Here is a 72,089-nt window from a genome sequence, read left to right as displayed (position 1 = left end):
TTTGGATCAACATGCTAAGTCCAGGAAGTCCAAATTTTCTTTTTGCCTAGGCTCATGGACGGTCTTTAAATAATTACGAAAAAATCTTCATCGTTTATTCATTTAGTTTTTTCAGTCAATATCTTATTCAAGTCACAAATTGGAAATGTACAATATATTTCCTTATGAAATTTTGCTTGGGCTGAGGTGTCTAATATATGGGCTGAACTGTCTTAAACCTTGGGACAATCAGTCTGAGCTGAGGTGTCATTGGGCCTAATGTCCATGGACCGAGGTGTCATTGGGCTGAGGTGTCTGACATTTATCTTCTTATGATGGAATGGATTAGCGTATCTTAAGAAAATTATCACCACTGGCACAGTTTTTCATGGCCTAACTTTTTTCTTCCCGTTTATGACTTTTCCTATCATTCAAGGAGGGTCTTCTGTTTCCAGGGAATTGAAATGGCGTAGGAGTGTCCAATGTTATTTTAGGTTACACTAGTTAGAATAATCTGTGTCTAAAAGTGAAATATCCCTCTGCTCCAATTTCACCAATTCTTTTTTAAAATTCCCAACATTGATTTTCATCAACAACAATAGCATTAGATTAAAATGGAAAATAGTTTGAAGTATGAAGCATTGCTTACTTTTTCAGAGATGAATATTATGTCTATAATCATGATAAGAAGAAAATATGATATGGTGAATAAAAAGATAAATAATTTTTTATCTCAACATAAAATTAAAAATATGAGGTATATATGAAAATAATATTTACTCTCCTACCTACCTAATTCACATTAGAAAACGTAATGACGCATTGCTTTTTAAATCAGAATATCACATTGTTTTCTGTGCTTGTAAAATAAAATGCATCCATCTACAAGTGTTATCTTTCCATCTACAGAAGTTATCATTATTCAAAATATTTTTTAGTGAAAAGAAATATTAACTAATTGAGTATAAAAAAAATTCTGCATCTGAAATTTTTATAACAATTAAAAAAATTATATTTGAAGAGATAGAAATATCTCAGTTTTAACAGTTTAAAGGAACTGAGTATAAATGTTTTAGGTAAACTATTATAAGTAATTAATAAAAATGTTGGCAATAGAAAATAGAAATCAATATTTGTAACATAGTTCAGATTCGAATGAGTTGACTATATGATGGTCCTCATTATTAAAGTCTGGTAAGAAAATTCATTGCATTACTTGGAATAATTTCCTTGGAAAGTTATCTTTCTTATCAGAGGAATATTACACCTTAAGACAAATTCTACCCATAGTCAGAATATGTTCCATATAGTTTCAATCCAGAAAAACAGAGCGAATTATTAGAATTATCTGCCTCTTTTTGTTTTGCTTCATTGGCAACACACAGAAAAAAATTGTTAAAAGGAATCATTATCTCTAGGTACACTCAGTATAAATTTAATACTACTGAATATCCTGATATGCACAATTTATATTTTTTCAGTGCATTTCAATATTTGGCTGAATTATATAGGGATGTTGAGAAGAAGATAAAAGCAACTGAATATGATTGTTTCCAGTTGCAGCTTCTCTTCAAGCCATGGTAATTTTTTTTATTTTTGGCAAATTTCAAAAGTTTTGTTTATGTTTACATGAAAATCAGTGTTGCATCCTAAATAATTTTCCAGGCCTAGCAATGGTAAAGATTCATTTGACGAAAAGAAGATAGATATGACACAGCTTAACAATGTAAAATCTGGAGAAGATCCTAAAGGTTTGAAAGGACATTTGCATGCAAGAAAAAATAAAACATCACTGTTTTTTTTATGCCCCCGCTATGAAATGGCCAGGGCATATAGTGTGACCCTTTTCCTGTTGTCATTCTGTCATTCCGTCATTGTCATTTTGTCAAGTTTGTTTTCCAGACTTTTTTTTACTAAGCCTCTAGTTGATTTTTGATGTGCATGTCTCTTGATATTGATGTTTGCAGATCAAGTTCAAATTCCGTGATGATTGATCCATATTTACAAAAGTTATGACCCTTAGACTTGGAAAATTTTTAATAATTCACTGTTTTCTGGACTTATTTTGCTATGCTCAAAGATAATGAGTAGATATTTAGTATCTCTCTTGATTGAACCATTTTTACTCAAGTTATGGCACATAGACTTTGAAGGCATCTAAAAAACATCACTGTTTTCCAGACCTTTTTCTATGTTTGTAGATAATGAGATGATTCTACTGGTCAGTTTTTGATTTGGACAAACCATGTTGCCATGGTTACTAAAAATCGAACATTTTTTTGAAATTCTTTCAAAACATTACTCCTCCTACAATTTTGGTCCAATTTCAACAAGACTTGGTACACATGTACAATATACTAAGATACAAATTCTTTTTATGGGTTTTTGATTTCAATGAACAGTGTTGCCATGATTACTAAAAATAGAAATTTCTTTGGATTTCTTTTAAAACGCTACTCCTCCTACAGTTTTGATCCAATTTCAATCAGATTTTGTACACAAGTACAATATACTACATAACTTTATGGGCACATTTTTGATTTTGACGAATAATGTTACCATGGTTACTAAAAAAGAAATTTCTTTGAAATTCAAAATGCTCCTCCTTAAGCTTTGTTCTAATTTCAGTAAGATTTGGTACACAAGTACAATATATTAAGTTACATTAATCTTTATATTGGTTTTTGATTTCAACAAACTGTGTTGTAATGATTACTAAAAATCAAAATTTCTATGAAATTCTTTCAAAATGCTACTCCTCCTACAGTTTTGGTCCAATTTTAATAAGACTTGATACACATGTACACTATACTAAGATACATAATTCTCTAAGATGGTTTTTTGATTTTTACAAACAGTGTTGCCATGATTACTTAAAATTGACATTTCTTTGAAATTCTTTCAGAATGCTTTCAATTTTAGTCCAAATTCAATAAGACTTGGTACACAAGTACACTATTCTAAGATACACCAAGTACACACCAGTAGTAATTTTGTTGTGCTTGTAGGTTTGTCTCCATGTATTGATGACTTACAGATCAAATATGAGTTTCATATTGATTAACCCATTTTACAAATGTTATGGCCCTTAGTCTTTCAAAATATTGAATTAATTAATGTTTTTGGACCTTTTTATTATTTTGAAAGTAAATTACCACCATTTCACACAGTTTAAGTATGTTGTAGTACATGTATAGGCAATGGATTCCAGAAAATAAAAGCAGCAGTGTATTTTATTTTTGTGCCATTTCCACCAAATTGTTATTTTCTCACTCTTGGACTTTCACATATTTAAAATTTGCATGTCGGTGGGGATATTCATGTCACCTTGACACATATATTGAATATTCATATGTAAGAGCATATTTACAGGAAAAAGTATTGGTGTTTGTTATAAAACCAAGAAGATGTACGTGGGCTTTATATTTTTTTTCTTAAGTTTGTTGAATTTGTATTAGATTTATAGATGATCAAATTTCAGAAACCTTAACACAGGATGAAAGAGAAGCAATCAATGCCATGGAGAAGATACTTGTTAAGGCTGAAAAAGCAAGAAATTTACAGAAAAAGGCAGGTTATTTTGACAGAACACTAATTTATGTAAAAAGTTAGCGCAGTCGTGGTTGTTTTAATTCAAATAACAGACTTCTTTTTTTAATTTAAGGAATGGATTTTAAAGCTATGCAATTTACACTGTATAACCTTGATATGGGCATATATCACTTTAAAAACAATGAAGCCATATATGAACAAGAGGCCCGAGGGCCTAAGTGGTTACCTGAGTATAATAAGACAATCTAAAGGATCTGTAGAAGTATAAACAAAAAAAAATCTAGTACTTAGTAACAAGTCATAAAGTAGATCTATTTACTTTCTTGTACTTGCCAGTGCTAATACACTCCCATTTGTCACTATCACCATGCACACTAAACAAAACCACAGTTCTTAAGCATATACAGCTCCCTCCAACTTTGGCCTCTCTTGAACTTTGAAGAACATTTAATATCCAAAGAGAAATTCTTATTTACCGGTATCTATTATTCACAAGTCTACCTGACCATTAAAAACCATGAAAGTACTTTTTGCATAATACATTAAAAATTCTTGTATAATTCTTATATTCAATTGACCTATCAGTTGCATTATTCACAGTGATTAATTATCATAGGTGAATAGCAAAGGGGAATAACTTTTCGAAGTGGTGAACAAATTTCCCTGCAAGATCAATAGAGCCCTGCCCAGTATCAGAACACCTAAGCCAGTGGTCCTGAATTTCACAAATCTGATAAAAACACCCTTACTCTTTACAGCTTTAATTGTAATCTGTTGCCCAGGATCAGAGAAGAAGATTTTGGAAGAATTCATGCATTTCCACTATTATAATCAATAGGTTCCTGCCTTAACACTGGAACCCTTGACCTACTGAAGGGGCTTGAATTTCACAATTTTGGTAGAGGCACACTTGCTCATCATAATTATGCACTAAGTCTGTTTGCTAAATACTCAGGATCAGAGAAGAAGAATTTTAAAGAATTAATGCATTTTTCACTATTTAATCAAAAGCTCTGTCTTAATACCAGAACCCCTGACCCAAGGACCACGAATTTCATAACTTTGGAAGAGGCACCCTTGCTCATTATAACTATGCACTTACCATGTTTGCTAAACACCAAGTATCAGAGAAGAATATTTTTTAAAGAATTAATGAATTTTCATATGTACATGTATGATCAAAAGCTCTGCCCTAACACCAGAACCCTGACCCAGGGGCCATATATTCCATACTTTGGAAGAGGCATCCTTGCTCATCATATCTATGTACTTAGTGTGATTGCTAAATACCCAGGATCAGAGAAGAATATTTCTAAAGAATTAATGCATTTTTACTATATAATCAATAGAACCCCACCTAACACAAGAACCCCTGACCCAGGGGCCATAGAATTCAAAGTTTTGGAAGAGGCACTATTGCTCATCATGACCATGCACTTAATTTATCTGCTAAATATCCAGGAGTAGAGAAAATGTTTAAAGAATTAATTAATGCATTTTCACTATATTGCCAATAGAGCTTCACCTTAACTCCAGAACCCCTGACCCAGGGACCATGAATTTTGGAAAATACACCCTTGTTCATTATAACCATGTACTTAGTTAGTATTCTTCATAGCCAGGAATGCGAAAGATTTTCATGCATTAATAGATCCTGCCTTAATAAAAGAACCCCTGACCCAGGGGCCATGAATTTCACAATTTTGGAAGAGGCACCCTTGCTTATCTTATATATGCACCTAGTTTGTCTTTAAATATACAGGGGAAGAGAAGAAGATTTTTGAAGAATTTATGCATTTTTACTATATGATCTATAGAGCTCTGCCCTTACTCCAGAACCCCAACCCTGGGTCATGAATTTTATGACTTAAATAGAGGTCACAATGCATATTACAATCATGCCATCAGTTTGACTGCGTGATGTTTAGGAGTAAAGAAGATTTTTAAACATTGCATTAATTTTGATAGTTTTTGCCCCACCCTTAAGGTCTTTGGGAGGCAGGGACCATGAAATTCACACGGCAAATGAAGACAGACAAAAATAGATAGCAATAGGTCATCTGAGTCACTCAGGTGACTTAAAAGGGTAAACTGTTTCATGTATAACTTTGGTAGCTTTTGAATTTATTCTTTATAATTTAATCTCTCTATCATTCAGAAAGAAAATTTACCTAAAAAATGCCTTCAAATTGTACAAAATTTAAGAGTAATGTCAAGAGGATTGATATGTCATATTGTGACATAGGCAACACAGGTTGGTTATACAATATGAATTGAATTTTTATGCCCCGCCATGAATATGGCCGTGGCATATAGTGTTTATCATGTCCGTTTTCAGTCCGTCTTTCCGTCACACTTTGCGTTTAGCTCTGTTCAAACCTCAGTTTCAAAGAAACTATCCAAGATATTTTTATCAAACTTCATATGCTGATAGATATTGATGAGAGCTATGCAACTGCATCAGCATTTTTTGACCTTGACCTTTCATTTGACCTTGACCTCACTTTTCTTAAATTAGTGTTTAGCTCAGTTTTAAAGATACCATTCAAGGTAGTGTAATCAAACTTCATATGTTGATACATACTGATGTAAGCTATTCAACTGCATCAACATTTTTTGACCTTGACCTTTCCTTTGACCTTGACCTCACTTTTCTTAAATTAGTGTTTAGCTCAGTTTTAAAGATACCATTCAAGATATTGTAATCAAACTTCATATGTTGATACATACGGATGTAAGCTATTCAACTGCATCAACATTTTTTGATCTTGACCATTCCTTTGACTTTGACCTCACTTTTCTTAAATTAATGTCAAACTTCATATGCTGAAACACACTTATGTAAGCTATTCAACTGCATCAATATTTTTTGACCTTGACCTTTCATTTGACCTTGACCTCACTTTTCTCAATTTGTGTTTAACTCAGTTTTAAAGAAAACATTCATAATATTTTTATCAAACTTCATATGCTAATACATACTGATGAACCTTTTTAACTGCATCAACATTTTTTGTCCTTGACCTTTCCTTTGACCTTAACTTCATTTATTTTAAATTAGTGTTTATTTCAGTTTTAAATAAACCATTCAAAATATTTTTATCAAACTTAAATATGCTGATATGTATTAATGAGAAGTATTCAACTGCATCAAAAACTTTTAACCTTGAACTTCCCTGTGGCCTTGACCTCTTTTTTTTTTAGATTTGCATTTTGCTTAATTTTAAAGAAACCATTTAAGATATATTTATGTAAGTTTATGCACTTATATATCATTTGGCAAGAATTTATCATCTATATCCAACTTTTTAGATTTCAATTTCAATATTAAAGGAGCTATTCAAGATATTCTTGTCAAATATTATACACTAATACAAATTTTCATGTTGCATTACTAATATAACCTCGCAGAGTTTTTGAAATAAAGAAATATTCACTGGTCAAGTGGACCAGTGATTTAGTGAAATTCACTGGTCCACACAAATATTCACTGGTCCATCAGCACACATATCGAGATACTTAAAAAAAAAACAAGAGGCCCAGGGGCCTTAAGGGTCACCTGAGTATAATACAACAATTTAGAAGATCCATAGAGTATAAAGTAAACTGACAGATGAAGCTTTGTTGCCCAAAAGCAAGAGAAATAGGATGATCAGAATCAATGAAATAATTAGTCTAGTATTCAGTAACAACTCATACATTAAATTCTAATTTATCCCCTATTTAGCACTATCACCATGCAGACTATTAACAAACTAATAGTTCCTCTGTACTACTTTTAACCCCACATTGTGACCTCTCACATTTGCCTCTCTTGGTCTTTGAAGAACATTTAATAAGTTATTTTTGTCTCATTTTTATCTATTAATTATTTGTCTATCTGATCATTACAACTATGAAAGTACTTTTTGTATTATTCAATAATTTTTTTGCATAATTCTCTTATTCTATTAACTTTCAAATACATTATTTACAGTGATTAATTATCAAAAGTAAATGGCCAAGGGAATAACTTCTCTCAGTTGAATACAAATTAATAGAGCCCTGACTAGGACCAGAAAACTTGACCAAATGGTCCTGATGTTCAAAAATCTGGTAAAAATATCCTTGCTTAATAAAACTTTAATTCTATTTGCCTTCGATATGCCAAGGAGCAGAGAAGATTTTCAAAGAAATAATGCATTTTCACTACAGATTTAACACACCCCTACCCTAACACTTAAACCCATGTCCCAGGGTCATGAAATTCATAAATTTGGTAGAGGTACCCTCATCATCATAACTATGCACTTAGCTGAATATTTTCAAAGAATTAACAGATTTTTATTTTATTAATAAATGTAAGCCCCCCCCCCCCCCCCCCCCCCCCGAGAAACACCAAAACCTGAAGACCACAAGTTTTAACATTTTGTAAGAAGCACAATTGTTCATCATAACTATGCACTTTATTTATCTGCTCAACACTAAGGAGCAGACAGGATTATTTAACAAAATTAATGCATTTTCACTATATTATCAATAGAGTCCCATCCGTACACCAGAACATCTGACTTAGAGGTCATGATTCATGAAGAAGCACTCTTGTTCGTCATAACTACACACTTAGTTTACTTTATAACCAGGAGCAGAAAAGAAGATTTTCAAAGAATTAATGCTTTTTCACTATATAATCAATAGAGCCCCCCCCCCCTCCCTAACCCAGGGGCCATAAATTTCACAATTTTGAAAAAGGAATCCTTGTGCATCATTACCATGCACTTAGTTTGTTTAAATAATATCCAGGAGCAGAGAAGAAGATTTTTTTAAAGAATGAATGCATTTTCACTATATAATCAATAGAGCCCCCTCCCCTAACACCAGAACCCCTGACCCAGGGACCATGAATTTCACAATTTTGGAAAAGGCATCCTTGTGCACCTTTACCATGCACTTAGTTTGTTTAAATAATACCCAGGAGAAGAGAAGAAGATTTTCAAAGAATTAATGCATTTTCACTATATAATCAATAGAGCCCCCCCCCCCCCCACACCAGAACCCCTGACCCAGGGGCCATGAATTTCACAATTTTGGAAAAGGCATCAATGCTTGTCATAACCATGCACTTTTTGTAAGAAGCACAATTGTTCATCATAACTATGCACTTTATTTATCTGCTCAACACTAAGGAGCAGAGAGGATTATTTAACAGAATTAATGCATTTTCACTATATTATCAATAGAGTCCCATCCGTACACCAGAACATCTGACTTAGAGGTCATGATTCATGAAGAAGCACTCTTGTTCATCAAAACTACACACTTAATTTACTTTATAACCAAGAGCAAAAAAGAAGATGTTCAAAGAATTAATGCTTTTTCACTATATAATCAATAGAGCCCCCCCCCCCCCTCCCTAACCCTGGGGCCATAAATTTCACAATTTTGAAAAAGGAATCCTTGTGCATCACAACCATGCACTTAGTTTGTTTAAATAATATCCAGGAGCAGAGAAGAATATTTTCAAAGATTAATGCATTTTCACTATATAATCAATAGAGCCCCCTCCCCTAACACCAGAACCCCTGACCCAGGGACCATGAATTTCACAATTTTGGAAAAGGCATCCTTGTGCACCTTTACCATGCACTTAGTTTGTTAAAATAATACCCAGGAGAAGAGAAGAAGATTTTCAAAGAATTAATGCATTTTCACTATATATAATCAATAGGGCCCCCCCCCCCCCCCCAACACCAGAACCCCTGACCCAGGGGCCATGAATTTCACAATTTTGGAAAAGGCATCAATGCTTGTCATAACCATGCACTTAGTTTGTTTAAATAATATCCAGGAGCAGAGAAGAAGATTTTTTTAAAGAATTAATGCATTTTCACTATATAATCAATAGAGCCCCCCCCCCCACAACACCAGAACCCCTGACCCAGGGGCCATGAATTTCACAATTTTGGAAAAGGCATCAATGTTTGTCATAACCATGCACTTAGTTTGTTTAAATAATACCCAGGAGAAGAGAAGAAGATTTTCAAAGAATTAATGCATTTTCACTATATAATCAATAGAGCCCTGACCCTAGAGCCATGAATTTCACAATTTAAGTAGAGGGCCCAATGCTTATTACAATCATGCCAACAGTTTGACTGCTTGATGTCCAGGAATAAAGAAGAAGATTTTTAAAGATTGCATCAATTTTGGTGGTTTTAGCCCCACCCCTGGGGCCCCAGGGGTCAGGGACCATGAAATTCACAATTTGTGGTCCCCTTCACCCAAAGAAGCTATATGCCAAAATTGGTTGAAATTGGTTGAGCGGTTCTAGAGAAGAAGTTGAAAATGTTCAAAAGTTAACGCACGACGGACGACGAACGACGACGGACAAAAACGGATAGCAATAGGTCACCTGAGTGATTAATAAATGTAGCCCGAGTGACCTAAAAAACCCCTGAGAAATTGTTTTAATTCCAGTTAGAGAAGAAGTTGAAAATTTTCAAAAGTTAATGCACGACGGATGACTTAGACGACGGACAAAAACGGATAGCAATAGGTCACCTGAGTGACTCAGGTGACCTAAAAAAAACCTGAGAAATTGTTTTAATTCCAGTTAGGCCTTAAGAAATTGTGTTTGTTTCCTGTAACATTAAAGAAAATCAAGGGTTGGTAGGTTGAGATTTTTTATTTTTTAATTTTGTTTGCTAATGAATAAGAGGATTAAACATCCCCGGACTGAATTAACTAGGTGTGATATTTACAATGGACACCAAACATGGCTGTCTAGCACAGAAAATGAACTTCTAAATGTTGTTGGGGAAATGCTTGATGTAATAATAATGATTACTCTTTATATTTAAGGGAAATCATTATTATGTTGACAAATGTTATATCCCAAATAAAGCTACAATTAACATTTTTTTGTATAATTGAATCAGCTGATTGAACAAACACAGATATGGCGGAAAAAAATTCACCCATGGGTAATTTGATTGGGTCAGATTTTCTTTTACTAAATTTATTAGGCCATGGCGCTGCCATTGTGTGAAAAACTAACTGTCCTAAAAGCTTTTGAGTTTATTCTATCGTACACACAGATTCAATCGTTTTGACCATCTCACAAATAAACTAAAACATCCACAGGTTAAGAGGTTAAAATTCCGGAAAGGTTGAAATATTTTTTACCGGTTGCTCGGACCGATTATATGAAGAAAATTACCAGACTTTTGAAATATTTACCAGTTTTGCCGGTGGGACCAGTGGATTTCAAAAACTCTGCCCTCGGCGGGGCATTCATGTCCTATGGACATATTTCTAGTTTATCCAATCATATGGTGCATAAAAATGCATAAAACAAGAATTTAATTATTTATTATATTATGAAAAGTTAAATTATAATTTTTCTATCCAATCAAATGGTGCATGAAAAAAAGAATTAAATTATTAGGTTACCTGTGTTTACTCAGGTGACTTTTTGCTATCTGTTTTTGTCCATCGTCATGCATTGTGCGTTAATATTTGAACATTTTCAGCTTCTCTGAAACAGCTCAACCAATTTCAACCAATTTTGGCATATAGTATCTATGGGTAAAGGGGAACAAAAATTGTGAATTTCATGATCCCTGCCCCCCTGGGGCCTGAGGGGTGAGGCAAAAAACCACAAAAATTAATGGCCCCATGGTCAGGGGTTCTGGTGCTAGGGTGGGGCTCTGTTGAATATATAGTGAAAATGCATTATTTCTTAAAATCCTCTCCTTTACTCCTGGGTATTAAGCAAACAAACTAAATGCATAGTTATGATGAGGAAGGATACCTTTTCCAAAATTGTGAATTTCATGGCGCCTGGGCCAGGGGTTGTGATGTTAGGATGGAGCTCTAATGATTATGAAGTGAAAATGCATTAATTCTTTGAAAATCTTCTCCACTGCTCCTGGGCATTAGGCCAATGTACTAAGTACATAGTTATGATGAAGAAGGTTTCCTCTTTTAAAATTGTGAATATCTTGGCCTCTCAGGCAGGGGTTCTGGTGTTAGGGCGGGGCTCTATTGATCATGTAGTGAAAATGAATAAATTCTTTAAAAATCTTCTTCTCTCCCCCTGCATAAAAAGCAGATAAACTAGGTGCATGGTTATGATGATCAAGGGTGCCTCTTTCAAAATTGTGAAATTTGTGACCCCAGATTGGGGGGTTCTGCGGGAGGGGGGCTCTATTGATCATATAGTGAAAATGCATTATTTTTTTGAAAATCTTCCTCTCTGCTCCTAGGTATTTTGCAGATAAACCAAGTATAAAGTTATGATGAGCAAGAGCGCCTCTTCCAAAATTGTGAATATCTTGGCCCCTGGGTCGGGGTTCTGGTGTTAGGGCAGGGCTTTATTGATTATAAAGTGAAATTGCATTCTTTGAAAATCTTCTCTGCTTCTGGGTATTTAGTAGATAAACTAAGTGCATGGTTATGGTGATCAAGGATGCCTCTTCCATAATCGTGAAATTTGTGGCCCCAGGGTCAGGGGTTCATGTTTGGGGGGGGGGTCTATTCAATATCCAGTGGAAATGCATTTTTTTTTTGAAAATCTTCTTCTCTGCCCCAAGGTATTTCACAGAAAAAACTAATTGGATAGTTATGACAAGCAAGGAAATCTTTTCAAAAAAGTTGAAATTCATAACCACCGAGGTCAGGGATTTTGGTGTTAGGGTGAGGCTATTTTGAATATATATTAGAAATGCATTGTTTCTCTGAAATTCTTCTTCTATGCCCATTGTTATTAAAGAAACATTTTAAGTGCATGGTTATGATGAGCAAGAGTGCCTCTTCCAAAATTGTGAATGTCTTGGCCCCTAGGTCAGGGGTTTTGTTATAAGGGTGGGACTATATTGAATCTATAGTGAAAATGGATTGTTTCCTTGAAAATCTTCTCTGCTCCTGGGCATCTAGGAGGCTAATAGAGTATATAAAGTTATAATAAGCAGGGGTGTTTTTACCAAATTTTGAAATTCTCTACCTTTTGGTCAAATTATTAATTTCTACTGAAAGAAGTTATTCCCCTTTACTATTCACCTATATGTTAATTAATCACTGTAAATAATGTAGCTTAAAAGGTCAATTAATATCAGAATTATACAAAATTTTTTATAATATTCAATACAAAAGTACTTTCATAGACCAAGAGAGGGCGAGGGGGAATAAAATGTGTTAATAAATAGTGTATTGTTTTGTTAATCTGCATGTGTATAGTGACAAATGGGGGAAAGTATAGTCAAATAAATAGATCAACTTTAAGATTTGTTATTGAGTACTAAATCAATATTTTGCTGGTACCTGATTATCCTATTTCTCTTACTTTTGGGCAACATAGCTTTATTTATCAGCTTATTTTGTTTTAATTTATGGATCGTTACATTATACTCAGGTGACTGTTAAGGCCCATGAAAAGTAAATTATATTTTAGAAGAGTTCCACATAATTCAATGTAATGCTCCCAGCTATTAAATGCAGGTTGAATAAGTGTTGGAAGAATTTAAAGAAAAAAGCACCAAATTGGAAAAAAAAAGATATTTTTAGAAATTAAGACAAAAAACCATAACAACAAGTTCACAGAGTAACATTTATTGTTATACCTTTAAAAATGTGTTCCTATATAAATCAGTACTAATAAAAGTCTAACATTTCCAATGTTTTACTGAGCGGGCATAAAAAAATCGATGTTTGACCGCAGAGTGAGATATTGGACCTGTCGATGAGATGTTGGACTGCTTACATCACACAATGGGCAGGGTCAGCTAAATCTCATTTGCATTCATTGGTGTTCGACATACATGTATGTAAAAAAAATAAATAAATAAAAGTTATAACAAAACATTTATTGACCGTGTTCTCAGGCAAAATGCATTTTGTTGACCCCTCAAACCAAACTGTTTGCCTGAGGCTATTAGGCCTCAGGCAGAAGTTTGTTTCTTGGATGCGACAAAACGCATGTTGCCCTCAAACCCAGTCAATAAATATATAATATTTAATATACATTTACAGGCTGAAGATTGTCCAGAGAGTTACTGTAGGAAATTGGCTGCATCAACACAACAGACAGAATTGACAACAGATGAAAGGGGGAAAGCAAAGGATACCTCATCTAATGAAAGAATAAATTCCATGAAAAAAGATGATGGCAAAATGAAGACACAAAAAAAATTCACTACTCAAAGACTTACACAAATTGCAGATACCAGAAAACCTGTGGGAATTAAAAGACCTTTGTCATCCAACAAAAATTCTGTGAAGGCACCTTTTCAAACAAATCCAAGCCTTTCATTTCCTAAAAAATCCTCAAACCAGGAGGCCATGATCAGGGGGACAAGAAGTAAGAAGTTTGTATCAAAAGGTGGAACAACACTCTTAAAGAGAGCACCTACTGCTGGCCAGATCAAGTCGGTCAGCGAGAGTCTCAGTGCACAGAACAAGACTGTGAAAACAGAAGTGAAGAATCAACAAGATGAAAGTTGTTCTGTGATGGAAGATAAATTACCAGAGGACATGACTCAAGAACATGTAGAGAAAGCAGAGTCACCTCCTACTCACAACAAACCACCTATAAGTCAGAACAAGTCTAGTCACTCAAGTCATGCTGACTCGACATCTGTACTTGTAAAGGGACAAACAGCACCTGGTGTTAAATATTCAATTCCAACAACAAACACAAATAAAAAAGATGATGATACAGTTAACAGATTTCTTTTGTTAAAAGATGGGTAAGTAGAATCAAATGTCATCATTGTTCCAGTATTTTTTGCTACTAAAAATAGATAAAAGCTCAAAAATCAATATTACTTCAGATCTTTATCATAAATGTCCAAGGAGATATGTCATTAGTTATAATGAAAGGTGCTCTGGAAAAAAGGATTTTCTCAATAGAATTATTTTTTCTCTGGAAAAAATTGTGTACGTGGATATAAATCTATAAATTCAGCATTAAATATGCAGAAAATTATCATAAACCAATCTCTTAATTTGTTGTTTATACCATGAGTAAAAGGGGAAAAAATGTGACAATGAAACAAATTCTCGTTCCTTTTTCAACTTTCACCTTGAACTTTATAATGCAAAAAAAAAAAAAATAGAAACACACTTCATCTTAAAATATGAGATTATATTTCATTCAAACTGTCACTAAAATTTTTTTTTTCTGAGAAGACCATTTCTCTAATTATAAACCCATATTAAAGAGTTGTGGATGGTAGGTCAATTATTTTTGCTTTACTTAGTCCAACTCAAACTTTACAAGAATATGAAATATTGTGTAAAGAAAGCAGGAACATAAAAGTTAAACAATAGTATATGGCAAATACTACACTAGTGCCTGACTATTGTAAGTATGAGGATGGAAAGCATGATGTGCATTAATGAATCTTTTGTTCATTTTTAGAAATAATATTGAGATTCCAGGGAAACTGAGGAAGTTAGTCTCTGTGAATCACAAACTGAGACAGAAATTGTCCGTCAACAGAATGACCAAAAAGGTGGATTCTAGGAAGTCAGGGCAAGATTTTATTGACTCTGTAGAACAATTGGTAGGTATACAAGTAAAAGATAAATCCTCACTTCAAGACAAGTTAGTAAGACTGGAAATGATTTGACTGATAGAGGAAAGTGTGCCAAAATTTTGATTTATCTTTGTTCTCAAATTTTCCTCGTTTCTGTTAAGAAAGATTTGGATAATAACTATATGTATATAGCTACAATGTATTGAATTTAACTGTAGTGTGTCACAGGTGTGGATTTGTGAAGGTATCAAAGAAAATACTAAAATTCTTGCAGTTTGAGTTGGATTCTGGCTACGAGGTGACTCTCACAGTGGAGAGAGTGGAGCGAGAGTACGAGGAACTACAGAAGACACTGGAGGGTCTGACAACAGAACTGTCTGATGGTAGGTCTGACAACAAAACTATCTGATGGTAGGTCTGTTGACAACAGAACTATCTGATGGTAGGTCTGACAACAGAACTATCTGATGGTAGGTCTGATGACAACAAAACTGTCTGATGGTAGGTCTGACAACAGAACTATCTGATGGTAGGTCTGACAACAAAACTATCTGATGGTAGGTCTGATGACAACAGAACAATATGATGGTAGGTTTGATGACAACAGAACAATCTGATGGTAGGTCTGATGACAACAGAACTATCTGATGGTTGTCTGACAACAGAACTATCTGACGGTAGGTCTGATGACAACAGAACTATCTGATGGTAGGTCTGATGACAACAGAACAATCTGATGGTAGGTCTGATGACAACAGAACTATCTGATGGTTGTCTGACAACAGAACTATCTGACAGTAGGTCTGATGACAACAGAACTATCTGATGGTAGGTGTGACAACAGATCTATCTGATGGTAGGTATGACAACAGAACTATCTGATGGTAGGTATGACAACAGAACTATCTGATGGTAGGTCTGATGACAACAGAACTATCTGATGGTTGTCTTACAACAGAACTATCTGTTGGTAGGTCTTACAACAGAACTATCTGATGGTAGGTCTGATGACAACAGAACTATCTGATGGTAGGTCTGATGACAACAGAACTATCTGATGGTAGGTGTGACAACAGAACTATCTGATGGTAGGTCTGACAACAGAACTAGCTAATGGAGATGTGACAATAGAACTACCCAATGTTAGTCAGACAATTGTCCAGCAGGCCAGCATAGCAGTTCCTATCATTTTTTTTTTTTCACAAACATATGCTGGCGGTTAAGTAGCTCAGTTGGTAGAGCACCTGACTAGTGATTCAGAGGGCTCCAGCTGGTTCGAATCATGGTCCAGCCACACATGTTACTGTATACAGGGTTATTTTCGTGTTATTTTCGCCCTTTCACAACACTTGCAAACAATTTTGCCCTGTTTTAAATTTGCCCAGTCAAAGTTCTGTTTAAGAAATTATACTGTGTTCTTAGAATTCACCCTGTTTTAAATTCGCCCACCTAGGAGAAGGGCGAAAATAAAATGGGGGCTAAATTTTCCCCGTATACAGAATATCATTTGGTGCCATGACCATACCCAGGAAGTTACAGATGAAAGACCTGCTAGGGAAAAGCCTGAATTGGTATCTTTGGGGGCAAAGACTTTTAAGGAGGGAGGAATGTGTTAGTCAGGCAGGTTCAGTCGCTGGTGGCCAGATAGCTTAGTTGGTAAAGCACCTGACTGTTGATTCAGGGGGCCCTGGTTTGAATCCTGGTCTGTCTTTTTTTTTCCTTTTCGCTGGTTACATTGATAACAAATAATTTTTTAATTTTTAGTATTGCGATTTAAGATATTTGGCTCTGAATAAGACAGAGGATCTTTTTATTTTGTGATTTCAATCAACTGTGATCAGATAAATTCAATTTGATGTACATTGTACATGTATATGAAAAAAAAAATCTTTCAAAAATCTTCTAAAGAAAAAGAAAGCTATTAGATTACTCTGATATTGGTTGAAGTTCAAATGAGGCATTTAATGAACTGTGTTGTTTATCGTCAGAGAGCATGAGTACTTTCTGTGCAAGCTTTAATAACATGAATTATAAATCTATCTCAGATGAAACTCCTGCATTTGAAGTGCTAAGAACAAAAAACATGCTGGAATTAGTTCTGACAAGATTTTATCAACTTCAAGAGGAAGTGTCCTTACAGAATACAGGTATGATATATCAATAAAAATGATTGCATTGGAAGTCACTGCATCAGGGGGTGTAAATGTTTCTTATTCAATGTTTTCAGGCTCATTTTTAGCTCTACTGGTCAGAGACCAGAAGAGCTTATGCGATAGTAATGTGTCCGTCGTCCGTCCGTCTGTCTGTCTGTCTGTCTGTCCGTCCGTCTGTAAACAATTTTTCAAAATGCTACTCCTCCTACAGTTTTGGTCTGATTTCAATATAACTTGGCACAGAAGTAGACTACACTAAGATACATAATTCTGTGTATCAGTTTTTGATTTCGATGAACGGTGTTGCCATGGTTACTAAAAATAGAAATTTCTGTGAAAAACATTCAAAATGCTACTCCTCCTACAGTTTTTATCTGATTTCAGTATAACTTGGCACACAAGTAGACTATACTAAGATGCATAATTCTGTGTATCGGTTTTTGATTTCAATGAACGGTGTTGCCATGGTTACTAAAAATAGAAATTTCTGTGAAAAACATTCAAAATGCTACTCCTCCTACAGTTTTGGTCTGATTTCAATATAACTTGGCACACAAGTACACTACACTAAGATACATAATTCTGTGTATCGGTTTTTGATTTCGATGAACGGTGTTGCCATGGTTACTAAAAATAGAAATTTCTGTGAAAAACATTCAAAATGCTACTCCTCCTACAGTTTTGGTCTGATTTCAATATAACTTGGCACACAAGTACACTACACTAAGATACATAATTCTGTGTATCGGTTTTTGATTTCGATGAACGGTGTTGCCATGGTTACTAAAAATAGAAATTTCTGTGAAAAACATTCAAAATGCTACTCCTCCTACAGTTTTGGTCTGATTTCAATATAACTTGGCACACAAGTAGACTGTACTAAGATACATAATTCTGTGTATCGGTTTTTGATTTCGATGAACAGAGTTGCCATGGTTACTAAAAATAGAAATTTCTGTGAAAAACATTCAAAATGCTACTCCTCCTACAGTTTTGATCTGATTTCAATATAACTTGGCACACAAGTAGACTATACTTAGATGCATAATTCTGTATATCGGTTTTTGATTTTGATGAACGGTGTCGCCATGATTACTAAAAATAGAAATTTCTATGAAAAACATTCAAAATGCTTCTCCTCCTACAGTTTTGATCTGATTTCAATATAACTTGGCACACAAGTAGACTATAATAAGATACATAATTCTCTTTATTGGTTTTTGATTTCAATGAATGGTGTTGCCATGGTAACTAAAAATAGAAATTTCTGAAATACTTTCAAAATGCTACTCCTCTTACAGTTTTGGTCTGATTTCAATATAACTTGGCAAACAAGTAGACTACACTAAGATACAAAATTCTGTGTATCGGTTTTTGATTTCGATGAACATTGTTGCCTTGGTTACTAAAAATAGAAATTTCCTTGAAATACCTTCAAAATGCTACCCCTACAGTTTTGGTCTGATTTTAGTATTACTTAGCATACAAGTAAACTACACTAAGATTCATAATTCTCTGTACCAGTTTCTGATTTCGATGAACAGTGTTGCCATGGTTACTAAAAATAGAAATTTTCTTGAAATACTTTCAAAACGCTACTCCTCCTACACTTTTTGTCTGATTTCAGTATAATGTAGCATACAAGTAGACTACAGAGATACATAATTGGTGTTATTGTTTTTTGACTTTGTTGAATGATGTTGCCATGGTTACTTAAATCAAAATTTCAGTAAAATTGTTTTAAAAGGCTACTCCTCCTACAGTTTTAGTCTGATATAATAATAAATCTTGCCAAAAAGAGACTAAACCAAGGATCATTATTCTATTTATTGCTGTTGCAAAGTTTCAAGTCCAAGTGCTACTTTTATCTTCCTTTATAAATACAACCAGTAGAGCTACAGTCTCATCAGAGACTTCTGGTTCAGATTTAACCTAGAGAAACTGTGATTGAGTTCACATAATTATACCCCCTGCTGCAATTTTTTAAAGTGTCCATATACAGTTTTCTAAAAGTGACCTTGAACTTGCAGAAATGACTTTTGATAAAAAAAATAAATTAATGACACATCGTTTGGTTATAAGTAATCTGAGTTTAAAACAATGAACATCCAAGGTTTCTCCTTTAGAAAATCGTGCACCTGACTTGAATTTTACACTTTTTTTGCCAGTGACCTTAAACTTGCCAGAATGACCTTGAGCCAGTGTTATGAATTACCTTCATATCATGAATAATCTTTTTCTTGGGGGGATATAGGAATCAGCATTTTCATTATCCTAAGGAATAAACACACCCTGTATAAAAAATGGCATACCTTTATTTACTTAAATTAGGATTAATAATCATTACAAAGTCAGGAATGTTTGTTCTCAGTATTTGGAGCACACTGTGATTGCAAGCAACATATTTCAGATCTGCTACAGCTCCTACAAAGAGCAGAAACAGAAAAAAACCAATGGCTTACAATGTTTGATTCACTATACATTCGACTTTCTCATCAGATCTCTGTCACCTGAATCTTCCCAAAGTACGTCCTCAGAGAAGTCCCTCAGTCCCACGCAGCAGGTCAGCCATGATGTGGTCTGAGCATATAGGTAACATTTTGACTTTTATCAAGACTATATACAAGGTTATTTTATTTATTTATTTATTTTGTTGCATTTTCACACTTACAAATTTTTTTGCCCAGTTTTATATTTGCCCAGACACAGTTGTGTGAGAGAAATTATGTTGTCTTCTTTGAATTCACACTGTTTAAATTTGTCCTCTTGCTAGGAGGGCAAAAATAAGACAGGACAAAAATTTCCCTTTAAACAGTAGATGTCCTCTTGTTCACCTTAGACAAAACAGTATTAAGCTGCATTCACAAAAAAGCATCATTTACTCAATATTCAGATCTACATAGCGAACAGAAACAGCAGTTTGGAGATATTCTTGTTGTTTCTAGATGGAATTCTCATTCCTAATAGATATAAGATATTTCAATATTATTTTGATTTCACAATTTGTTCAATTCAATGCTGTACCAAAGCAACAGAACTAAATATTAAATAATACTTAATAATCAAGCATTTAGCCAGTACAGCCTATATTATTTACAGATAAATATACCTTACCTGCACTAAATTACCGAGTACAGTACCACTCTCCCAGGCAGTTAGAGCGTTACCTCCAGCTGGTATTCCAGCTTCAGTACAAACAACTTCTTAATAAACTCCAGGAGGTTGTCCTCTCCAACATCACAGATCTAATGGAGACTCCTGATCTAAGCCCAGGGTAATGGCAGCATTGATTATTATATGCTATACTCTCTCTCTCTCTCTTTATTCCTCTCTTGCCAGTACTACTGTAAAAGCACAAATTTTCGTGGGGATGAAATTTCGTTGATTTGTCATCTAAAATAGTTTCGTGGGCATTTAATTACTTTGTTTTGAAAGTAACCATATTCAATATACATGTACATGTATAGTCAAATAAAAATTTTGTGTGGGCTTTAATTTTGTAGATAATTGTTAACAACGAAATAAACGAAACTCAATCCCCCACGAATATTTCTGCTTTTACAGTGTATTTTAAGATTTTTTTTCAGTGATTACATGCAGTTGCTGAGGTCCTTGTGTTTTACAACCGACTCAAAAACATATCCTGTAGTTGTCAAGGACACCATGGATGGTTCTGTACAGTCGTCAGATTGACTCAACTGAAGATATTTAGTTTATTTGACTTGTTATCCCTTTATGGACAATATTTTTTGTACAGTAAATATTTATTATTTATTTATTTTGTATAATTCATATTTATCTACATAAATGCTTACTTTTGACATAGCCTTAAGCCTCATTCTGTCATCAATCATGAACTCCAAACACTATAAATTATAAAGAGTGTTACCAGTGACCTAGGTGCAGATCTGTAGCTCACTGGTCTAAAACAAATGGGATGGACAATCAGATATCTACTCACTGAAAAAATATTTTCTATCCAATTCCTCTTCCTCAAGTCCCATTGGGAATTTGCAGTGACCTTAGAGCATTTCTCAGATAAAAAAGCAGATAGAGCGATGCGTTCCGTGGATGTTTTGCTGTTTCATTGTGATGTCATATTATATGAAATTTGCACCCATTATTTAAGAAATAATTCTCACATTGGAGGAATTGGAGGAGAATATACCCTGATAACTTTTTTTTTTATTTGCCAACAATATCTTGAGACTGAGGGGTATATTCTCCAACAATTCTGACAACGAGGGAATTATTTCTATTCTGCTACAGTGAATGTTTAAACTTCTCTATAGAGAAATGCAGAAACTAGATTTGGACGTCATCAGAAGTGTCTTATGACGTCACAATCGTTTGCTACTCCTCGTTCATTTGTATCTCAAACATAAAAAACTTTGATGTAATCTGAACTCAAAGTAAATTATTTCCCACCCATTTACATCACAATCAAGAAATATCTCTATCCTTTCGTAGTGAATGCAGTCAAAATTAGAGGAAACCAATTTAAATTTATTGATAATTTGTTGATGCCGTTAGTGATTTATTGGCGAATAATAGGTCATGGTATCTCTTTGATCTTTGCGATAACCGTAGTAGAATCTCCAATAAATCAGAAACGTCATCAACAAATTATCAAATTTTTTATTTATTTCTTCAATGTTAATTAGTTTCCTCTAATTTTAACTTCTTTCACTAGGAAAAAGATCGAGGCATCTTTCGATTGTGATGCAAATAGTTGAGGAAAAGTTTACTTGAGATTCTGATTTCATTACACTTTTTTCTAATGCATGAAGTGCAAATGAGTAAGGGAGTAGCATTCAATTGTGACTTCATAAGACATGCACTTCTGTTGACAGGGAAAGTTAGCTTCTCTGTTTTTAGCTCTACTGGTCAGAGACCAGAAGAGCTTATGCGATAGTAAGGTGTCCGTCGTCCGTCCGTCTGTCTGTCTGTCTGTCCGTCCGTCCGTCTGTAAACAATTTTTCAAAATGCTACTCCTCCTACAGTTTTGGTCTGATTTCAATATAACTTGGCACACAAGTAGACTACACTAAGATACATAATTCTGTGTATCAGTTTTTGATTTCGATGAACAGTGTTGCCATGGTTACTAAAAATAGAATTTTTTGTGAAAAACATTCAAAATGCTACTCCTCCTACAGTTTTGATCTGATTTCAATATAACTTGGCACACAAGTACACTATACTAAGATGCATAATTCTGTTTATCGGTTTTTGATTTCGATGAACGTTAGTGCCATGGTTACTAAAAATAGAAATTTCTGTGAAATACTTTCAAAATGCTACTCCTCCTACAGTTTTGATCTGATTTCAATATAACTTGGCACACAAGTACACTATACTAAGATGCATAATTCTGTGTATCGGTTTTTGATTTCGATGAACGTTGTTAGCATGGTTACTTAAAATAGAAATTTCTGTGAAATACTTTCAAAATGCTACTCCTCCTACAGTTTTGATCTGATTTCAATATAACTTGGCACACAAGTAAACTATAATAAGATACATAATTCTGTAAATCAGTTTTTGATTTCAATGAACGGTGTTGCCATGGCTACTAAAAATAGAAATTTCTGTGAAATACTTTCAAAATGCTACTCCTCTTACAGTTTTGGTCTGATTTCAGTATAACTTGGCAAACAAGTAGACAACACTACGATACATAATTCTTTATATTGATTTTCTGATTTCGGTGAACGGTGTTGCCATGGTTACTGAAAATAGAAATTTCCCTCAATGCTACCCCTACAGTTTTGGTCTGATTTTAGTATTACTTCGCACACAAGTAAACTACACTAAGATACATAATTCTCTATACCAGTTTTGGATTTTGATGAACAGTGTTGCCATGGTTACTAAAAATAGAAATTTTCTTGAAATACTTTCAAAATGCTACTCCTCCTACACTTTTTGTCTGATTTCAGTATAATGTGGCATACAAGTAGACTACAGAGATACATAATTGGTGTTATTGTTTTTTGATTTTGTTGAATGATGTTGCCATGGTTACTTAAATCAAAATTTCTGTAAAATTGTTTTAAAAGGCTACTCCTCCTACAGTTTTAGTCTGATATAATAATAAATCTTGCCACAAAAGAGACTAAACCAAGGATCATTATTCTATTTATTGCTGTTGCAAAGTTTCAAGTCCAAGTGCTACTTTTATCTTCCTTTATAAATACAACCAGTAGAGCTACAGTCTCGTCAGAGACTTCTGGTTCTATATAGGAGTTTCAAAATTTCCTATAGAAATAATTCCCTTGTCATTGGAATGTTGAAGGCCAAGTTATGGCCAAGGTTAAAGTTTTTCAAAAGTAGGTTAAACTCCAAGGTTAAGGATAAAAGGTCAAAACTGTTGGTACCCAGGGAAAGATGTGAAATATGAAAGCCAAAGCTCCAACCAATCAAAAGTTATGGGCAAGTTTAATGTTTTTGTGGACAAACAGACAGAAAGATGAACAGACAAAAACTATATGCTCCCGAATCTTCAATTATGGGGGCATAAAATTTTTTTCTCCAGAATGGTTTACAGTAAAGCTATTTTAAAAGTCTTATTGATATTTAAGCATCCCCATATTGTACGGATTCTAGTTCAGTTTTATAAACCCTTGCAGCTTAGGTGGGTCCTCTACATGGGGTCCGCATTTTTCATTGAATAAATATGAATTTTTTTAGCTCACCTCAATGAAGTCAAGATGAGCATCCAGGTTAAAGTTTTAGGAGCAAGTCCCATTCCCAAGTAACTATAAGCCCTACCTGGACCAAACTTGCATGGATAATGCATCTAGGGATGGACACTACCACACTTGCTTTGGATGCTGGATCTGACCTAGATTTTCCAGATGAATGACCAGGTTAAAGTTTTGTGGAGCAGGTCCATTCCCAAGTACATGTAACTATAAGCCCTACCTGGACCAAACTTGCATGCATGATGCATCTAGAGATGGACACTACCACACTTGCTTCAGATGCTGGATCTGACCTAGATTTTCCAGATGAATGACCAGGTTAAAGTTTTTGGAGCAGGTCCATTCCCAAGTAACTATAAGCCCTTCCTAAGCAAACTTGCATGGATGATGCATCCAGGGATAGACATTACCATTACCTGTTAAACATTACTCCAGCACACTTCTTAGGATTGGTTGTATTATACTGAATTCAAACTTCCACAAAAAACATACACACCTTTTTTACTCTCAACATATACTTTTATTTACAAAATACTGTTTATTCCCAATAATATCACACTTATAATTTAATGAACAAAGGGCAAGGAAACAATCCAAGCAAAAATTAAACCCCTTTGTAAAATATAATTGAAGTATATCTAGTTGGTTCTGCAAACACATTTGATGAGGCATGATTTTCAAGATATTATGTCAGCAAGTTTTAAGAATAAAAATGTTTCACAACAGTACATTAATGGAGGTGCAGTGCAAGCTTTGATCCAAAAAAGATCTAGACAGACAGAAGCAGTGTAATTTAGAGTCTATAGGGGGCAATTGGAGGGTTACTGGTAGCCCTGCAATTTGAGTGAGGTTGGATATCTGGTGCGGACGCTGACACACTTGTCTCTATCAATAAATATACTGTTCTTCTTGCAGGCAATTTCCTTCTCTAGAGCCATTCTGTTGTCCTGAAGGTCTTTTCTGGAGTTCTCAGCATTGTTTAGTTGTTCTGCTAGAGCATCAATGGACTGTGCAATTTCATTCACTTCACCCACAAGTCTGTAATGTTAAAACCGATGATTATTTTTCATATCTTTGTAAGGCAATGATATCATTCTGCATTTTTTAGATGTTAAATTTAAAGCTAAATGTTTTGGGATAGGAAGATTTTTTTTTATCAATTAGTTCAATATAACTGAAGAACTTTCAATCAAGAAAATCATAGATTTAAATTTCCTGTTAATATAAGTTAGCAGTCAGAATAGCCTTACTTGTATTGCACAGGATCTCTACAGAGCTCCACACCGGGTCTGTTGGTGCGGTTGTTGAGGCGGGTCTGGGACACCTTCATTGGGTTTTCCTTGTCTCGGATAGCTTTTCTCAACATATCAATGTTGTTCTCCATTTGTGCAATTTCATCACAGATCTACACAAAAGAACGTAGAAGTTTTGAAATAAATATCCCTATCACAAACTGTGAAAAAAAATTGCTTGGAGCTGTTTGAATGATAGTTATGTATGTATAATTAAAACTTTTTCAGATGATTTGTTGTAAATTTCAGTAACCTTTCTCAGATTTTCCTCCATTTTAGCTTTAGAATCCTCCATTTCCTCCAAGCGTTTCTGGAAGCAGACATCTACTGTGTCACACTGCTCTCTCATGTCTCGAGAGGTATCGGCAAGGATATTATCAATTAACTGTCGCAGTTGAATGGACGCCATTCTCTCATGTTCTCCACGGACAATGTTGTCATGTGTAAACTGGGCCCAGGACTCGGGTGTAGATTGACTGTAAAAAATCAACAAAATTATCTAGCAAGTTTAGGATGATACTAACTGTCTTAAATAGTATTGTTAATGGAAGAATTTGTTGTCATTTTTGGTTTACTTTATAAGCTTTCTTACATTTCCTCAAACTTGGCTGCTCCTGAGTAGAACTGTTTATCTGTATGTTCGTTTCTAAGTGCTCCAGATTTGGTGTCAATCTCTAAAGCCTCCTTCTTATCGCTCCAGTCCATTTCAAGGTTTTGCTTTGCTTCTCTATTTAATCTGAATAAAAGTTAATAACACTGATGATTTTGAATTGACATTGCCCTTGAAAGAGATCTTCACTGATGCCTTATTCTTGAACACTTACTTAATTTGTTTATCGGACTGTTCAATTGTTTTCTTGAGCAAGTCTTGAACATTGTTGATTATTTCAACTTCCTGCAAAGAGATTTATAAATGGTAATTTGATATTTTAATTATGGTACAAAAAAACTTAACTTATGCCCTATACAATAAAACATAGTCAAAACTGTCTGACAACCAAATTGTCTAAGTCATATCTGTATTTCATTAATTATTTTGTACTGACAAATTATGATTTTGTCAGGAAGGTATCTGTTGAAAGTATGAAAGCATAAATACGTTATTAGATGTGTGAAGTATTTATTCAATAGTCAAGTTTTTCAATGCATTATTTTTAAATACTAAATTTCTTTACTAAAAAAATACCTTCAGTAATCCAAGTTCTACGTCATCCTGCACCAGATCCACACCTTGTCTTCTCTGTCTGCAATTCAAGTTATCTGTAGCTATGTGAAGAGGAATTTCTGTTGCACGGAGTCCATTTTCCAACCTTTTCTTCTGTGCCAGGAGCAGATCTGTTTCAGCGATTACATCTTGAATTTCTCTTTCTAGTTCAAATTTCCAAAAGTTAATGTCTTGAATTCTCTCCCCAAGTTTCTTGGTCACCTCTGCTTGCGTTTTGTTTGTAGTGGCTTCTGTTTCATTTGCTGTTCTTTTGGACTCGTGGCGAATTCTCTCGGCACTATCTCTGTCGACAAATGATTGGTAATACTTAGCATAATTGCTTTCATGCCATTCTGGAGGGTTGTATTTCGCAGCCCTGAACCCCATTGTGGAGATTCCCATGTCGTTCCCTGTGTTACCAGTGTATGTTATTTCCATATCAGCATTACGAGATCCTCCTGATGTTTGGGCAATTTGCACTTGTGGCCTCTCCGGAGGGATCTCCCTGCTCATTAATGTTGCTGTTGCCATGATTTTATGTTAATTCCAATTTTATAAAGTTCACCACTACTGTCACACTTACATGTGACGAGAAACTCCACTAAAAGACTAGAGAAGTATACTTCACTGCTAACCTGATAATAAGGTTGTTGATGGTCGCTATGGCAGACGCGACTTCCGGGGTAGTCAAGAAGATCACGTGGCTTATTATGAAGGAGCGATAACTCTTGCACAGAAAATTACCAGAATATTACCCGCAAGCAGATTCAAGAGAAAGGATTAATTTTTGTTCCTTTTTTAAAAAAATTATTATTAATTATTTTACACTTTTTGAGCTGAATAACTAGCTGATAACTGTATATATAACCTAAGACCGATCAGACTCTGCACCAAGAGACGGTTATTCCAAAATATATTTTTTAGACAAACTAACTTCGTCTTCAATATATTTTTTTCTTTTTTTAATGAATGCTGCTATATTTTGTTTATTAATATGTGAAAAATGACTTTAAGAATGCACCACAACCCACCAAAAATGATACCATATCTCAAGAGTAGGTACCTCTCCCAGACACTCCCCCGCTGCCCCCCCCCTTTTTTTCCATAAACCTGGCGACGGACCCGTTTTACTATATATTTCATTGAACTGAAAAAGTGCATCGTTATTTTGTGGACATTACATCATAACATGCAGATAAGAATGTTTACAGTTTATGCTCATAAATTCTTTTATATGTAGCAGAGACATATAAATAACATGTCTCTCGGATCTGTCAAATGAAATTCACGGCACAAATTTGTGAAGAATTATATGATAGTATTTTGAGATTTGATGATTTCAAATTATTCTTAATGAGCAATGTATTGCATTTTTCTTTTATAGGCTTGTTGACACACACACCCCTTTTTGTGGCAGTTACAAATCATAATCTTTATTTATGCAGTCTACTAGTGAAAAAATATCAAAAGTTGCATGGATTTTTTTTTTTTATAATTTTACCTCTATATTGCCATGAAAATTTTTGACTCCATATTGAGGCCCACCCTAGCCCCAAAGGGTAATGACATAAACCCAACTTGGGGTACACTTTGTCAATTTTTTTTCTCTTCTTTATACCCTCCTCGCTCGAAAAGTGGGAGGTGCATTGTGATGGGGGTGTCCATCCGTCCTTTTTAAATACTAGTAGTAACAAAAGAACGTTGGATTAAAACAATGTTTATTCTAACAATACTCTCAGCAATCTTTTTTCCCTTACAGAAAAAATATGCTTAAAGCAAATATGGTTTGAATTCCTGTCAATAACGAATTTATATAAACTATGATTGTCACACAGAAAGTGAAGGTGTTCCTGGGGATCCACGTTTATTGTATTTCATATAATTGATAGCATACTAAATAAATCAAGAGGCCCAAAGGCCTTAAAGGTCACCTGAGTATCAAGAGTTTTTCAGGCTATGACCCACCTGGAACTGGCTTAGACTTATATCAAATACATTTTACAGTTTGATAGAACTCTTTAATCATCAAATTTATGCAGCTTGCCTCCTATCAATTCATGATTGAGTAAAAGTAATAAGGAACACTGTATAATAAATTTCAATATATGACCCCCCCCCCCTCCCACCTCATGCAAACAATTTTTAAAAATTTTCTCCTATTCCTACATAAAACTTTGATCCCCAATCGTTGCCCCACCCTACTCCATGATTGGAAATAACTTGAATCCGCACTACGTGAGGATGCTGGCATACCATGGCCCTGCTTTCTCAAAAAGAATTTTGAAGATTGTTCCTATATACAGTATATTCCCTTGTATGTATTTTATCCCTTATTGTGACCCAAACGCATCCTTAGGGCCATGATTTGAACAAACATGAATCTACACTACCTCAAGATGCTTCCATATAAATATGACTAATCGTGGCTTTGCTGTTCTTATGAAGATTTTTAAGGACTTTTCGTATATATTCCTACGTAAAACTGTGATCGCCCACTATGGCCCCATCCTACCCCCAGTGGTCATGATTTGAACATACTTGAATCTGCACTGGAAAAAACAGATAGCAATAGGTCACCCGAATGTCTCGGGTGACCTAATAATGTAAACTGATATAGAGTCATGATCCCATAAGTAAATTACTTATAAGGTTTGGTACTGGCTGTCTACAAAAATGTATCAGGTTGAACCCTCTCATAGACGGCGAGGAGGATCATAGTGAGAGACATAAAGACAAGAGAGGCCCATAGCAATGTTTATCAGGGAGCCACCAAAAAAAAAAAAAACAAAAAAAACAAGCCAGGAATATAAAAACATAATCTACAAAAACTCGAGAGGGGTAAAATTCTTCCTCTAAATTGTTGGAATTTTTTTCAATGCAATATCGGGGAACACTTTCCACTCTTCTGTTACAAAGTGTGTAGGGGGGTTGGGGGGAGGGGCTTGAATGATTTTCAATAGAGTCTACAACAAAACACTATTCTTAAAACAGTGGGACACCCCCCCCCCCTCCAGACCCTCGTGGTACAACAGGTCTGCAAGAAGTGATGATCAAGATGATCGAATATATTTTAATTTAAAAAATGAATTGTCCCAACACTTCAACTAGATCCTGTCGATCATCTGTATCGTGTTTCATCTAATTTCACATGTACAATCTCTTTTAAAATTATCAATCTAACCTTTTACCGTTAAGTAATCTTCATAAATCTTTGAACCCCTTTATTTGCTTTGTTTCTGTTTAGTTAAGCGAACCTCGACGCTCCCATTACTTGTGATGCCGTCACAACAAATCTGACGTCATTTCTTAAAAAGACCGCAACATAAAGAGTAAATCTAAAGGATTACTAATATTGAAATTCAAACACAACGCGTCGGCCATATTGCCAGATTTTAATTCTCACCTGCCGGACATAGAAATATAGCCGACAGTCACGTATCACATTTAAAGCAATGAATGTGCTACATTTCAATCCCAGGGAAAATAAATAATATCTGATGGTCTGACATCATAACCTCCTTGCAGCAAGTCTATATTAAACTGACGGCTACTAAAATGAGTATTATAAGTTTATAAACATCTGATCACGATAGGGTAAGTGGGTCGATTTTACAAAATAACTACTACAACCAAAATCTTTAGCTCTTTTTCACATCTTGTCTACAGTGCTAGATATTTTTTATGGAAATTGCTCTTTTAAAATCTTTTTAAATTATTATATATATATATATATATATATATATATATATATATATATATATATATATATATATATATATATATATATATATATATATATATATATATATATATAGCTTTTTCAGATTAATGTAAAAAAAACAAATAATTTGAAAAACGTATTTTGGTCTTAGCAGTAAGTTCTTTTGTAAAACAGGGTCTAGATTCTTTCATTTGTGAAAGTCTTATTGAATTTTATTTAGTGATATAGGAGGAATTGTAGACAAGAAATGGGTACCCCCCTATCACTATACATGTATACCCCCTGCTTTTCAAGTGGGGGTAAAATAATGCATTTTCAACATCTGATCAAGCATCCTGGAGCTGGGGGTTGGGGGATAAATTCTTGTGATCATTCCTTGTTTTCCTTTTACAGACACTTTGTCTGCTTAGTGTCTAAAGAGTAAACAAGACTGAAGATACAATGATGTTACTACATGTAGTTTTTCCCCCGTTCTTCATGCCCTACTGTGATGAAGATTATGAAAGTCCTGATTTTTTTTTTGTTCCCCTTTAGTTATAAATTTATATTTATTCTATATTCTATGTATCAAAATTAGTTAAAATTAGTTCAGTAGTGTTTTAGAGATTCAACTAAAATGATTCAGTTGACCTAAAAAGCAGCTAAAACATAGGTAATCAAAGATTACGAAGCTCACCTCGACGAATGTTATCTACATGTAAGGCAAATTTCACATCATATTTTTTTTCTAGTTAGGGTACATCCCAAGATCAATATCCATGCAAGTTTGATTTAATTATAGATCTGCTCAAAAAACTTTTGACCTGTTTAGTAATCAAGAAAATTTTGGTCAGTTCCAACATCCAAAGCAAGTCTAGAAGTTTTCATCCTTAGATGCACCATCTATGCAAGTTTAATCATAACAGGCCATAATATTATAGAGCTACTCCAAAAAATTACCCTGGTCACTCATCTGGAAAATGTACGTCAGATTCAGAATCCAAGGCAAGTCTGGAAGTATCCATCCCTAGATACATCATCCATGCTAATTTGGTTAAAATATGGCTAAAATTCACTCATGTGGAAAATCTAGGTCAGATCCAGCATTCGAAGCAGGTTGGTTAGTGTACATCCCTAGATGCATCATCCATGAAAGTTTGGTCCAGGTAGGGCTTATAGTTACTTGGGAACGAGACTACTCCTAAATCTAAACCTGGTCTCACATGTGGAAAATCTAGGTCAGATCCAGCATCCGAAGCAAGTGTGGTAGTGTCCATCCCTGGATGCATCATCCATGCAAGTTTGGTCCAGGTAGGGCTTATAGTTACTTTGGAATGGACCTGCTCCTAAAACTTTAACCTGGTCACTCATCCGGAAAATCTAGGTCAGATCCAGCATCCGAAGCAAGTGTGGTAGTGTCCATCCCTAGATGCATCATCCATGCAAGTTTAGTCCAGGTAGGGCTTATAGTTACTTGGGAATGGACCTGCTCCTAAAACTTTAACCTGGTCACTCATCTGGAAAATCTAGGTCAGATCCAGCATCCGAAGCAAGTGTGGTAGTGTCCATACCTAGATGCATCATCCATGCAAGTTTGGTCGAGGTAGGGCTTATAGTTACTTGGGAATGGACCTGCTCCTAAAACTTTAACCTGGTCACTCATCCGGAAAATCTAGGTCAGATCCAGCATCCGAAGCAAGTGTGGTAGTGTCCATCCCTAGATGCATCATCCATGCAAGTTTGGTCCAGGTAGGGCTTATAGTTACTTGGGAATGGACCTGCTCCTAAAACTTTAACCTGGTCACTCATCTGGAAAATCTACATCAGATCCAGCATCCGAAGCAAGTGTGGTAGTGTCCATCCCTAGATGCATCATCCATGCAAGTTTGATCCAGGTAGGGCTTATAGTTACTTGGGAATGGACCTGCTCCTAAAACTTTAACCTGGTCACTCATCTGGAAAATCTAGGTCAGATCCAGCATCCGAAGCAAGTGTGGTAGTGTCCATCCCTAGATGCATCATCCATGCAAGTTTGGTCCAGGTAGGGCTTATAGTTACTTGGGAATGGACCTGCTCCTAAAACTTTAACCTGGTCACTCATCTGGAAAATCTAGGTCAGATCCAGCATCCGAAGCAAGTGTGGTAGTGTCCATACCTAGATGCATCATCCATGCAAGTTTGGTCCAGGTAGGGCTTATAGTTACTTAATTAGGAATGGACCTGCTCCTAAAACTTTAACCAGGTCACTCATCTGGAAAATCTAGGTCAGATCCAGCATCCGAAGCAAGTGTGGTAGTGTCCATCCCTAGATGCATCATCCATGCAAGTTTGGTCCAGGTAGGGCTTATAGTTACTTGGGAATGGGACTTGCTCCTAAAACTTTAACCTCGGACGCCGACGCTAACGCCGACGCCGACGCCGACACCGACGCCGACGCCGGGGGTATAGCATAAGCTCATCTCGACTTCGTCGAGGTGAGCTAAAAAAATCTAATGGAAAATCAAAGTTTTTCGAAATGACAAATTTCATATTTAATCATAATATATAACAACAATTAAAAATAACAACAAAATTATAATAAAAGCTACACTGAATCAAAGGCAAGTCACTGATTGAATGATCAAAACAATAACAAGGTAAAAGTCTTCACATGTAACAGTAGAATCATAACATCGTATGTATGGACATCTAAACACTTCTTAATGTTCAGTTAAAACCTGTTTGACAGTCAATCATGAATTCTGTTGTAGTCATATTGCACATAATTTAGACAATACAGAAAAGGAGGAGGGTTGATTTGATTTCCAGACTGAAGAAATTAATTAAGCAGTATGGCTGGTAACCCCCCCCCCCCCCCAGGATAACTCATAAATGCCAAGTCCTAACCTTTATTCATCTTATATACAACAATGTAAAGAAAGCGTCATTGTGTTTCTTGCCCTTGAAAGATGAACACTGTTTATTTCATGCTTCAGAACCAAGGGCAACGATTTGCTCTAGTAAAACTCTCCTTCACTTTCCTCAGTCTCCTCTTCTTTCACTTCTATTATGATCTCATTGACATCAATGTGTCCTGAAGCTTGGTCATTATTTTCCAAGGATTCTTCATCTGGATTACTTAATTTAAAAGTTACAGGAATTCCAGTTACTTTGGGAACCTATTAAAAAAAATTAATCATACAATGCTTAATTAATCTGTTGATCTATCCTCCTATCATATATATATGTACAGTAAAACACACTTATAGCGAACACACTTAATATAATGAATTTATACTTATTATAGCAATGTGATTTTCATTCACTGTGTTTTAATAAGTATTGTGAACTTAACAGATATAATGAATTACATTTTATAATGAGGCAAAAATTGTCTGTCCCTAGCACTTCGTAATAAGCATGTTTTACTATAATATGCCTAGAGATTACTAAAGTACCTGTCTATGTCCAAGAGTGAAAAGATCTTCCTAGAATAAATATGTAATTCATATTCAATATATGACAGACTTAGTCCTATCCTTAAGTCTAAATTGACCCCTGGGCCTCTGAACTCCTATTGTGGCCCCACCATGACTTCAGTCATTTCTTAGACAATTTTAAATTTACACAAGATGGATGGATGGATGGGAAAGCCGGGCCCAGGTTGACAGCTCATCAAAAGATAGGGGTATAAAAAGTTCTCATCGCTTGATTTGTGAGATTTGTGAACTTGGAAAACTAGCTGTGAAGAAATTTTATGCACTGCTGTATTCAATATCTTAAAATATCTGAAAAAGTTTACCAGCGACTGTTGCTGTGGAGCAAGACTTGGCAGGGTTAGTTGAGGAAACAGAGTGTTCTCCCCTTCTTGTGATGTAACAGGCTGACTAAATATGGTAGCTGTCAGTGTCTGTGGACCTGATGAAGTCACAGGGAGGGACAGGTCAGGTTGTTGTATGATGTCCATGTTCTCACTTTGCCCAAAGGTAAGATTTTTAACAAGTAATACCGGCTTGAGTTCTTCTGCTGTTGCTTCTAATTTTCCTGTGAAATTAGATCACTCAAAATTTACAGTTACAAAATCTATTGAATTGTTCTTCACTGGAGAAACTATATTGTTTCATGTAATAGCACAGTGTTAAAAGTAATGCAAGCATTAATGACATACATAGCAACATCAAGAGACTGAAGTCCCCATTTTTTTCATTCACGTCCAGTTCACTTTATAAATTCAATATTGTCGACATCGCAATGTAGACAGTGTTGACACAATACAGTGTTTATACCATCTACATTGCTAGTATTTCTATGTTGACATTGTCAACATCGTAATGTCGACAATGTTGATACGATATCATGATTACATCGTCTACATTGTTTTCATTCACTATGACTATGTTGACATCGTCGACATCGACATCACAATATAAACAATGTTGATTTGAGTTTACATCGTCCAACGTTGTGATAAAGACGATGTGAACGATGTAAGGATTCAATGTTGACACGAAGTGGACTCAATATCATCCAACATTGCAATGTCTACGATGTGAACGATGTAAACAAGAAAACAGAATGCAACGTTGAAATGATGTGGACTAGATACCGTCCAATATTGCAATGTCGACGATGTGAACGATGTAAACAAGAAAACAGTATGCAACGTTGAAATGATGTGGACTAGATACCGTCCAATATTGCAATGTTGACGATGTGAACGATGTAAACAAGAAAACAGAATGCAACGTTGAAATGATGTGGACTAGATACCGTCCAATATTGCAATGTCGACGATGTGAACGATGTAAACAAGAAAACAGTTTGCAACATAGAAGCAATATCGACTCGATATCATCCAACTTTGCAAAGTCGACGATGTGAATGATGTAATCAAGAACACAATGTTGACTCGATGTCGTCCAACATTGCAATGACAATGAAGTGAAATGTGCAAAAAAGAAAAATGCAATGTTGGCATGATGTCGACTCGATATCGCCTAACACTGCAATATCGACAATGTGAACGATGTAAACAATAAAATAATGCAATGCTGACAAGATGTCCACTCGATATCGTTTAACATTGCAAAAGAGATAAACAAAGGCATTGTCCAACACTGCTATATTGACAAAGTAATCTAAGAATATAAGAGAGCAATGTTAACACAATGTCGACGTGATGTCATGCAAAACTGGGATGCTGAAATAGTTAACGATGGTAGTTGAATGAGGAGCAATGTGTAAATGTGTGTTATGAATTTAAAGGTATATATACAGCGATGTTGACAATATCGATAAAACATCATGCACTGGACATAACTCATTTTTTTCCTTCTTCCAATAAATGAAAGTCTTCTTGTTATAGTATATGTGCCTTACTCCAAAGTGAAGTATAATACCTTGTAACGAAGAATTGATTTGCTCTTTGATTTCCATCTGTGATTCATCAGAAAGGAGGGGAACTTCAGATGTTCCATTAAGCATCATTGGTGTGGGATTAGATATGACAATATCTGGTACTGTGTTGACTGTGGGCAGTTGATGGATAGCAGACTTGGAAGCAGAATTCTGAGAGGAGGTGGCTGGAGAACCTGAACACAATCAAAAAATCATATACTTAGTAATGCTACATAACAGGAAACGAGAAAACATAAGGCCACAGAATCAGACCAACTATGTAACAGAGTCTATAAATATAACTTTAAACATTACTTAAATTATCAGATTGGGATTCTTTAAAACAGATAATTGTGCATCTTTTTTTATTTATTTATCTTGTTTGTTTCAATATATACAAAAGCTTTTGAACAGTATTTGAAACTCGCTGCAAAATAAGCCAGACATGCAGGGCTGACTGCTACTAAAAGTTGCCAGCCCTGCCAAAGATCTACTACCCCGAGAAAATAATCGTCATTTATAAATTTGTTTTTAACGATTATGTGACTTGAACCAGGTCACCATAACTTCAAACCAGAATCTATAGACTGATGAATTCTTCCTCTTGGCTTGTTACACTTTGCTACTGATACTATTAGTTGATATGAAAGAAATTTATCAAATATCTGAATTTTTATTATCATAAATTTTAACACGTCCAGCCTGGCGTCAATACATGCAAATTTATTCGCCCACTGTAAAATTTGTGCGTCTCGGGCGGTCGGAGGCACAGTTATTTCAAACACTGCTTTTGAAACATAAAATTTTCATTCTAATTAAATAGAATGTAACCTTAGTCAGTGATGTCATCTGTATGTCTGTTAGTATAGGGGGTTATAACAGTCTATAGTTATACATGTAACCTTAGTCAGTGATGTCATCTGTATGTCTGTTAGTATAGGGGGTTATAACAGTCTATAGTTATACATGTAACCTTAGTCAGTGATGTTATCTGTATGTCTGTTAGTATAGGGGGTTATAACAGTCTATAGTTATACATGTAACCTTAGTCAGTGATGTCATCTGTATGTCTGTTAGTATAGGGGGTTATAACAGTCTATAGTTATACATGTAACCTTAGTCAGTGATGTCATCTGTATGTCTGTTAGTATCAGGGATGGGGTCAATTACTTTAAAAAGTAATTAATTAAATTACAATTACTTTGACTTTTTCTTCAATTAAATTACAATTAAATTACAGGCTTTCTAAGACATGTAATTAATTAAATTACAATTACTTTGCAAAAGTAATTAATTAAATTACAAATTACATTTTTGATTTTTTGAAAATTTTTATAATCCTTGTCAATGAATATACAGAACATCATTTATTTGTATATAAGCTCAGCCTCTGCACAAACAGTACTAGAAATAATATGCTAGAGGCATTGTGTATCATTCTGGTTTAATTAAATTTTATAACATTTATTTACAAAACAATAAGAATCTCCTTAAAGAACTATCCGAGATCAGTTTGATGCAGTTTCCACCACACAAAACCTACATGTACACAAATTGCATGGCTTATGATATTTGATTAAAAGTGAGTATTTTAGTAGAGTGAAATGAGTCGCAACTGTAACCCCTCAAATTAAATATTTCCTTTGAAGGTAACCTGAACATCCTAAATTGCTATTTATGTTGAACAATTTTACTTCATAAATCAGAATTGTACAGATAGAAAATTCATTCATAGAAATCTGTTTAGATGTTAAAATAATTATCAAATTGAAAGGTTTTTTTTTTTTCCTAAAGCTAGCGGAGCATTTTAAATTGAAATAATTATCTTCATTGGCTTTGTCTTCTAAATCATGGAATGAATATCTCTTTAGAGGAGTTGATTTGTTTTGATTGCAATTTAAAGCTGTGATTTGGAGGGCAATTATCTCTTCCCAACAAGAGAGAACTTAATTAATGACACATGCCTTCTTTTTCTTTATTATTGATCAAACAACAAAGATTGAAATATAATAAATGTGTGTTTCATAGCTGAATAGACCTAAGATAGGTGGTTCAAAATTCATATTTATAAACATAGATCAAAAAATTCAAAATTTACATAATGATTAGAAAGAAACTAGTTTATTATTATCAAGCCAATCATTTAATTATTTTGTAAGCATTAACCTAAGATTTTGTATAAATGAAGGATTGAGGATATGTTTAACAATAGAATAAAAACCAGTAAAATGGGGAGGTAGTGGTGACGATATATCATGAATATATCATGAATGTGTATTATATAAAGTAATTGAATGTAATTGAAAAAGTAATTGAAATTACATGGTATTTTTTCAGTGTAATTAATTAAATTACAATTACAAGTAATTGAAAAAATGTTCAATTACAAATTACTTCAAAAAATGTAATTAATTACAGTCAATTACAATTACTTTTTTCAATTACCCCATCCCTGGTTAATATAGGGGGTTATAACAGTCTATAGTTATAACATCAAAGGTGAAGAAGGGACATGGTGAGGCATATGTTGTGAAACAAGTCTTTTTGCATTTAACACAAAAAGTAAATGTTGTATACATTGAAACTCTGATGATTTGATAATGTTGATGAAAGTGACAATTATAATAACCATGTTTGTAAATACAACCTATATTTGAATTGCTGGGTCGTATAAGACCGACATGTTTCTCACCAATTGTTAACGAGGCTGAGTCTAATTCAAGAGCGCATGACTTTGTGCAGCTTTTTAATTTCATGCAGTCATATATGCGACAGTACACCTTTCCCAAATATTTTGATTTTAATACAAAACTAGAACTGTCCAAAAGGGACAAATACCCCCCGCTGGGTTTTTCAGAGAAGGTACCAAATCATTTATGTTTTCTAGATGTGAGAGGTGTTCACAATTTGTTTAAACATTTAGAGTGAAAATTTAATTACTCATTATATATTTTTTTCAATGAATGAAACTAAGGTGCAGCCTAATAAAACATCAATACTAGTAATTACAGTGTTTTTTTATTACATTGAAAAAATAGTTTGCATTTGTCATCTTTGTGAGACATGACACTCTGCAGATTGATTGTTGAAAAAAAAATATCATAATTAATTATACAAAATCAAATTGATCTTAATACCTTTATATCAAACTCATTTTAAAAATAAAAGTATTTTATATAAAAATAATGTATTTTGACAGACATAAATTACAATTAAGAGACTTAGACAACAGAGATCTTTATTTCTTTCTGCCCATTTCCCAGGAGATATAGATAAGACCTGCTTGATCAGAGATGCCCTAACAGCTTCCCACACTGAACTCATTAATTAATCTTTAACTGGATGCATGTCCACTCATTACTCCCAAGGGACAAATGGATTTACACTATCTGCTGTGTAATGTAAAAACTGTTTTTAATACTTTGTGATTTTTTTTTTTAGTTCTAATGAGTAGTTTTAAGCTGTAGTTCACATTTTTGTACAGATGTTCTAGATCCTATGTCTCAAACCTTAGACATGAACCCGAAATGACTAAGTCAATAAAAATGAAAAAAGAAAACACCTGTAAAATGCAGAAAAATTATCAAATAATGTTGAAAATACCAGGTGCACATCTTCATATGGTAAATAATAAGTGTACAAATTTTCATACAAATCTATGCAATAGTCTCTGGGAACAGATCCAGACAAAACCACATAATAAAAATTAAAAAAACACCTGTAAAATGCAAAAAAATTATCCAATCATCATGAAAATACCAGGTGCACACCTTCATATGGCAAAGAATAAGTGTACAAATTTTCAGACAAATCCTTGCAACAGTTTCCAAGAAATGGTCCGGACAAAATCTCGTCTACAGACAGACGGACAGACAGACGGACAAGCTGATTCCAATATACCCCCCCTAAACTTCGTTTGGGGGGGGTATAATAATTAACATTATCTGTAATGCCTACTGGTCTGAAAAAGGAATTTTACGACAATAATTAGGAAAAAACAATGAAATGGCTCTAACAACGTCACTGTTTTCCTATTTTGTAAGCAATGCATGACGTTGAAGAATGACACGACTTGCTTGCATGTTCAAGACATACATGGATATTATACTAAAAACTGTTGACAGAACATCAAAAGAAACATACTAGCAATCTAAACAATTCTATTTTTTACCAAAATAATTCATCTGCACCAATAATTCATCTGCACCAATATATATTTATACCACAATATGGCAATTTTAGAGGTACAGGGCATTGAAAAAATAAACTTTGTAATTTATTCCTAGACCAACCTAGATGGTCAACTTTTTTGAAATTTCACAATTTAGTGACTTTTTACAATAACTTTCATGTACTTGGCTGAAAAAAAATCTCTAGAGCAGAAATACAAAAAATATGGGAAAAACGTGATAATTTGGCGCTTTTCCAACAAATTCCCATAGGGTCCAAAAGTAAAATTTGACAACTTTTGAGATGGCCCCTTAAGAAATTGGGACGGTAAACATTTGATTTTTTTATTCTTAAAACAACAAATATACCAGTAATAGTAAAAATTAATTCAAGAAAATTTATCAAAATCTCTAGGGTAGAAATAATTAGACTCAGCCTCGTTAAGCCATTGCTTTTATACCAGTTTGACTTTGGATTACTCCATTTATCTGATCAATACAGAGGGCTCACGATAGGTGTGACCAGTCGACTGGGGATGCTTACTCCTCCTAGGCACCTGATTCCACCTCTGGTATTTCCAGGGGTCTATGTTTTTTGTCTTGTTCATGATTCATATTTTATACTGGATTATGAGATTGATCACTTTTCATTATCTTATCCTTTTACATCATCAACTTAAATTCTTTTCAAAGAGCAACATCAAATACTACTAAACCATCAAACTTTCTATTCATCATATTTCTAAAATACTGAAATCCTCAAACTTTCACAATGACAGTATTTCTTTGATTAAATTATTTATTTATTTATCCAAATTTATCTGCCAATGGCTTAACTTAGCTTTTCTGATCAAAATTTGGCGACTGTCTGTCGTTGTTATTGTCGTTAACTTTTCACATTTTCATCTTCTTCTCCATATTCACTAGACCAATTTTAACCAAAATTGTCACAAAGCATCCTTGGGTGAAGGGAATTAAAGTTTGTTCAAATAAAGGGCCATGCCCTCTTTCAAGGGGAGATAATTTTGAATTAGTGAAAATTAAATGGCATCTTTCAAAAATCTTCTTCTTAAAAAACCACTGGGCCAGAAAAGTTGAAACTTATGTGAAACCTTCATTACATGTGTAGATTCAATTTTTTTCAAATCATGATCCCTGGGGCTAGGGTGAGGCCACAACAGGGGATCAAAGTTTTACAAAGGAGCATGAAGGAAATATCTTCCAAAATCTTCTCCTCAAGAACAGCAAAGCCATGATTAGTAATACATTTGTATATTGAATTAAATATAGAAGCATCCTCAGGGAGTGTACATGTAGATTCAAGTTTGTTCAAATCATGACCCCTGGGGGCTACAACAGGGGATCAAACTGTACATTGGAATATATGGGAACTATCTAAAAAACATCTTCTCAAGAACAGCAAATTGTCATGATTAGTAATATTAATACTAGGGATGTCAAATCGGTCAATATTTGATAATCGGTTACTCGGGCGATTTTCCGATCGAGTACCCAGGTACTCGGAAAAAGTGTGTTTACATGTAAAAGTTTGTTGATTTACAGACCTGGCGACCGTTTCACTAATAAATCGTAGATCGTAAATGTACGATTACGTTTACGATTATTTTACGTGAATGTATACGAGCGTTTCACAAAACACGTCGTAGACGTAGCACTTACGATAAGCGAGTTACGACCAACTTATTGGAACTCTTCTGACTGAGGAGGTGTATTTGTTGAAGAGAAAGAAAGAAAAAAAAGAACCGTAAAGAAAGGAAAAGATCATAACTAAAAAAAAATCACCATGAATTTTTCTCAGTCTTCAAAAAGAAATAAAAGGACAATTAATTAATGGAAAAATCGTTTACTAATAAAAGTATATATCTATATTTATAATATATATTAAATGAAAGTTCCTTTTTCACCGGGATCAAATTATACATATCAATTATCTAAATTTATTCTTGCATTTTATGTCTTATAATTAACAAGTATAGTCCACGATGGTATATAACGTTCCATTTTACTTCAAGCTAAAATTGCAAATTTATGACACACTCGTACATGTATATCTAAACATTTGAAAACAAAGTTTTCCGAATGTTTAGAACTTTAAACGATCCTCTGCCTTGTTTCCTGTTTCTGTCCAAAAGCTAATCATTTTTAAAATCGGTATGTTTATTTATTTAATTCTACTTTCATTATTGAATTTTTTAAATAATATTGTTTTTTTTTTTTTTAAAATATTGTCGATACTCCCCATATGCAGGTTTGTCAAAGTATTTTTAAAAATGAATTACTTCTATCATGGACGTATATACTTAGTATATAGATCCCTGCCTATATTAATATGTATTATTTCGATAGTTTTTCTGCTTCAACCACTTCTCAGAGAGCAACTAAATAAAGAAAAAATAAAAATGCCATTATGATTGAATATGCACAGGGTTTCATTATAGAATACACGAGTATTATTTTGAAATAAAAACTGTAAATAGATAAGCTCAAAAAAGAAATATTAAACTTTTAACGCATTTTTTTCATTGCAAGTATGTTTTAGCGTGTATTTAAGATCGGACTCGGTCTTCACAATTTACTTGCAAGGAAAGCAGACAGTAGGAAAGTAAAAGTGACAATCTTTTGGAATCTTGCTTATATTTCTGTTTTGTGTTGCTTTTTTTCATGAAATTACTTGCACGTAAGTATCTTAAGAGTGCCCCTGACTACTCGTAGACTTACGATCAACTTTAATCGTAACTCGCAAATCGTAACTCTTAGTGAAACGCACTTACGTGCTACGTTCACATTTACGTCCACGTTTACGAGCTACGATCTGTTAGTGAAACGGTCACCTGTATACCCCATCGATGTTTTCTTTCGTTTTTAATGCATGTACAATTCAATTCTTTATTTTCCGTATGCCATATGGCACAACAGATAGTATGACATGAAATATATAAAATGAAAAGTTATATATAATAATTTCAATAGACTTGCTACATTATATATATACATATATAGACCTACATATATAAAACTATTTGATTCTTTCAGTGTTATATATATTAAATATGTACATACATATTATATGCTACAAACAATTTAGTAGTTCTTATCTTCGAGACCAACGAAAATGATATTTGGTACTTAATTTATGTATCAAACAAACACAAAAGACATGACCAATGACTACAAAATTAATGCATAAGTTTAAAGTTCTTGTTTAGGAAAACATTTTGATCAACGGAAAGAAGGATGCAACTTAGTAATGATTAGACTAGCGAAAAAGAATAACGTTGGTGTGATCGAGTGTCGTATATTATTGACATTTCCAAATTTTTTTTTTTTGGGGTGATAAATCTGAAAATTAAATATGACGATTTCCTCTTCCTAAAAAACTAGACAGTGATTCCTTAAATATATATTGCCCCCTCCTCCCCCCCCCCCCCCCCCCAGTATATGCTTAATTTTCTACACACAGCTGACTTTTAACATTTTTTTTTAAATCTTCGGTTATTTTTAAACATTTCTCCACTTTTGAATTGGTAGCGGTATTTCTAGGTATGTCCGATTTCGCTACAGTATGCTAATTAAATAATCTAAGGATAATTAATGTATCTAATTAAACGATTGAAACATTGAAATCAAATAATTGAAGCCATCCAAAAATTAAGGCCACAAGAGATGAGGACAGCTGTGTTCAGTGTCAGGTGATTGGTCACGGTAATTACTATGTATCCATGTACACAGCCACAAGCGATAACGGGTATTAACTGGTGGAGGTGACGCTCATTACTGTATGGACATGGACAGTGCATATTTAGATAAAAGTTTTTAATAAATATTTGCACTTTGAAATACGAAAAAATATACATCCGAGTAACCGAGTACCGAATTTAGTATTCGATACTCGGACGTTCGATCGAGTACCCGGTTAACCAGGTACTCGTTGACATCCCTAATTAATACAGAAGCATACTCAGGTAGTGTAGATTCAATTTTTGTTTTAATCATGATCAGAAATTATCCAACATCCAATCACAAGATACTAGATGACTATAATAGTGTAACTAATAGTACATGCATGCCATATATCATAAGCTTGGTGAACAGACACCTATATCCTTGTATGGAAAAGTTTATTTGCCAAAAATTAATAAATTATGGTCAATGACTTTGTGGTTTCCACACAATTATGAGTCCATGAGCAGATAAACAAATACCGTAAATCTGGAAATTTTTACTGTAGATAAATTTTTAGAAAATTTGCGCATGCAGTGCATACGCAAAAATATTTTTCTTAAAAATAAATCAGCAACAAAAAATGTAAACAAATTTTTTTCTGACAGCTGGTGTCTATTTTTAACCCGGTGAACAAGTGTTTACGACAGATTGTTAACGAGAATTGATTTAATAAAGTGTAGAAAACTTTAAACAGTTTAGATGTATTATCTCTTATTATATTTTTATTTGATTTTTGAATGTTGGCATCAATTAATATTGTATGTACATGCATAATTTACTGTATGTACATGCGTAATTTATAATCTGATTATTGAACATTGGCATCGTTTAATATTGTATGTATGTGCGTGATTTATTGTATGTACATGTACATGCATAACTTATCAACTGTTATGAAAATTTTTAAGCTCTTTTTTAATTTTAGCACCAAAGACAATTCGCAAAATTTTGAAACGTAAAAATTAATCAACAGCTTTTTGACCCAAATTCTCAAAAATAAATCGACATAAAAATTTCCAGATTTACGGTATCAGATATAGAGATATATCATAGTTCTGAGATATGCAATATCTTGGACCCTGGGTGTAATGGGTAATAATGGTACATTTAACATTTTTATATGCCAGTATCAAAGACTCAGGGGTATATAGTTTTTGCCCTGTCCTCCGTCTGTCTGTCTAGCTGTCTGTTTGTCCGCAAAAACTTTTAACATTGCTCATAACTTTTGATTGGTTGAAACTATACCTTTCATATTTCACGTGTATTCCTTGTGACAAGACCTTTCTTTGGGTTCCATCATATTTGACCTTTTGACCTTGACCTTAGAGTTTGAACCAGTTTTACAAAATTAACCTTGGCCATAACTTTTAAAGAGTTGGCGCTAGGGCTTTCATACTTCACATGTGTATTCCTTGTGACAAGACCTTCCGTTGGATACCAACAACTTTGACCTTGACCTTGGAGTTTGACCTACTTTTGAAAAACTTTAACATTGGCTTTAACTTTTGAACGGTTAAAGCTATGGCTTTCATTCTTCACTTGTGACAAGACCTTCCTTTGAATACCAACAACTTTGACCCTTTGACCTTGACCTATGAGTTTGACCTACTTTTGAAAAACTTTATCATTGGCCGTATCTTTTAAATGGTTGGTGCTAGGTCTTTCATTCTTCACATATGTAATCCTTGTGACAAGACCTTCTTTTGGATACCAACAACTTTGACCCATTGACCTTAACCTTGGAGTTTGACCTATTTTTGGAAAATTTTAACCTTGGCCATAACTTTTGAACAGTTGGTGCTAGGGCTTTCATTTTTCACAGGTATAATTCTTGTGACAAGTCCTTCCTTTAGATACCAACAATTAGAGCCCATTGACTTTGACCTTGGAGTTTGACCTACTTTTGAAAAACTTTAACCTTGGCCATATCTTTTAAACGGTTGGTGCAAGGGCTTTCATATTTCACATGTGCATTTCTTTTGAGAAGGCCTTTCCTTGGGCACCATTAATTTTGACCATTTGACCATGACCTTGATGTTTGACTTACTTTTGAAAAACTTTTACCTTTTCTACATCTTTTTAATGGTTGCTGCAAGGGCTTTCATATTTCACAGGTATATTCTTTGGTACAAGACCTTACTTTGTGCACCATCATATTTGATTTGCATCTGAGAAAGTTTAACCTTTGCTATAAGTTGCCATACAGGGGCATCAGTGTTTCACAAACAAATGTTGCTTTATAGTGAAACATGTGCTTCAAAATAGCAAATACACTGTACATGTATGACAATTTACTTGATTTCTCTCTACATACAAATTTTTGAGCTCTAGAGCATGTAGAAGATCACAGTACCTGCTGTCAACAGCGGGGCTGGTTGACTGTCACCCTCCAATCCCTTTGAACTTGGATTCTTTTTTCCACATAACTTTTTATTAATAAGTTTGAAGGTTCTAACTGTGTGATTGGAAGAGGTAGGAAGTGACCTGGAAATTCATAAAATAACAAATAATCTAAAATATTTTCTTTCACAAAATGAGGCCACAGTAACCTACATTTTGGTTGTGAGACAAAAACTAATATATACTGAAAGGAAAAAGAAACGCAGGGTAACTTAATATGCGAAAATGTTTTGACTGCATCACTGAAAATTACAAAAACTGGCCTAATGAGAATCTTGGTTACTGTGCACTAAAATCAGTGTTCAGAATTACTCAACTGTAGAATGTATGACGTCACATAGGTAAAAAGCCAAAAACACGTGCAAATTGATGACAACAAATTTGTCAACACTTCTTGTGCCATTTGATGCACTTAAGGTATACACATTGTTTTTCGATATTAACAGATGAATTTCTTGCAATCATGGTACAATTTACCAAAGTTCCATGGGGTCTGGCTATTACATTGCCTAAGTATGGAAAAAGGCAACAACGGGTTACTGTGAAGTTTCTTGAAAATTTTCCCCAAAGATAGTTTTACCCATTGTCATAGAGGTTCTGGAATGGTTTCCAATCAACCGTGTTGATGACGTTGATGCAAAACAGAGCCACATCAAGGTTGGGTTATTCATCTTTCCACCTGTTTAATTGCAACTTTACTTCAACTAAAACTGCTTTAGATACAGTAGGCTATCACAATCATAACATTCACCCGAAAACTGAAAGAAATCGATTGCGCAATTTTGTTTTTTGAGCTTGCCAACTTTATGTTGATGTTCCTCTCACTGGCGCATGTGTGTGTCGTTTGCCTAATTTTTTTTCGGTGTTTACCCCAGGTACAATGTAGCAAGGTTTTGTCAAGACTTTCTCACAAACAATCACATTTATCTACTCGACTGGTCTCCGTAAAGTCCAACTTTTTCTCATTGAACATCTTTGGGACTAAGTGGATGATAGGGTTCGAAATGCCCAAGCTGGTCTCTTTCAACTAAGGGCTGCCTTGTGGAAAGGGTTGAATAATATCCCTGTTTGAAGGATAAACACACTGATGAACTCCATGCAAAGGCAAATCAAGGCTCAGACAGATGCATGAGTGAAGCATTGAAGATAATGAGATTTTTGGGGGATATCATCATATGAGTTGCAATAACTCATGAATTATAAAGCAAAATCAAATGAGATTTTGGTTACATTTTCATGAAAGATGATTTTAAATGTTAGTTAAGAATAAAGGAAAATACACAAGAAAAAATAACATTATTTCACCTCAAAAGTTTACCCTGCATTTCTTTTTCCTTTCAGTATATAAAAGGGTTGTCCATAAAGTTTGTGGACAAATGCTATAATTTTCTTAATAATGACCGCACTGGCAGACATGTACAATAATAAATTTAATAGAAACCATGACTTAATAAAAATATTAAAATTAAAACAAGCATTCTGAGAGTATTGCATTAGCAATACTAGTCCCCTACTGGCAAGTGTAATTTGGTTCCCGTTAAAAATTGAAAATGCCACAATTCCATCAAAAATCAATGAAGCGGGATGAAATGCGAACTTGATCTATAACTCATCATGGTAAAGTCACATGCCAAAAATCAGCTCAATATCTTCAAGCGTTTAGAAAAAAATTTTCGGAAAACCCTGAAAAATTGAAAAGGTCATAATTCCATCAAAAATCATTTAAGTGGAACAAAATGCAAACGTGATCTGTAACTCATTAAGATACACTCGTATACCAAAAATCAACTCAATATCTGCAAGCGTTTAGAAAAAAGGTGCAGAAAACCGAGTGGGACAGACTGACATAGGGACAGCTAGACAGACAGATGGACAGACAGACAGCTAGACAGACGGACGGACAGACTCAGAGGAAACCTATAGTCCCCACCGATTTCACCGGTAGGGAATTAATAATACACACTATTTTATGAACGTTAAAGGTGTAAATACTTTGAATATACAAGCCGCACGGCCCAGACTGACGTAAAGCTAATTTCATGATAACATTAAAAACAAGAGGCCCAGGGGCCACATCACTCACCTGAGCACTGTGGCTAGGAAAAAAGCAAACATCAGTTTAGTATTGCAATGCTTAAGTGCATAAGTGGTCCCGACCTACCCCTAAAAGGGAGGGGGTATGATTTTAACAAAATTGAATTTACACTAACTTAGGATGCTTACATATTTTTTTCGGACTTACTGTGACTTTTTTCCTACAAGTTTAAACTTTCATTGTAGCCCCTACCTACCCCTGAGGGTCATGATTTGATCAAACTTGAATCTACACTATCTGAGGATGCTTCCACATAAATATGACCAATCATGGCTTTGCTGTTCTTGAGAAGATTTTTTAAGATTTATACTACATATTCCTATGTAAAACTTTGATTGTCCATTGTGGCCCACCCTACCCCTAGGGGTCATGATTTGAACAAATTTGAATCTACACCACCTGAGAATGCTTCCATATAAATATGACCAATCATAGCTTTGCTGTTCTTGAGAAGAAGATTTTTGAATATTTTCCCTCTATATTCCTATGTAAAACTTTGATCACCCACTGTGACCCCACCCTACCCTTGGGGGTCATGATTTGAACAAACTTGAATCTACACTACCTGAGGATGCTTCCATATAAATATGACCAATCAAGGCTTTGCTGTTCTTGTGAAGGAAATTTTGGAAGATTTTCCCTATGGATTCCTATGTAAAAATTTGATCGCCCACTGTGGCCCCACCCTACCCTTGGGGGTCATGATTTGAACAAACCTGAATCTACACTACCTGAAGATGCTTCCAAATAAGTTTCATATTTTCTAACACAAAGGTTCTTGAGAAGCAGATTTTTGAAAGATGCCATAAATTTTTCATGAATTCGCAATTATTTCCCCTTGGAAGAAGGCGTGGCCCTTCATTTGAACAAACTTGAATCCCCTTCACCCAAGGATACTCTGTGCCAAGTTTGGTTGAAATTGGCCAAGTAGTTCTGGAGAAGAAGATGAAAATGTGAAAAGTTTACGACAACAACAACAACGCCAATGACAACGAAGACAGACAACGGACAAATTTTGACAGAAAAGCTCACTTGAGCCTTTGGCTCAGCTGAGCTGAAAATGGATTTTGAATTTCTATTACGTTCTTCGATACAGTCTAAATTTTCTTTTCATTTTTATGCCACACTGCCAAACGTGTGCAATATTATTGATGTATGGAACATTATTGATTTAATTTTTAAATTTCACATCATTCAATACACAATAATTTACGAGCGTCATCAGTTTAAACACTTCTTATACACAAGCTGTGCAGCCTAGTCTGACATTGTGCTAGATTTATAACAATGTCATGAATAAGGGATATCCTTTCTTTTTTTATCCAATACTAGTAACAGTGATTTTCCACTTCTTGTAGTGTCTCCAAAATTGTATACACCGTTCAAAAATCATATATTCTACTTTCAAAACAACTAACTAAATATATTCCAATAAGTTCAAGTTGTTTGAATAATTTTTTTTGTCTCTGACCACATTAAATCATAATTTTATGATTCGAAGTTGTTCCGTTCAGATGAGCGACATCGCTTTTTCTGTCAATTTTTGAAACATATTTCTTGCAGGGTTTTTTTTTTAAATTTTCACTATCTGTACAATAAGCGATACTTAAGATGTCAGAAAATGATGATAGCTTTATTTTAAAGTTTATGGCATTTTACCCCTGGGCCGTGCACACTATCTTCAACCTTTAAAGACCCCGATTTTTAAAAAATCATTAAGTTCAAACAATCAAAACCAAATTATTCTGACTTGGTTTTTCATAACAAATATTTTGGTATACAATAAGAATAACTCAGTTTAACAAAAACATCACTGTCCACGACCTTTATGGACAACCCTCATGATGTTATATAATCATAATAATATAAAACCTTTTAGTAAGTGGTTTGCGGCGTCGTACTAACTTCTCTTGCAGTCTTCTCAACTTATCATATGATAGCTTTTCAACATCTAGCCTCCAAAATGAACCCTTTTGAGATGCATCCTCAAGTTGTGGAACCTTCATAAAGCAGCTTTGAAGGGACAGTACATGCCGTACTGAATTCTACAAGTAAAAAATGAATAACAAGACTAGATGGATATTTCTCAGTTAATTTGAACTTGCTAATTGGTATCTAATTAAAAACATCAAATTACCAGACAGACTTTAGATTGTTCTCTAAACATAGGTAATCAAAGATAAATACTAAGCTCACCTCGACGAATGGTATCTATAAGTAAGGCAAATCTCACATCATATTTTTTTTCTATAGTTAGTGTGCATCCTGAAATCAATACCTATGCAACTTTGGTTTAACTAGGACTTATAGTTACTTGGAAATGAAACTGCTCCAAAAATTTTAACCTGGTCACTTAAAATCAACAAAATGTCTGTCAGTTCAAACATCCAATGCAAGTCTGGAAGTGTTCATCCCTAAATGCATCATCTGTGCAAGTTTAATTATAACAGGCCACATAACTATACTGCTACTCCAAAATCTTTTACCTGGTCACTCATCTGGAAAATGTAGGTCAGATCCAGCATCCAAAGCAAGTGTTGTAGTGTCCATCCCTAGATGCATCATCCTTGCAAGTTTGGTCCAGGTAGGGCTTATAGTTACTTGGGAATGGACTTGCTCCTTAAACTTTAACCAAGACACTGACGCTAACGCCGACGCCAATGCCGAGGGTACAGCATAAGTTCATCTTGGCTTCGTCGAGGTGAGCTAAAAATTGACCCCAACAAATACAATTCATCAAAATTCTTCATTGAGTTTGGTAAAAAATTAGCAATACATCAATTGACAGTAGAGAAGCAACTCAAAATTAAGCATGAACAACATAATCGTTTGACAACCAAGGACTATGTTTTAAGTACAATGATGTGCACTGAAGTGGTAAAATTTTTTGTTTGAATGGAAGGTTATGGTCTTATCAAATGTCATTCATCATAATGTTTTAAAACACTACACTTTCTTTGACTAGCATGCAAGTTTTTCTTAAGTGGAGATTTTATGAAGTTATATAGGAGAGAGAGATTGACTCCTTGCTTGACAGTAAAACCCAGGTAGGCTTATTGTGACAAACATGTACATGCAGTGGCCCCATACTTATCTGGACATAAGTAATCCTGACACTTCACCTTCCCGATGTTTTTTTGGGGGTGTGGGTGGGGGACGATTTGATTTTTCCCCACATTATTAAGTCCCTTTAATCTGGAAATTCGCCTTCTGCATTGGGGCAGTTCAATGTCCATTACAAAATGTAACCTTTTTAACTCTTTCATTGGAAAAATCAAAGAACTGTGTGTACTGATAGACAGTGAAGTATATGAAATAAAATGTTACGAGAATCTGCATCATCGGACACCCACGGGTGATCTTGTCTTTTACTCATCACCCCTGGGCAAACTTGCCAAAACATGTAATAAATATGCGTGGGTCATTTGATTGGCTGCTCCACAGAATGGTGATAGCAAACAACAAATCAACAAATTAGCATATTTTAATGATGATATTTCAGCGAGTTTGCCCACTGGTGATGAGTAAAAGACGAGATCACCCATGGGTATCAGATGATAGAGAATCTGTAAAAAGTAATGGAAATTATGAAAGTTTACTGCAATTTTTCACAATACATGTATTTGGTGAGTAAACTAATTTTATTTGCATCATTATGATGAGAAATGTATTAATTGAAGGTGTTAAACAATTTATTATATAAAATTTTCTAAATTAGGTTTATTCTAAAATAAGGTTTGAAGAATAAAAATGTGCTGAAATGTCAGAAATAAAATTTTGATCATTTCAAGGTTTTTTTTTGGTGGGGGGGGGGGGGATATGTACTATTGTGGTATGCAATCATTATTGCAAATTTAAAATAAAAAACACATTTGAGAATTTCATGGCATAGGCAGATTGAAATTGTATGGAAATGCCTTTCTCAAACTGCAAAATGCACCAGTGAATGGATTGATTAGCAATCGATGGGTTAACTACAGAGAAGTTATTGGCATTGCCAAGCATAAATACGTAACCATGGTAACGTGAACTTTGATTCATTGTTTGCCATTACGACTCTGTGCAGCAGCCAATCAAATGACCCGCGCCTATTAATAACATACAATGATTTTTCAGCGAGTTTGCCCACCGGTGATAAGTAAAAGATGAGATCACCCATCTGTATCCAGCGATGGTTAACCCTCAATTGAAGCAAAGGTTCTTATATATTCATGATGTAACCAAACTTAATAATTTCAGTATAGCTCTCTATACATGCATGAGTGGTTCCACTTAGACACTCTTCTAAGTTAGATGTGCATTATTTTCAATGGAAAGGTGTTCGAGATATTCAATGATATTTAATGTAACTTATTTCTAAAAAAAATTCAAAGACTTCAATAATTGTAAATAGTCTTACTTTTCTTGTATACATTATACAGTTTTGAAAAAAAAAAATAGAAGAAGAAAAAGAACAGAATATTTTTCAGTCACTATTTCCCATATGTAGTCTTAATATATGCACCGACTCTGCAGTTTGGAATGTAGCAGGTAATTGCGCTATAGGAGGTTCTGTAAACACACGTCGGAGAAGATTGACCTAAATTAAGCCCACTGATTCTGCAAGAAAACCCTACAATTTAATGTATATGTGAAGTTTTCGTTTTTTATCTTACACTTTTTAAAGGGTATATTTCATTGGAGGCACAATAGAACTTTCAAATACAGATGAAATGTATAGGTATAACTTACAGCTGACATTGTCTTCATATTTATAACCTTGATATAACATGCAGCATCCTTTCTGTAGTTTTTGTGTCTGAGAGATAATTACATCCTCGCAAGCCAGGGGTCCTGAGTCAACATGTTGCCATTGGACCCCTGGCATATTTCATCCAATATTCGTGGGCTTGCTTCTCTCATCGAGAAGCACCAATCAAATTAAAGCTTTCATAAATAGTTAGATAAGGATTCAGTTGACACCTCAAATGCACGTATTACAAGTTGTTTATCATAGAGTGGCTTAATGTGATTGGTTGAGAGATAAGAAAAACAATCAAGATTTGTAATTTTTCCAAAAGATGTAGCTACAGTCAGCCCACAAATATTGAATGAAATATGCCAGGGGTCCAACGGCAACATGTTGACTCAGGACCCCTGGCTTGCGAGGATGAGATAATTAGGCAATGACTATTCAAAGAATACTGCTCAGCATGCATGCAATTACACAGTTTTATTTTATTTATCATTCTAAATTTTGTACAATAACTTTGTTGTTATCTTAGTTTTAAGGGTAGGTGTTAAACAATACTCATTATGTCAAGCAAAAGTTACCGTCAGTTACAGGCTGATTGCTTTAATGAAACACTATCATTAATTATTGAAGTTATTATATCAAAAGTGTAATATATTTACAAAGACAAAAAATTAAACAGGACTTAAAACACTGCCCTTCTTTTTGCAAAAGCTTATTCTAGAAGTATAGTATCCAAAGCGTGGGATAATTCATGATGTAATTTAATGAAAACTTATAACTATTCATGAGGAGAGAAATATATTTACGGCAACTATCAAGAATAAATCTCCACACCAATCAACAAAATGTCATTAAAATAACTTGAGAGTATCTGTTAACCATGTATATTTTATTTTCAAACATTGAAATGAACCCATTTTCATTATTTTGTCTCTGCAAAAATCGCCGCTAGGGTCCCCATGAGAAAACACTGTTGTTTATTCATAAGCCAGAATGACAGCATAAGACTGTGGCTATACATGTATATAACCACCGTCTAACAATGAGTCATTAATCCGGAGAACGACTATTTCACACCTTTCTTGACAATGATAATTGTCATTACATTAGCCATGCAGTCTGTTTGATGACAGCTACCTGTGGCCTCCAAAACAATAGTGTCTATAATTAGCATTTGTTAACCACATTTACCTCAAGGACGACTTGCCTTTAATTGATGCATGTATAATGAACTGAAAGAATTTTAGTAAACAAGAGAATCACGCTAATGTATATTAATTTATGCTAATTTGGTGTAGGAATTTTTTACTGTTTAGTAACTTACATAAACTAACATAACTTTTTGAAGAATTTAAATCAAAGGCAGTGGAAATCAAAATATAAGCTTAAATTCAGTAAAATAAACAACTGACAATTATTTAATCTATGGATTGTGTTTAAACTGTATGTTGACAATATCTGCATTGATTACATGGTCTGAGTTAGCTTATGGAATTGTGTTCATTTACTAGCAGTCATTGATTACATGGGCTGGGTTTAGCTTGGAAATGAGTTCATTTACTAGCAGTCATTGATGATAAATGCATGTGGAAAAATAATAGGAACATTTTTAATAATCCTGAACAGTTCTGTTGTGTCATCTGAGCTTGAATAAAAAGAAGTCTTTGAGCCAATGAACCCCCCACCCCAACCCCAACCCCTTCCCCGATATTCAACCTTGGGCTTGTTGAACTTTTTTCATAAATTATCTTCATTATACCCATCTATTATGCATACCAAAGGAAAAATTGGGAAAATCTAAAATAATTGTTCCATACAAAAACTACCCCAATACACATAAATAAGCAAGAGCGGTGTGCCACCTCAGTTTGTTTTGCATTGTAAACCCTTACCATCCCCAACTTCTTTCTGGGTTAAAAATACATATCTTTATTTCATTTCAACGTAAAATTGTGGCTCACACTGTCTCTACATACATGCATTTCCCTCAGTTTCTTTCAATATCTCAAACCCTTGAATATCTTGGAAGTTTTTTCATGGTGCCATTGAGTTAGAGATAATGTGGTTTGACTATATGATTTATACTTGTATCACATACCTTCCAGCCTTGTTCTTCTGCCCTTCTGTAGTATGGGTAAGTATTCTTTATATAATCATATATGCCACTTAGTGTTACTTGTTGGTCTTCTGTAGACATAATAGCCTGATAAATTAACTGAGCATAAGAAAAAGGTGGCTTTAAGTCATCTTCAGGTCCTTCCTCGATACACAGATCAGTACTCCTCGGAATGGCTACCCTGCTTCTTTTGCGGGAGGAAGCAGTACTCTTAGGAGTGACCTTTTGGTGGGAAGTGGTGTTCTGCGCAATGGCAAGAGGAATCTTCTTTTTGGAGGGAGGCACTCTCTTTGCAGTGACTTCAGGGCTTTCCTTTTCAGAGGAAGCAAAAACATTTATGGCAGTTTCCTGGATACTTGGTAAAAGAATAGGATATTGGCTAGTGTCCGCTTCATGAAAAGATGAAGGAGAATTGGCAACTCTGCAGAAGAAATATTCACGGTCATCAAAGTGCTTTATTTTTAGTTTTAATTTGTATCAGCATACTTAACAGTTATATTTCATAGCATACATAATATTTGTTGTAACCTTCTGATATAAGGATAACAAAACTATAGTTTATGGCTGTAAATATTAGCTTATTAGTCAAAACTATAATTCAAAACTCTAAATAACAAAACTCTGAACTATAAACTGTACTTTAATATCACAACTCAAATCATAGTTATGTTCACAAACCAAAATAAGTATATATTTAAGGTCAGATGACACATTTCTCAATAATGTATAATTTTTCCCAAGAATTTGTCATTGAAGTACTACTGCTTTAACAAGTTTTCTCACAAAAAATTGAGGTACCTTACCAGGCATTTGTGCAAGATACCAGAGGGTGATGTTTCCTATGTACTATTTGAAATCACAAGAATTGTCAATATCACAGTTTGTATTGTAATTTTTTTCTAAGACCTTTTGAAAACAGTTTAGAAATCACAAGATAATGTTAATATTGTGAATATTTTTTACATATTACAAGAAGAAACAAAACAGATTTTTGAGGAATGTGTCACCAGACCTTAAGAATAATTACGGGTTTATAACAAGAGTTACGGTTGCTTGTTCATTTGAAACACGTTTTTTGAGAAAAGATGAAATTGTTAATGAAAATATTAAAATGTGCATTAAATTACAAGTACTGATTGAATTGATTTCAAAAAATGAATGGGATATTTTTGCAAAAAATCACACATAGTGTTACTGAGATCTACTGATGTTGTTCCAATCCATTAAACATGTTACATAAAAAATTCAAGTATGGACAAGAATTTTAAACTTCAAAACTCCTGATCACAAGCTACCTTTATGCTTAAGATGTATTTCAATACTCTACCATGTGTCTACGTCGCCTGCATTGCGCAGTGGTTAGAGCGTCTGCTCTAGAGCCGCGAAGTAAGTTGATCCTTATGTCGCGGGTTCGAATCCCACTGTGGGACATGGAGACCGATCTTTCAGATGAGACCGTATAAACTGACGTCACGTGTCACAGTAGGTGCTGGCACGAAAAAGATCCCTCACTGTTCAATGGCAGTAAGTGCCGAGTATAGGACAAAATTTGCAGCTCTCCACCAGCAAATGGTGGTGTCTCCATATGAGTGAAAAATTCTCCAGAGGGACATTAAACAACATACAAAAAAAACCATGTGTCTACTGCTGCAAGATTTTGGCTATGGGAAGACTTTTACACTTCTGAAATCCAAGAAATTGACCTTGTCCAAATAACCTGCACCAGGACATACCACTGAGCAAGCAATTTTTATCTCAAGTATAAGTTTCCAATGTTTCCTCATTTTAAAGTTCAAGCTAGGGAAAATTTACCTATTACAGTGTATCACTTTTGTACTATGTAACCCTCATCTCATATACATGACTTTGGTACAGAGGCAAGACACACTTCTAGTCACAAGCTACTTTTGCATCTACCTCTTCTAAAAACTTAAACATGTTAAATCATCTAGAAAATGTAGGTCAGATGCTGCATCCAATGCCTGTCTGGCAGTGTATATCCCTAGATGCATCATCCATGCAAGGTTGGTCCTACTAAGGGTTATAAAAACTTGGGAATGAAGTTCACTCAGCTTTAAATACTTTAAATCTAGCCAGTCATCTGAAAATCAAGAATATAGGACAGAAGCATCATCTAAAGTATATGTGTGTTATGTGCATCATCTAGATTATAAGATATATCAATCCTTGTTGCCTTACAATTGTCATGAAAATACACTAGACCTTTACCTTGACTTTTGAGAAAGATACCTCAAAATCTATAAGCGTTTTCCCATAATTGTTTTCATTGTAGAATCTACAGAAAATATATATATATCAAAGCTATAGGATACACATCTTCTGCCAAGCATTTCTAATCCACTAATCTCCTTGCAAACTCTTGGGTTATCAAAAGTACATATTTTTTTTCTTGAAGTGTGATTGTAGTTTATTGATATTTTTTGACCAATCAGCAAGTGTATAGCAAAGCTTTAGTATATGATGTCAGGCCATTCAAAGCTGTTTCTTTGTTTTAATAGCATCCATCCTAAATTTGAAAACTTATCTTTCTATCCAGGAAAACACACAAACCAAAGGGGGAAAAACACAACATTTTGAGATTTCTTCTAGAATTAATCGATATCTTAATTTCTCTTCATTTGAGAACTCTTCTCACATTGTTACTGAGTTAAACTACTGGTTTATTGAAAGGAAAAAAAATAGTACCCTTCAAAAAAAAAGAGAGATGCCGATCCCAAGAGTAAATTGTGTTACAAAGATTTGTATTTGTTGATTTTAATTTGTGTGTTTATAATTTCATAACCTCAAAATCAATCTGTCTGTGGACGCTAAACATAGAAAAAAATTGGATTGGCCTTATCTCTGCCAGGATATTTCTTGACTCCATATATAGTCTTGGGAATGAAAGACAACAAGAGGCCCAAGGGCCTTGAATAGCTCTTCTGATAAATTGTACCACCTATCACTTCTATTTAAAGCCTATAAGTATCTAGAATATTCCAAAAATAGGTCATAATGACCTATATTTTGGTTAAAACACTCTGAGAACCAAAGATTCACCAACTAATAAAGTTTGATGATTCTAAGCCCCTTACTATCTTAAATATTCAGATAGAGCCTTGAGATTCCAAAAGTAGGTCACAGTGACCTACTTTTTAGAAAAGACACTCCAAGACCCCGAAATGCATCAATTGACAAAATTTGATGATTTTAAGTTTCTCATATTTTAAAATATTTAGATATTGCCTGAAAATTCCAAAAGTAGATCTCTTTGACCTACTCTCTACTTGACATATTCTGAGAATTCAAAATACATAAAATGGCAAAGTTTGATGATTCAAAGCCAATTACTACCTCACATATTTTAAATATAGCCGAAAAAATTCAAAACAAGGTCATAGTGACCTTATTTTCAGTTGACACACTCTGAGGACCCAATACATCAACTGACAAAGTTTGATGATTCTAAGCCAATAAGTACCTGAAATATTTAAATATAGCCATAAAATATCAAAAGCAGGTCACAGTGACCTAATTTTCAGTTGACACACTCTGATGACCCAAGATTCATCAACTGACAAAGTTTGATGATTCTAAGACAATAAGTACCAGAAATATTTACATATAGCCATAAAATTTCAAAAGTAGGTCACGATAACCTACTTTTCAGTTGACATTCTCTGAGAATCAAAGATGCATCAACTGACGAAGTTTGAGGATTCTAAGTCAATAAGTACCAGAAATATTTAAATATAGCCACAAAATTTCAAAGTAGGTCACAATAACCTACTTTTCAGTTGACGTTTTCCAAGGACCGAAGATGCATCAACTGACAAAGTTTGAGGACTCTAAGTCAGTAAGTACCAGAAATATTCAAGTATAGCCATAAAATATAAAAAGTAGGTCACGGTGATCTACTTTTCAGATAACATTTTCCAAGGACCCAAGATGCATTGACTGACAAAGTTTGAGGATTCTTAGCCAATCAGTACCTTAAATATTTTTAAAATGCAATAAAATTTCAAAAGTAGGTCATGGTGAACTACTTTTCATTTGACCTTCTCAGAGGACCCAAGATGCATCAACTGACAAAGTTTGATGACTAAACCAATTAGTATCAGAAATATTTAAATACAGCCATAAAATTTCAAAAGTAGGTCACAGTGACCTACTTTTCATTTGACATTCTCAGAGGACCCAAGATGCATCAACTGACAAAGTTTGATTATCATAGGCCTTAAAGTGTTCAAAATATGCCTCTAAAACAAGTTGAAAATGAATGCCCGCAAAATTCAAAAAAGTAGGTCACTGTGACCTACTTTCTGATAAATCTGTTTTAAGACCCCAAGATGCATCAACTTCCAAGGTCTGATGATTCTTAACCTCTCAGTATCTGAAATAATGACCTTTAATGTTTTCAAAAAGATTAGCCATAAAATTCAAACATAGGTAATCAAAGATTACGAAGCTCACCTCAACGAATGTTATCTTAAGTAAGGCAAATTTCACATCATATTCTTTTTTTAGTTAGTGTACATCCCAAGATCAATATCCATGCAAGTTTGGTTTAAGTACAACTTACAGTTACTTGGAAATAGACCTGTTCAAAAAACATTTATCCTGTATACTAATCAAGAAAATTTTGGTCAGTTCCAACATCCAAAGTCTGGAAGTTTTCATCCTTAGATGCACCATCTATGCAAGTTTAATCAGGCCATAATGTTATATAGCTACTCCAACAAAATTATCCTGGTCACTCATCTGGAAAATGTAGGTCAGATTCAGAATCCAAAGCAAGTCTGGAAGTGACCATCCCTAGCTACACAGGGATCGACATTAACAGTTGTCCGATTGCCTGGGACAAGTAAATTCTCAGTTCGGGCAAGTGAAATTGTCGACGTACTTGTCCGATCGGGCAAGTGAATTTTTCTTATACAAATGTACATATTTATTTAGTTTACATTAATTTATAAATAACACAATAAATTGAACACTTGATATCCACACGCACCTGGATGACAATGTTTTTGCATTCGGAATTCCTTGGTAGCGTTTCTGGTTTATACCGTTCATTAAAAATCGGGTTCGTTACTTTCTTTCGTAGTAAATACACTCTACGTCTATTAACAAAATTTTGTTAACTTCTTAAATAGGAAATTAGATTATTTATTCACGCACAGAATATAAGTACAGTGTAACACGATGTATCCTGATCAAGATAAGATGTATGTTTCGTAGCAACTATCTTCCTTTAGCGTTGCTTCACAGTTATCTCCAAAAGTCACGATTCACAAAAGGATCCTACCGAAAATAATTTTTTTTAAAATATGAATTTTATGAAAAGGAAACGGAATGATATTGCTGCATGAAAGTGTGTGTTAAAAGGTTAAATTCACAAGTACAGTGGTATATATTTATGTACAGATGCAGCATCAAAATTTTTTTCAGGTAGCTAAACTTGCCAAATTTACAGTAGTGTATTTTGTCACATTTTTTCTTATCATAACATTTACAGTGATTAATAATTTTCTTTTTTTCAAAAGTTCTTTCCTAATTCTGGGCAACAAAGTTTTGCATTCGGACAAGTCAAAGTTTGAGATCACTTGCCTAAAGGGCAAGTGAATCTGAAAGTTAATGTCTATCCCTGCTACATCATCCATGCTAATTTGGTTAAAATATGGCTAAAATTCACTCATGTGGAAAATCTAGGACAAATCCAGCATCCGAAGCAGGTTGGTTAGCGTACATCCCAAGATGCATCAACCACGCAAGTTTGGTCCAGGTAGGGCTTATAGTTACTTGGGAATGAACCTGCTCCAAAAACTTTAACCTGGTCACTCATCTGGAATATGTAAGTCAGATCCAGCATCCGAAGCAAATGTGGTTGTGTCCATCCCTAGATGCATCATCCATGCCTTACAGTGTCCAAAATATGCCTCTAAATCAATTTGAAAAAGAATGCACGCAAAATTCAAAAAGTAGATCATCATGACCTACTTTTGAGTCAACATGATATAACATCCTAAGATGCATCAACTGACGAGAATTGATGATCCTAGTCCTTATAGTACCCCCGGTAGTCAAAATATCAATGTTTTAATAAAACATAATTTTTGGTTAACTTTGCAATGAATTTGAGACCACGCCCTTTGCCCTAGGGTGATGCCTTGAACAACTTCTAATCTTCAACATATCCTCATCTTTGTATGTAAGTTTGGATATAATCTGCTCAGTGGTTCTTGAGAAGAAGGTTTTTTAGCAACCAGTACTTTTGGTTTTATTTTCCTAATTATCTCCCCTTGTTTAAGGATCACATCCCTAGTTAAAGTATAAATGGGCACCCTTGGGCCAAGGATACTCTGTGACAAATTTGACAAAAATTGGCCAAAGGGTTCTTGAGTTATGGCCCATATTCTAAAAAGTTGACGCACACCGCACAAATGGCCCATTTATATTTTGTAAATGTGGCCTTGAACTTGTCAGAAAGACCTTAGTTAAAAAATTGACACATCTTCTGGTTATAAATAACCTTTTAGTGAAAAATGCAAATCCAGTGTTTTTACATTAGAATTTATACACCTGACATGAATTTTACATGTTTTATACCAGTGACATTGCATTGGCCACAATGAGCTTAGGTTAAGGTTGTGACACACCCTCTCTTCATAAACAATCTCTGTGCCAAGTATGAGCTTCCAATGATTCTCCATTACAAAGTTATAGCCAAGACAAGAATTTTATAATTTTTCTATCAGTGACCTTGGACTTGCCAGATGATATGCCTTGAGTCATAACCAATCTCTATACCAAGTATGAACTTCCGATTATAATTCTCCATTACAAAGTTATAGCCCAGACAGACGAAGTGATTCCTATATACCCCCAAACTTGGTTTGTCCGGGTTATAAAAACACTCATGAAGCAAGCTGTGTAATGAGGTAGACAATCCTGACTTTTAATGGCATGATAGACCAATGGTTTGTGGAGAGAGTAGTGCATCAGAAACATTCACTTAGCTAGTGTTGCTGCACACCAGAGGTTTGTATATTAGCAAGCATTCTAAGAATAGTGCCAAAGCAATTCAAATTCGATCTACAATTCTAGTATTTACAATATTGAAAATGCTGGTAAAAAAGTGAATAGTTCTGTGATTGGATGCATGAGATTTATATCAAGGAGTTGTGCTTGTTTTCTATCCCAGAGCCTCTAGCTCTGATAGAGAAATTCTAGGTAAACACGATAAATCTAACAGATTAATGCATTAACTTCATGACAAGTTTTCTTTGATATATCCTACCTTCCACAATATTCTGTTTCTCTAGGCTGAGATGGGATAGAAGTTTGTAATGAACTACTCTCAGGTGGTGGAGCTCCTTTTTTGGCATGGAAATAACTGAAACAAACATTCCAAATTACACTGTATAAGTAATAAATGTGCATCTACATACATGAGATTATGCATTATTTAAATTTATGACACTCATACACATGTACATGTTTGTATAAATTAATGCAATTCTTCGAATTTGGGATTTCAAGATAACGTCCTTTTTGTCATGACTGACATATCTCATTACAATTTTTCTACAAAATGTTGCCCAGACTGGAAGCAATCTACTAAGACTTTATCCACACCCTACCCATGTGTCATTTAAATTTAAACAAACTTGAATCAAGACAACTTGGGAATGCGCAATTATTGGCTTTAAATATTGCTGTTAATAATTAAAAGAAGATTTTTAAAGATTTTCCCTTATATTTTCCTGGTTAAACTTTTGTTCTCCTATTGTGGCCCTATAATCCTTACCCAGGGCATAGGCGTCGGAACCGGGGGCTAGGGGGGCTTAGCCCCCCCCCCCCCCCACTTTTTTTGCAAAGATAGACAATATAATATAGGCATTGAAAATTGGGGCTTACCTTTTTTCATTGGGTTAGCCCCCCCCCCCTTTCAATTAGCCACCCCACTTTCAATTTGCTTCCGACACCTATGCAGGGGTCTGGATTTGCATGAACATACATGTACCTAAATCTGCACTGGCAGGAAGCTTTGAATTCATATTTAATCTTCCATCCCAGTAGTTTGGTTGAGATGAATATATTTTTCTATAATTTTAGACACCCACCATATTAATTTTTGCTTTTCTTCATAATCGCTAGCCCTCTTAAATGAGCATGGGTCTTCATTTGAACAAACTTGAATGCCCCTTCAACCAAGGATGCTCAGTGCCAAGTTTGGCTGAAATTGGTTGAGTCAGAAGTCGAAAATGTGAAAAAGATATTTTACCAGACACACTTTGATCAGAAAAACCTCCCTTTGAACCTTTGGCTTACATGAGCTGAAAATCTTACCATATTCTGACATGCGGTTCTAGCTTTCATCAACATTTGTGGGACGCTTTAACAGGGGTGGATTTCTTGAGGGGCGCTTTGACTGACATCGAGGCCAAAAAACAAAAACAAAACAACTTACAACTCCAGGAGAAATCCTGCCAATTTGTGATGATAATCAAAGCCTAAATCCTTTCGAAGCTGGTTCCAAGTTTGAAAGTGTTCTCCAATGTAAACTCTTTGTTTACTCCGCTGTCTGTCTGCATTAAGCTTTCTCATTTTTTGAGCAGATTCACGTCGACGTCGCCCCGCGTTTGACACCATTATTGTTTTCGTTTACAAGTATTTTACCACTTTTGCGCATGCTTGAACTCTCTTTGAATTCTTTTTAAAACAAGAGGTCCATGGGCGACAACGCTCACCTGAGTCACTTTGGCGCTACTGTTTCTTCATCAACAGTTCCCCTATATAATATGTATTCTTATCAAAATATTTCTTCATATATGTTCCTATATAAAACTTCTGTGGCCACACCCTATCCCGGGGCCATGATTTGAACAAAGTTAAAACATATGTATCTATATCTCACGAAGCTTTCAATTAAGTTTCATCTTTTCTGGTCCAGTGGTTCTTGGGAAGTTTTAAAAGATTTTTCCTATCAATGTAAAAACTTTAAATTGATTCCCTAAGGTAATCCCAACCTCCCCCCCCCTCCTCCGGGACCAAGATTTGAACAATTTAGAATCTAAACTAGCTCAGAAAGCCTTCACATAAGTTTCATCTTTTCTGGCTAAGTTCTTGAGAAGATTTTTTTTTAATGACCCCATCCTATTTTTGCCTTTTCTTCATTATCTCCCTTTAGAAGGGGACTTGAATAATTTAGAATCCCCTATAAGCAAAAGGGTTTGGTGCCTACTTTGGTTAAAATTGACTCATACAATGGTTTTTGAGGGAAGTCGAAAATGTAAAAAAAAAAAAAAAGAAAGAAAAAAAAAGAGGTACAGTCGGGCAGATCGACGTCGGGCAACGGGTGATCAGAAGGTAAGCTAAAAAGGGAACCATAGTGCAAGGACTGTGTATGTATAATCACTAGTATAAATTATGCGAGAAATCAGGATCCGCCTATAACTTCCTTTGTGTAAATGATAACTGTTTAACCCTTCAAAATTTTTTCTGTAGAATTGACATATATCTAAATTCAAGAAAAAATAAAAGCATGCGGATTACTACGGATGCTCTTTGAGGTCAGTTCAAGATTAAAAAGAAAAAGAAGTTTTTTTATTGCGATTAAACGCAAAAATACTTTTCAGCGTTTATATGCAGAGATTATTCTCTTTATCAGTGAAATATTAAACTCATTGCGTGTATTAAATGCAATAATTATTTAATTATTAAAACCAACAATTATTGCGTTTAAACGCAAAGAACATATATTGATTTTAAAGCACTATAAATTTTTTCCCTTTGAACTAGCCTCAAAAGGCTTCCATAGATTACAGTTTTAACCATTCCATGCAATATTATATCACACATATATCTCTTCCACAGGCACCTGACGTCACCTATTTTTCTTTTAATAAGAAAAATATAGCCCCTACATAACATATAATTATGTTTGAATAGTGTGTTGTTTATGTCCCTGATTATTTATTGTTTGCGAAAAATTGATTTAGATTTCGGTATAAATGATCTTTTCGGTATTTTTAAAAATTGTACATCCCTGCAAAGAGCTATATATGCGGTAAATGGATATTTTTGCCCCCACAAAAACAAATTTTGAAATTTTTTGAAATGTGCTGAATTACATGTATATATATATTGTATGAAAAATCTGAATTAATAAAAAATAGTATAGTTTTGAAGTAGGTTATTGGCAATTTTTGTTTCTACGACCTCATGGTCGTAGGAACCGGAAGGGGACACGGAGGGGGGGGGTGCCCCCTAATAATTTTGCCGATATATAGATTACTATAGAAAACATTGCCACTATATGCTCGTGCCCCCTCAATGTCTGATGACTTTTTTTTTTGGTCAAGGAATTTTTGGTAGTTGATTAGTGCCCTCCCAACTGAAAATGTATGGCTGTGCCCCCCCCCCTCCCCCCAACTGAAATTGCTTTCTACGGGCTTATACGTCACAAACTATTTGGATTTTGTGTTATTTTTCAGAAAGAGGACAAATTGACCAAATTTGTTCAATTTTTACTACATGTATATTATACAGAGCGCAGACCTGCTCCATAACAATATTCATATATTTCATTGATATTATCATCAAAACATTGAGTTGGAACAGATTTGCGCTCAGTGACTTTTACTCAAAATACCCTTTTCTCTGTAAAAAATGATAATTTTGAACTTAGGTCACTTTCCTGACGTCTTATCTAACATATGACGTCATGGCTGATGAAATTATTTGATTTTTGAAGTCAGCAGATACCCCCTGTTTATATAACCCTCCGTCAAAGTTTGAATTGGGGGGGGGGGGGGTATTGGTAATTACCGAATATAGTCCTTTGTCTGAAGAATTTTAAAATGCATGCACAGTCTTAAAGCCGGGGAGCAAGTATTTCATTTTTTTTTTTTAAAAGAGCAACAATTCAATTATTGCGCGCATATGTATTGCTCGAATTCTTGGATTATATTGCTCTCTTCGCCAATACCTACTGCGACATGGGAACTCCGTTTAAACTGAAGTTCCATGTTGCAGAAGGTGCTGGCACGAAAAAGGTCCCTCACTGCTCAGAGGCCATAAGTGTCAGGTACAGGTCTCACTAATAATGAGAAGTCTCTGCACTTCTGCCCAGTGTTTTACTAAGCAACACACAGCGAGAAAGCATGGAGTTCTGTCACGTGCTGAGCCAATCGTTTTATGAGGATATAAAGCTATTACCTTATTTATAGTTTTATCTCGGACAAAGTCGTTTGAAAATGTAAATATTAATTGATAAAACGTCGTCGATGTATCTGAATGTTGAGTTGAAGGCTACAAGTCTTTTCTTCTCATGTAGAAGCGTTTGAATAAATTCTGCTTTATAGGAATATAAAAAAAAAAGTCGACTAACAAAGGAGAACACTTAGTGCCCATTGGAATTCCAACAGTTTGTTGGAAGTCATTGTCTCCAAAGACTACGTAGGTGCTGTCAATAAGTAACTCCACCATCCCTTAATATCAACCTCAGAGTACTTACATGTATGTGTAGAATCAGTATTTTTTAACAAAGAAATTTGTTGATGACCAACCAAAAGATATGAAAATATTAGAGTTCCATTTGTATTGAAGAGGCAGTTGTCTATGATATCAAAAAGTCTAGTTTTAATTTATCGTGAACCAAGGGTTTGTGAGGTAGCGGATCAGAAATCCTTGGCTATCGATGATGAAAAAAGTCATGTATTTTGATGTTATTGACTTCTGAAAAAATTGTGATTTTTAAAACGTTCAAAAAGTTCTCTGGAGTTTTTGAAAATCCACATTTGATTTACATCACTTCTCAAAGATGCTATAGCAGAGTACTTCTGAAGCTTCTCCTTTACAGCAGTTTATATTTTTGTGAGGAGTAGAGATAGGGGCTTGGTAGAGCATTTGCTGGACCCTGCAATGTATATTTGTAAGGATTTTTTATGAAGTTTAGGAATCCAGTATAGGTAGGGTAGATCGAACTCACCTTCGTTGACTGGAATGCAAAAAATATTAAAAACTCAAGCACTGAAATGTGATTTTGAAGAATTTCATCCATAGAAAGTGAACTGTGAGTATAATCTGGATTTCCAGATGCAGAATTCAAACCAAGTTTTTCAAAAATAAAGTTATAATAATGAGCCTTATAAAGAAAGATGATATTGTTAAAGCCTTGTCTTGTGGGACCATGACATATTTTTCGTGTAGTCTTTTATCACCTCCGTTTTAGTGAAAAACAGAAGGATAGATGGTTCGCATACTGTCTTTTAACTTTTAATGCGATTCTTTAAAATATTTCTAAAACACTTAATCCATTCTTTAAAAAAAAGTGTTCAGGTCTTCTCCTTAAATTCATATTTCGCCAACGTTTGGCATAATCTTTCATAAAATTCATAACAGAAATGAAGTTAGATCGTTTTGTGTGCTTTTAGGTCGTCATTTTCAACTATACTAACATCACTTGTAGTGAGGTGTCCAGCAGGACCATGGTTGAAAAAAGAGTCAGCAGGAAAGCGGCTCAACACTTCCCACCTGCCTACCCGGAATAAGTTTATTCACAGAGGGGGGGGGGTCAACAAATTTCTGGGTTGGATTTTTTGGGGGAATTGGAGTGGAATCCGTCCTCCTGAAAAATTCCTGGGTCCGCGCCCGTGCTAGTTTATGCTTGTGCAAAACACAAAAAGTTACGTGCGGCGCTTAAGTACATATAACCTGTAAAGAAAAGTTTATAGTGAGAGAACGGATTTTGAATTTCTTTTGCAATGTACGTGCTTTGTATAATATGTATATGTAAATGGAGTAGTATGATACGCGGATATACCGTGAATCACGCTTAAAGAATAGATGAATGAAATTGAAATTTCTTCGATATATTTTCAATGAGACCATAGAGGTTTATCTTGATGATGTAACCATAGTTACCAAAAATACAAATTTCTGTAAAATTCTTTCAAAAATGCTATTCATCCTAAAGTCTTATTTTGATTTTGATAAGTCGACTACAGATGTACACCAAAATACATCATTCTGATTTCCATGAACGATGTTGCCAGGGTTCCTACAATTACAAATTTTTGAGAAATTCTTATAAAACGCTACTGTCCCTGCAGTTTTGGTTTTACTTTAATAAAACTGGATACGCAAGAAATCATCAATAATTCTGAACACTGGTTTCAAGATATTGTAAATATTGTTCCTTGGCTACTTAAAATAGAAATTTCTGTGAAATTCTCACATTTTAATCAGGAATTCATTCAGGTATGGATAAGATTCAAAACAGTTTTAATGCGACAAAAAGCGCTGTGGTTCATTTTATCATATTTCTAAATTACATGGTATAACGCAGTCAAAATGTTAAAGGTGATTCGGAATACCTCAATGACTGTACAATCATTGCTGTTGAGGTCAATACGACGATTTAAACACCTGAGAAGTATAATATAAATATATTGAATATTGTACTTCGAAGGTGGCTAAATCATTGTATTGACTTAAATGATACAAACTCGTTAAGCAATCAATGTCATCTTACTTGTCAATATTTGCTGAAGTCCTAGCAAATGCAATGTGAAAAACGGGGTTAAAATAAACATATCCAATTGTATTAATTTGGAATTTTTAAATCTATATTAGGTACAATGTAAGAAAAGTAAATGTAAGGCAAGTGGGATCGATATCGAAAAGGGGGAGGGGGTTATAATATAATAAATGACAACTAACCTGAAAAAAGTCTTGGATTACCCCCCCCCCCCCAATAAACAAACAAAGAAAAGAATATCGGGGGGGGGGGGTCATTTACAGGGGGACAAACCTTTAAATGAACATTTTTATACTAGATGAAAAGTAAAAAAAAAAGTTCAGAAAAAAAGTTTGAACCACCACCCCACCCAAACTCCGATTCCATATGCCTGAATTTTATGTTCGTATAACACACATGTTCCTAAGTCAAAGTGGGGTTCAAGTGAAATATTTCTATCAATTTGGAACTTCCCGATCTATTTTTAGTTCAATGTAGAAAAAATAAATCCTCATGTTCACCTAGAAGATTACGAGCAGATGAACACACAATGGTATTTTTTCACGTTTACCTATAAAATAACACTTTTGGTGTTTTTCTTTTCAAACAGAATTTTTTGAACCTGTTATTTGTGAAATGATACATGGCCAAACCAATTATGAAGTAGATAAAGTTGCTGTTTGAGAAGCATATTAGACTTTCTCATGTTTCAGAACTTCTTGGAAAAAGCTATCATAAATTTAAATTTATAGAATAGTTGGATTCTTTTCAATTATTGTATACATATTATACGCTTATCATTAATAATATTAACACCATGGCTAAATCCGACTTTAAACTAGAACTGTCCAAAGGAGACAAATACCCCCCGCTGGGTTTTTCAGAGAAGGTACCAAATCACTAATGTTTTCTAGATGTGAGAGGTGTTCACAATTTGCTTAAACATTTAGAGTGAAAATTTAATTACTCATTATATTTTTTTTAATGAATGAAACTGAGGTGCAGCCTAATAAAACATCAATACTAATAATTACAGTGTTTTTTATTACACTGAAAAATAGTTCGCAACTATCTGTCATCTTTGTGAGACATGACACTCTGCAAATTAATTGTTGAAAAAAAATATATCATAATTAATTACTAGTATACAAAATCAAATTGATCTTAATACCTTTATATCAAACTTATTTCAAAAATAAAAGGCTGGTTCCAGTAACTATGTATTTTGACAGAAATAAATTACAATTAAGAGACTTAGACAACAGAGATCTTTATTTCTTTCTGCCCAATTCCCAGGAGATATAGATAAGACCTGCTTGATCAGAGATGCCCTAACAGCTTCCCACACTGAACTCATTAATTAATCTTTAACTGGATGATGTCCACTCATTACTCCCAAGGGACAAATGGATTTACACTATCTGCTGTGTAATGTAAAAACTGTTTTTTAATACTCTTTGATTTCTTTTTAATTCTAATGAGTAGTTTTAAGTTGTAGTTCACATTTTTGTACAGATGTTCTCAATTCTATGTCTCAAACCTTAGACATGAACCCGAAATGACTAAGTAAAAAAAAAATGAAAAAAAAAAAAAAAACACCTGTAAAATGCAGAAAAATTATCAAATAATGTTGAAAATACCAGCTGCACATCTTCATATGGTAAATAATAAGTGTACAAATTTTCATACAAATCTATGCAACAGTCTCTGGGAACAGATCCGGACAAAACCACATAATAACAAGATGTGTTTGTGAAACACTGATGCCCCCGTATTGCAGCTTATGGCGAAGGTTAAAGATTCTTCAAATGCAAGTCAAAATCCAGGCCAAAAGATAAAAAATGTTGATACCCAAAGAAAGGTCTTGTCTCGAGGAACACACCTGTGAAATTTGAAAGACCTAGATACAACTGTTCAAAAGTTATGGCGAAGGTTAAAGTTTTTTTAAATAAAAGTCAAACGTCAAGGTCAAGGTCAAAGTGGTTGGTATCCAAAGGAAGATCTTGTCACAAGGATTACATATGTGAAGTATGAAAGCCCTAGCACCAACCATTCAGAAGTTATGGCCAAGGTTAAAGTTTTTCAAAAGTAGGTCAAACTCCTAGGTCAAGGTCAAAGGGTCAAAGTGGTTGGTATCCAAAGGAAGGTCTTATCACAAGGATTACATATGTGAAGTATGAAAGCCCTAGCCTCAACCATTCAAAAGTTATGGCCAAGGTTAAAGTTTTTCAAAAGTAGGTCAAACTCCTAGGTCAAGGTCAAAAGGTCAAAGTGGTGGTTGGTATCCAAAGGAAGGTCTTGTCGCAAGGATTACATATGTGAAGTATGAAAGCCCTAGCTCCAACCATTCAAAAGTTATGGCCAAGGTTAAAGTTTTTCAAAAGTAGGTCAAACTCCTAGGTCAAGGTCAAAGGGTCAAAGTGGTTGATATCCAGAGGAAGGTCTTGTCACAAAGAACACACATGTGAAGTTTGAAACCCTAAGCACCAACTGTTCAAAAGTTATGACCAAGGTTAAAGTTTTTCAAAAGTAGGTCAAACTCCAAGGTCAAGGTCAAAAGGTCAAAGTTGTTGGTATCCAAAGGAAGGCCTTGTCACAAAGAATACACATGTGAAGTTTCAAACTCCAAGCACCAACTGTTCAGAAGTTATGGCCAAGGTTAAAGTCTCATAAAATTTTGCAAAAGTGGGTCAAACTCCAAGGTCAAGATCAAAAGGTCAAATATGATGGTACCCAAAGAAAGGTCTTGTCACAAGGAATACACATGTGAAATATGAAAGTCATAGCTCCAACCAATCAAAAGTTATGGGCAAGGTTAAAGTTGACAACAGACAGACAGACAAATGGACAAACAGATAAACAGACAAACAGGACAAAAACAATATATCCCCGGGATCTTTCGATCCGGGGGCATAAAAATGAAAAAAAAAACACCTGTAAAATGCAAAAAACTTAACCAATCATGATGAAAATACCAGGTGCACACCTTCATATGGCGAATAACAAGTGTACAAATTTTCAGACAAATCCTTGCAACAGTTTCCAAGAAATGGTCCGGACAAAATCTCGTCTACAGACAGACGGACATGCTGATTCCAATAAACCCCCCTAAACTTCGTTTGCAGGGGGTATAATACATTTTTCTGATTCTGATTGTGATTCTGACGTTATAGTAAAGAACATGGACATTATGACGTTATAGTAAATAACGTCAACGTCATGACGTTATATAGAATTAATTTGGAAAAAATACCAAATTCAAACGGCTGTAAAAATAAAAATAGAAAAGATATTGTTAAAAAATAAAATGTTTTATAATCTACTAATTTAAGAGAATTGTTTTAGAAAGTTTTATCTGTTCTGGTGTCACCAGACTGGTGACAAGGCGGATTTTGGTACATTCTGGCTTTAGTTCTTTAGGGATCTTTTGTATATAAAGCAAGAACCCCCATTTTTTTGCAAACAAAGACAACACAATTATGAGAATAACAAGAGTTCAGAATTTTGTTTTACCTGTCTCCAGGTCTCCCTAAAGATGTTACATACACACGCAAAAAGGGATGGGGTGGAATGGGGGTTGCAAACTGCCTAAAGGATTGTGTGATAGACCCCACCCCCTTTTCACAAATTGTTGCATTCACCTATTTAAAGTCTAAATGTCAACTTTACAATTGTTAATTGTCTTTATTCTTTTGGATGTCTACTCATTGCTGCATAAGCTTTGTGGACTAAAGGTGTCCCTAAGGCCATGCTTTGAACAAATTTGAATCTACATTACATGGGAATGCTTATATATATATATATATATATATATATATCTATATTTATC

The 72,089-nt window shown here is 34.5% G+C and overlaps 3 protein-coding genes across 3 annotated transcripts in view; 1 reads left to right on the top strand and 2 right to left on the bottom strand.

Annotated features, from left to right (window-relative positions):
• LOC133199552 (uncharacterized) overlaps positions 1–20,948 on the top strand; it is a 21,649-nt gene extending 701 nt beyond the window's left edge. Inside the window, exons 2-11 of the mRNA XM_061335369.1 lie at positions 1,461–1,559; positions 1,645–1,730; positions 3,461–3,549; positions 13,540–14,255; positions 14,930–15,074; positions 15,322–15,430; positions 17,093–17,194; positions 19,700–19,792; positions 20,300–20,474; positions 20,788–20,948. Coding sequence (XP_061191353.1) covers positions 1,461–1,559; positions 1,645–1,730; positions 3,461–3,549; positions 13,540–14,255; positions 14,930–15,074; positions 15,322–15,430; positions 17,093–17,194; positions 19,700–19,792; positions 20,300–20,474; positions 20,788–20,893 — 1,720 coding nt within the window. The 3' untranslated portion in view covers positions 20,894–20,948. The remainder of the gene's footprint in view (positions 1–1,460; positions 1,560–1,644; positions 1,731–3,460; positions 3,550–13,539; positions 14,256–14,929; positions 15,075–15,321; positions 15,431–17,092; positions 17,195–19,699; positions 19,793–20,299; positions 20,475–20,787) is intronic.
• A 3,456-nt stretch (positions 20,949–24,404) lies between these two features.
• On the bottom strand, positions 24,405–27,093 carry LOC133199533 (tektin-4-like). Its single transcript, XM_061335344.1, has 6 exons — positions 26,386–27,093; positions 26,024–26,094; positions 25,792–25,935; positions 25,453–25,675; positions 25,158–25,312; positions 24,405–24,945 (listed from the first exon to the last, which is right to left on the bottom strand). Exons 1-6 carry the CDS (start codon positions 26,932–26,934, stop codon positions 24,729–24,731), a joined length of 1,359 nt encoding a protein of 452 aa, XP_061191328.1. The 5' UTR covers positions 26,935–27,093; the 3' UTR covers positions 24,405–24,728.
• Positions 27,094–32,963: 5,870 nt separating this feature from the next.
• Positions 32,964–63,380, bottom strand: LOC133199365 (forkhead box protein K2-like). The gene is made up of 8 exons (XM_061335173.1): positions 63,209–63,380; positions 62,036–62,131; positions 54,721–55,159; positions 49,760–49,932; positions 45,746–45,876; positions 35,482–35,673; positions 33,885–34,126; positions 32,964–33,261 (listed from the first exon to the last, which is right to left on the bottom strand). The coding sequence occupies exons 1-8, from the start codon at positions 63,343–63,345 to the stop codon at positions 33,100–33,102; spliced, it is 1,572 nt and encodes a 523-aa protein (XP_061191157.1). The 5' UTR covers positions 63,346–63,380; the 3' UTR covers positions 32,964–33,099.
• Positions 63,381–72,089: the final 8,709 nt, after the last annotated feature.

Source organism: Saccostrea echinata, unplaced genomic scaffold (genome assembly GCF_033153115.1).
Source record: "Saccostrea echinata isolate AGI-Se365-2 ecotype Australia unplaced genomic scaffold, CSIRO_AGI_Sech_v1 ptg000034l, whole genome shotgun sequence".
NCBI classification, from domain to species: Eukaryota; Metazoa; Mollusca; class Bivalvia; order Ostreida; family Ostreidae; genus Saccostrea; species Saccostrea echinata.
Note: the sequence above shows the minus strand (reverse complement) of the source record. Positions and strands in the feature narration are given on the sequence as shown.

Excerpts from the sequence above, each read along its gene's own strand:
- LOC133199533 (XM_061335344.1), bottom strand. The coding sequence starts at position 26,934 with ATGGCAACAGCAACATTAATGAGCAGGGAGATCCCTCCGGAGAGGCCA. Across the intron at positions 26,095-26,385 it reads TAGAACTTGGATTACTGAAG|GAAGTTGAAATAATCAACAA; the intron begins GTATTTTTTTAG and ends ATCTCTTTGCAG. Across the intron at positions 24,946-25,157 it reads AGAGATCCTGTGCAATACAA|ACTTGTGGGTGAAGTGAATG; the intron begins GTAAGGCTATTC and ends TTAACATTACAG.
- LOC133199365 (XM_061335173.1), bottom strand. The coding sequence starts at position 63,345 with ATGAGAAAGCTTAATGCAGACAGACAGCGGAGTAAACAAAGAGTTTAC. Across the intron at positions 62,132-63,208 it reads GCAGGATTTCTCCTGGAGTT|TTATTTCCATGCCAAAAAAG; the intron begins GTAAGTTGTTTT and ends TGTTTGTTTCAG. Across the intron at positions 33,262-33,884 it reads CTCCACAGCAACAGTCGCTG|GTTCCCAAAGTAACTGGAAT; the intron begins GTAAACTTTTTC and ends TTTTTTTAATAG.